The sequence below is a fragment of the Chanodichthys erythropterus genome, chromosome 8, assembly GCF_024489055.1.
Source record: "Chanodichthys erythropterus isolate Z2021 chromosome 8, ASM2448905v1, whole genome shotgun sequence".
Lineage (NCBI taxonomy): Eukaryota > Metazoa > Chordata > Actinopteri > Cypriniformes > Xenocyprididae > Chanodichthys > Chanodichthys erythropterus.
In genome coordinates, this window is record NC_090228.1 from 12,267,726 (window position 1) to 12,339,814 (window position 72,089).

General features: G+C 35.6%; 3 protein-coding genes across 5 annotated transcripts in view; all 3 read right to left on the reverse strand.

Moving 5' to 3' along the window:
- Window positions 1–14,844: 14,844 nt before the first annotated feature.
- pus7l (pseudouridine synthase 7 like) lies at window positions 14,845–20,326 on the reverse strand. The gene is made up of 9 exons (XM_067391844.1): window positions 20,305–20,326; window positions 19,317–20,085; window positions 19,073–19,232; window positions 17,602–17,797; window positions 17,431–17,529; window positions 17,256–17,337; window positions 16,779–17,071; window positions 15,575–15,628; window positions 14,845–15,488 (listed from the first exon to the last, which is right to left on the reverse strand). Exons 2-9 carry the CDS (start codon window positions 20,074–20,076, stop codon window positions 15,201–15,203), a joined length of 1,932 nt encoding a protein of 643 aa, XP_067247945.1. The 5' UTR covers window positions 20,077–20,085; window positions 20,305–20,326; the 3' UTR covers window positions 14,845–15,200.
- Window positions 20,327–21,565: 1,239 nt separating this feature from the next.
- Window positions 21,566–30,026, reverse strand: twf1b (twinfilin actin-binding protein 1b). Its single transcript, XM_067391845.1, has 9 exons — window positions 29,929–30,026; window positions 29,128–29,205; window positions 27,744–27,922; window positions 26,856–26,951; window positions 26,666–26,770; window positions 24,216–24,341; window positions 23,848–23,998; window positions 22,802–22,923; window positions 21,566–22,639 (listed from the first exon to the last, which is right to left on the reverse strand). The coding sequence occupies exons 1-9, from the start codon at window positions 29,951–29,953 to the stop codon at window positions 22,472–22,474; spliced, it is 1,050 nt and encodes a 349-aa protein (XP_067247946.1). The 5' UTR covers window positions 29,954–30,026; the 3' UTR covers window positions 21,566–22,471.
- A 29,680-nt stretch (window positions 30,027–59,706) lies between these two features.
- Window positions 59,707–72,089, reverse strand: part of nell2b (neural EGFL like 2b) — a 60,722-nt gene continuing 48,339 nt past the window's right edge. For 2 of the 3 annotated variants that reach the window (XM_067391006.1, XM_067391007.1), the window contains exons 16-20: window positions 68,596–68,736; window positions 68,211–68,404; window positions 67,945–68,121; window positions 62,689–62,916; window positions 59,707–60,428 (exon numbers count right to left, since the gene is read on the reverse strand). In XM_067391006.1, coding sequence (XP_067247107.1) covers window positions 60,387–60,428; window positions 62,689–62,916; window positions 67,945–68,121; window positions 68,211–68,404; window positions 68,596–68,736 — 782 coding nt within the window. In that variant the 3' untranslated portion in view covers window positions 59,707–60,386. Of the gene's footprint in view, window positions 60,429–62,110; window positions 62,917–67,944; window positions 68,122–68,210; window positions 68,405–68,595; window positions 68,737–72,089 lie in introns of those variants that run through there. The other variant, XM_067391005.1, reaches the window with a different exon arrangement.

A 72,089-nucleotide genomic window follows, 5' to 3' on the forward strand; every position in this document is an offset into this window, starting at 1 on the left:
ATGCTGTAACAATAATAATCTTTTGGTTCAGTTGAGACTTTCCTTCACAATAAACAAGAGTAATCCTAAAAGACAAGTTTCCAGCACATGATTTAGCCTGTCTTGAACTGTGTATCTGATGCTTTTCATCAGAAGCAAAACTCTGCAGCTCTACAAAACCATGAAGCAGCAGAAACATCAGAGCTTCTCCAACTGACTCTATTGACAAGCTTCAATCCAGCAGATCATTACTTACAGAAACACAACAACAACAACAGAGACAAATACACCATTCCTTATTATTCTACTTTATAATATGAATATTCAGATGGCGATTCATTCACAGATTATAATGTAACGCAACAACAACTGATTGATTTGATCTTCTGAAGGTCTGACAGGGAGTTCAGCAATAGAGCAGAATGTAAACAAAGTCGAAATTAATGACAGAGGAGCAGAATTCACAATCAACACACATAAATAATGACTTCAACACAATAATAAAGCACTGCTAGATGTGTACTGATAACTTGACCAGAGAAAAACAATGTAAGTGAAGGAGACTCACAGGCCAGTCGTGTGACATCTTTGATTCCTGCACTTTATCACAACGTCTGTCTGTTTTGTTTGTTAATGGGTTGGAATATGTGCTGTAAAGTGACATTATGAGTCTGTCACTGAACTGTCATCTGCACAATTTGTAGCTTAAATAAAACAAACTGCACATGTTGTGGAGATTGTTATCAGGCGTCATGTTGTCAAACATCTGAAGCTGACAGAGTAAATCTGAAGCCCGCGTACGCCGCCTAGTGGAGCGGATGGAAAACTGCGCTACAGTAATATGTATGTGTGTATAATATGATTTTATTTATATAAATTACTAATATAACAATATTATTAATATGATAATAATACAATTTAAAATTTCATAATATTTTTATAATAACAAATAGTCTACTTTCACTGGCCTTAAGTACTCACATTAGGTAGTTTTTTTGTTTGTTTGTTTCTGCTTAATTTCAGCAGCTTAACTATAATTAATATCCAGCTTAATCCTTGTGCGGTCTTGGTTTGGGGACTGCTCTCGTGGTCTTCGGGGTCTCTGAAGACCCCGGCAACAAATTGCAATTTTGTAACAATATAATCTATTTTTTAAAAACCAATGTAATTTTACTCTCTTTATTCATGTTTTTACTCAACATTTGTACAGTTTTTGGAGGATTTGTTATATCTTTTAAATTTATATAAATACATTTAAAAAATATTTTTTAAATAGGTTTTTATGCAAAAGCAGCTTTTAATGTAAAATTCACTTTATAAAAGGCCCAGATTTCTAACTTTGATTCATGTGGATAACATGGATAATTTGACATGGTTTAGTGTAAGATTTTTGCCCATCTTTTGGAAAATGCAGTTATAAAAGTAAAAAAAAATATCATTTTTACCAGTAGATGTCTGTAAAGCTCTACTACATGCTATATGCTATTTGAATGACTGAATAATGTCTTTTTACAAGTTTTTTTCGGTTGGATTCATATCTAAATGTTATGAAATCACAATTATAACAATAAAAATTATTTTGTCAAAGTTTAGCATTTTTTGTACTGAAAATAAAAATCAGTTTTTTCAATAATATCATCAATAATGTAACCCACAGAGACCCCACTTAGAAACTGGCCAAAATCCATTCTCAAAATCAGAAACAACGCACAACACACATAGACAGAAATGAAGTGGCACACTTCCAAAAATGCAAAAAACATCCTCAATACAAAATTGACATGCTCACACACACGCACGCACACACAAAAATAAAAATTATTTATTTTATTTTAATTATAAAATTATTATTGAAAAACTGATTTTGCCCTGCACAAATAATGCTAAACTTTGACAAAGTAATTTTTATTGTTATAATTGTGATTTCAGAACATTTAGATATGAATCCAACTGAAAAAACACTTGTAAAAAGACATTATTCAGTCATTTAAATAGCACATAGCATATATATAGTGGAGCTTTACAGCCATCTACTGGTAAAAATGTTTTTTTTTTTTTTACTTTTAAAACTGCATTTTTCAAAGGATGGGCAAACATCTTACACTAAACCATGTCAAATTATCCATGTTATCGACATGAGTCAAAGTTAGAAATCTGGGCCTTTTATAAAGTACATTTTACATAAAAAGCTGTTCATGCATAAAAACCTATTTCAAAAAATATTTTTTTAATTTATATATACAAATTTAAAAGATATCAGGAATCCTCCAAAAACTGCACAAATGTTGAGAAAAAAACATTAATAAACAAAGTAAAATTATATTGGTTTTTAAAAAATATATTATATTGTTACAAAATTACATTCTGTTGCCTGGGGTCTCCAGAGACCCCGAAGACCACGAAAGTAACAATATTTTTTACACTAACATAAAAACAAGATATCACTCCAATTTTTTTAATTTTTTTATTTGTAGATCTTAAAAGTGTTATCCACCGTACAAAGTCTCATGCCATTTGGACAAAGAGAACATTTTTTTAAATTTGAGCAAACATCATTTGCGGGTCAAAAAGACCCGGAAGATCTTAAATGTGCTATGTATATAGTATTATGTATTTATATCGCACAGTATAAGTAATATATTTATCAAGGAAAAAGCTGCCTCAAATGTTTCCAGTTTTGAATGTGATTATCAGTTACTCAATTATCAGTTACTCAATTATCAGTTACTCGATTATCAGTTACTCGATTGGCTGCTGCTATAAGCAAACGAACACGCGCAAAACAACCAGTGTTAAAATGAAAAAAAAAATTATTTTGCCTTCAAATCGATGAACAGTGAAAGGTTTAGACCCCTTAAATAATAAAGCAATTTATTTTGGCTGTTTATTATTCTACTTTGTAAGTTTCACAGGAATTCCTTCCATAGATTCACATTTTAAAGGTAATGAAACCCTGGTGACTTTATAAGGAAAGTGGCTTACAGCGGTGAGTCTCGCAGTGAGTCTCGGTTGTTTTTGTAGATGGACTTGAATATGTGCTGTTGAGTGACATCATGAGTCTGTCACTGAGCTGACAGATCTTAATTTCTATAGATTTAAAACGATCCGAATATGCTGTGATCATAACCTCTGTGGATCCAAAGGTGTCATGCTGAACGTGAATTTTAGTCTGTCCATTTTCAATGGTTCTGGCATCAATTTACCCCCATACTTGCGCCTCTAGAGGAGCGGAAGGCAAACTGCAGTTTCTACCAGCCGACACTGACATTAGCATACTCAAGTCCCAGCCATCTTTTAAAAAGCATGTCAAAATGAAATATTGTTCTGTTGTAAACCATATGTGCATTTGGAGGAACGACCTGCTTAAAGGAAGGGAAATTAACATTCTGGATAGATATTATGTTTTTCCAATGCACATATTTACTTGTTATTTTAAAATAAGGTAAGAATTATTTATTTATCACAGTAGGTGTGCTTAATCTTTTTTACCATTAGGTGGCAGTAACTGTGCAGAAAATCTTTGAGAAATGAACCCAAATCCAGGACATCTGAACTGAAAGCATCAGTAGTTGTGAGATGGTAAACTGCACTTTGAGTAGGGTTAAGAATCATATTGTGTATATATATAAACATAAAAAATTATTAAATGTAAATTTGCTAACAGAAAATCTTCTTTTACTAGTGATTTTGGTCAGTCAGACCCTGAAAGACCAGCTTTGCAGATGCAAGACTTACCGGTGCACACAGATCTGTGGTCAGTTGGTTTTGACTTGAAGACGGAAGTTTATAAAAACACAGGATCTCATTCATAAGTAATGTAAACAGCATCATTGCCTCTAACCCCGTTTTAAACAAGTGCTCACTCTGTCTCTCTTTTTGAATCTTTACGTTTAGATCTGATGTCTCTCCTCCTCTATCTTTGTTAGTCATCTCTTCAGTACACTAAGAATCAAAGTAGGCCTCAGTATCAGTGTTAACTATACCTTGAAATAACAGTATCAAACCCCAAAGGACAGAAAAAAGTAAAGATTAAGGGACTGGGTCATAATGTTCTCCTCCTAGTCCTCTTAAATTTAAATTATTGCATTCTGGCTTTTACCACATCATGTTTCATGTAGCTCTGGCTTCAGAGTGTGTTTTGTGTGCCTCAGCTATGGTGGTCACTGTTTAAATCTGTCACGATGGGGTATGTTGTTTATACCTCAGTGTCAGCTGCGGTAATCAACCGACGAGCAATCATATAGTCTCCTTTTTGGTCTGGATGTTAAATAGTTTGGAACTGGAAAACAATGCTCTCTGTCTTGTTTGAATTCAGTTGTTGACATTGAGACCCCGGCGTCCTCTCCTCTTCTTCAGCTTTATGAGATTTGCGAAGCTTGGCTGAAAGTGAGTGCTAAAGTTAACAAATCATCAAAGCGATACTGGAGTAATGTGTTGAACTTCACAGATGAATCTCACAAAGAAATGTCTGGGTCATATTTCACTCCAAAATCAAAAGAAAAAATAAATTATATTTTGCATAAATAAAATCATTCTGTATGTAGTGTACATGATGCCATGTATATACACTGATCAGGCATAACATTATGACCACCTTCCTAATATTGTGTTGTTCCCCCTTTTGCTGCCAAAACAGCCCTGACACATCAAGGCATGGAGTCCAGTAGACCCCTGAAGGTGTGCTGTGGTATCTGCACCAAGATGTTAGCAGCAGATCCTTTGAGTCCTGTAAGTTGCGAGGTGGAGCCTCCATGGATCAGACTTGTTTGTTCAGAACATCCTACAGATGCTCGATTGGATTGAGATCTGGGGAATTTGGAAAACAAATGTTAAACACAATGATGGTAACCTACACATTTACAAGCCAACCACACACACAGACGTGTTCGAAGCTTTACCTGTGCCTGAGCAGATGTCCATCATTACAGTCAATGTCTGTCCACACGTCCCTGAGCTCTGCTTCTGCTGACTGGGTGTTGTTTGTTTTCTTTGATTCCTGCACTTTATCACAACGTCTATCTGTTTTGTTTGTTTATGGGTGGGAATATGTGCTGTAAAGTGACATTATGAGTCTGTCACTGAACTGTCATCTGCAGAAAATGTTGTGGAGACTGTTATCAGGCGTCATGTTGTCAAACATCTGAGCCAGGCACAGGCAGCCACGCGCTCAGCTCCAGGGAGCCCCATGCACACTTGTAGGGATTTAATGTTTATCCATGTGTTTTAAAGACATAAAACATGATTTGCAATAGTCTTTTCTTACCCATTGTGACATCCGAGTGAAATGGCTTCTGGATAGTTGTTGGAATGCTGCACACTGGTGACATCTGCTGGTCAAGATGCTATAAATGCAACAATAACACAGTCCAGACAGACGTGTAAGGTAAATACACCTTTCACAAACCAATCATGGACGTTTTCAGGTAAGTGTAATCTATTAAATGTAATCTACAAATCTATAACCCCAACCCTAATTCTTCAAGATACTTCAGTCGAAAAGAAATTAAGGTTTTTGATAAGAACATTCCAGGATTATTCTCCTTATAGTGGACTTCAATGGCGGTTGAAGGTCAAAATGACAGTTTCAATGCAGCTTCAAAGGGCTTTAAATGATACCAAAGAGGAATAAGGGTCTTATCTAGCGAAACGATCAGCCATTTTCAAAAAAAAAAAAACAACTGTATGCTTTATAAACACAAATGATCGCCTTCCAAGTGATTCCGCCAAAACTGCACTTTCGTATTCTACAAAAAGCTTATGCTGTATGTCCTACGCCTTCCCTATTCTACTTACGGGAAAAAAAGGAACTGGCGCCGCCAGTTCCTTTTGAATATTGAATATTGAATATTCGGCGTTGATTACTACCGAAGCTTAGAAGTTAAAAAAATGGTATTCGGACCAGCCCTAGACGTGGCAAAGCCTGCGATAATTTAATGCGCAGCTTGTCAGAGCTGTACGGCTCTGTGATCAGTAGTAAATGCTTCTCCATCTGAAAGCCAGAGGGCGCTCTTGCGCAGAAACTCAAAAAATGCCCTGCCGCAGAAGAAGATAACACGCATCATATTGCTGTAGCTGAATAAACAGAAGATTGAAATGCTTTGATTAATTAAACATGATTATTTGGGCCATAGTTCATTGACAAAATAATCGCAGCCTTTGCAATTTCATAATTGCACTAAGAATTATGTTTAAGCAATAATCGCGTTTAAGTTCAATGCTAATTTTCGTATCGTGCAGCCCTATGGTTATTTTCAACATTTTTGGTCAACTCACAACTTAATTAGTTTTGATGTCATGAGACACTTTTTATGTCTTTGCAATTATTATAAAATGTTAAAAATGGTAATAATGAAAAAGGAGTGCATGTTTCTAATTTATGTTGGTAAGGAATTCAAAAGCCTTGACAGATTAGTAGAAAGATAGAGAGAAAAAAAATTGCCCTAAAAAAAACAGTAGCCTAAGAATCTTTCTCTTCCTGACTCTGAGTAGAGGTTTATTAGTCTCTAATTGTTTTTGCAAAAGTTAGCTTCACCGGAGTGCCCTGAAATTTTGTGTACTAAAGCTGCTGTCTGCGATTTTTGGCCCTCTAGTGGTTAATAAACAGAACTGCACGCGTTTTAAGGAGGAACATTCTAGCTGGAGCTACTTTTCTCCGTGTATGTCTATGGCGAGTCACACAGTTACTGTGATACTCTGCGGCGAGTCCTACCAGTCCGGTCTGAAATAGTCTGAATATAAACACTTATTATAAGTGTACCACAATGATTCAGGATAAGACAAAAACACGGTTTGGAAAATGGATTCATGTTGTATATTCTCATTATATAATTTTTGTACATTTTTAACACAAAAAAGTTGCGGACTGCAGCTTTAAACTCAACAAGTACTTATGAAACCATCAAACTTCTGATGGTTCGCCACCAGAGGGAGTTTTTCTTGTGACGCTAATTCAAAGATTCACCAGAACAACCACCTCTAGCTATGGTTCTAAATGATCTGTTAAGTTTCATAATGCTCATAAAAAATGTGAAGTATAGTTAACTGTTCTTAATTGGATTAGTTTGGATTAGCCCTGCCTGAAAAAAACAAGCACCAAGTAATAAGAGAAAACAAATTGTACAGATACTTCATATTTAATTGTATAATGATTATAGGATTAGGCAATCTTCAACGAGGGGGGTAATAATTTGGCAGGGAGTCAAAATTTGGCACAACACCGGTACTGCGTTCCGGCACGTACTTCGAGCACTGTCAGCTCGCTAACTGTTTGAAATAACTACTTTGAAGTCATATGCTTTTTGTGGGTCTTCAAGCACCTTATATCAAGTCAAGTCACTTATTTATTTAGCACTTTATGCAGTACAGGGAAAATATAGTTGAAATACAAAACAGGAAAATAGCAGAATCAGTTATGGAAACTGTATATTTTTCATTTTTATTCCTGAACAACACAAAAGCCTGTTCTTGTATGTAAGCATGTCTTAATAAATGGTATATACAGCTTTAAATAAATACATTATAATGTTTTATATTATAAATAAATATGCTTTATTTATATAGCCATAACATGCAAGCTATTTTACCAGCATGTCAGATTTTTTTTACTGGCTAATTTGTTAAATAAATAAATGTAAAATAGTTGTAGTATGTAGACTCTACACTGTGTGGCAATAAAGTAGCCCATGTAAATGCTACAATATAAAGCTTGTTTGTGTACAGTTGTAAATCAGAAAGACAGTTTTACATCACTAAATTACAGATAATAAAAAACAAAAGCAATCTAGTCGCCTGTTGGGTAGGAGCGCACGCATTTACTCTAAAGTCATTTATCTGTCATGTAAATAGGCCCTACTCTTTATTAGGATCCCATTACAGTAACTCTTCCTATTAAAACATTTCTTGGGTGATTTTATGATGCATGAAAATAAATATTTTAGTATAACTTATTGCCTCCACTTCTCTGTTGAAAAATTACTCGTTGTATAGAGGCTCTGCTCTGTTATGATCACAGTGAGAAATTTGATTGGTGCAGAATCAGCTATCAGTTCAATCGATTTAAGAAAATCAGTTTTGAACAAACCTGCATTGCATAATGTCAAATCTGTTTTAGAATAGGCTAATAGATATCATTAGTCATTTTGATACAGACTTTAATAATCATTATTTATTAGACTATTAGACTACCATTCCTTTGTTTCCACAATAGGCTAACCAGATTTTACTCTAAAATATGAATCCGCAAACACAACTCATTGTTTTAACTAGATAACGAACACTTAAAATAATTCAGAAATATTTACACTTAAACAAAACACCAATGTTAGTTATAAACAGTGTTAGAAGATATTTTATCCCATATTGTATTTTGTGTTGTTGTCCATGTGACTCAGCCCATGTTGAAAAAATGAGAAAATGCTGGTTAGGTATGTTTTGAAGCATGGAAGCTAGTTTGAGCTGGTTTATGCTGGTTTAAGCTGGTCAAGTGCTGGTCCTTGCGAGTGCATGTCAAAGCATGGCTTTAATGCTTTTGCTGGAGTCACTGGGTGATGCTGCTCGACTGTTTAAATGTTAATGCCCTAAGCAACTAGCTTAGGACCAGCTTTAACCAGATCATGACCGGCATAAACCAGCTTCCATGCTTCAAAACAGGGAGATCAACACATTGACATTTTATCTGTCTTACCCCAGTTCAGTTGAGGGCTGGTTTGAATCAGTTAGGCCTACCTGTAGATTCTACGTTTATCCACTGGTTTAGATGGGGACAAAATCCCAGATTTGTTTTAAAATATGTAAAATACAAATTTGTGTCCTTTCCCTAACGACTGCCATTGCTACTTTGAGTTTTGGCGTTTTAATGCTGCTGATACACTTGTCAACCACAAGAGGGAGCAACTCATCACTTGTCTTTCATCTTTCTTACATTTAATGTAATAAATAAAGTTTTGTTATGAGTATGAAAATGTTAAAGTAAACTAGACGTTTATGAACTGAGTGGTGAGACACGACTCGTCTGGTAGAAACTGGTGTAGTTTGCGATCAGCTCCTTTAGGGGCGTAAGAGGGCTTCACGTTCAACATGACACCTTTGGATTGTCAACAACATGACACCTGATGAAAGTCGCAACACGTCCTGATAGTTGACAGTCATAAAAGTACAAATCCTGTAGATGACAGCTCAGTGACAGTGTCACTCAACAGCACATATTCCTGCAAAATCAACTGATTCACAGAGAATGCGAGAATGAATGTCACCTGGCTGTAAGTAACTTTAAGCATAAAGTGCGTTTCTTTTGTAAAGTCTCTGTCACGGAGTATATAACAGTCCTCATTTGTATTTAAGTTGATAATTAAGTTTGTATGTCTTTGATGTCTTGGAGTCATTGGGTGATGCTGCTCGACTATGTTTACATGCTGTCCTATTTCTGAACTCCCTTGTCAGAATAACAGATGAATCAGTAGTTGTTGCTTTACCTTTATAATGTGAATCTAAGGAGGCGATTCTTATGAAGCTTATAAAGTCGAATAATAAGCAAGTCTACTCCTAGTTTCTAGAACTAAGATTCTTAGTTCTGTTTTACAATTGAAAGGTTGAATATGCAATATAGAGCAATGTCTTTGTTTATTAAAGGGATAGTTCACCCAAAATTAAAATTAATCCATTATTTACTCGCCCTAAAGCCATCCTAGGTGTATATGACTATCTTCTTTAAAACGAACACAGTTGGAGACATATTTATATATATCCTGGCTCTTCCAAGCTTTATAATGGTAGGGAATGGGGCATGATTTTGAAGCCCAAAAAATGCATCCATCATATAAAATAATCCATATAGCTCCAGGGGGTTAGTAAAGACATTGTGAAGTGAAGCGATGGGTTTTTGTAAGAAAAATATCCATAATACCCGTAAATCGTACATCTGCCGGAAGCTAGTTATTATAGTATATTATAGTTATTAAATAAAGTTTTAAATATGGATATTTTTTCTTACAAAAATTCATCACTTCACTTCAGAAGGCCTTTATAATCCCCCTGGAGCCGTATGGATTATTTTTGTAATGGATGGATGCATTTTTGGGGGCTTTAAAATCGCACCCCCCAATCACCACCATTATAAAGCCAGGATATTTTTAAATATATCTCTGACTGTTCATCTGAAAGCAGATAGTCATATACACCTAGGATGGCTTGAGGGTGAGCAAATCATGGGATAATTTAAATAAGGGATAATAAGAAAACGGCATAAACCGAGCCAAAAGAATCATGTGGACAGACATTCAGTGAAATGATGATGGACATCTGCTCATGCACAGGTAATGCTTATGTCTGTGTTTGTCTATTATATTTCATTTTATTGATGAAATAGTAAGCTTGAGCAGTGGACAGAATGAATGTGCTTTGTTGGGTAGTAAGTTCACCTTTAAAATAATAATTCTGTCATCGTGTTCTCACCCTCATGTTGTTTCAAACTAACATGACTTTCTTTCTTCTGTGGAACATAAAAGAGAAATGTGTCATTGACTATGTTTACATGTGCACCAATAATCAGAGTAAGGTAACTTAATTGCAATAAGATGTTTACATGACACAAGCTCCTGTTTACAAGCAATTTTCATTATTCTGATTATTCACTGAGAATTGTGGCTATTTTTACTCCCATTATTCATATACCCTATTGCACAGCACAAGTGATGATTAAAAATTTACAGTAGGTGTGTTATTGGCTACTGTTTGCGTGAAATGCAAAACACATTTCTGTGACGTATTGGATTTTTTTTCAGTGACACACCTAAAATGTCTTCATTTTAGTGATTTTGACCAACAATACACTGCATTATATTCATGTCAGGCAACGTTGTCAACATTCAAGAACTCAGTTTCTTGAGATTCATGCAATTGAAGTGGTTACATACATCTGCCACACATTTTATTATGATTATTGTTGACATGAGGTAAAGTTAAATGACAATATTTCCTAAATCTCATTATAATCACATTATGTGGGTGCATGTAAATGTAGTTATTGTTATATTTTCTCCATACAATAGAAGTCAATGAACCCATTGTTTAACAGCATTCTTCAAAATATCTTCTTTTGTGTTCCACATCATACAGGGTGAGCAAATGATGACAAAAATTCATTTTTGGGGGGAACTATCCCTTTGGTACCTGTCATTGGTGTACCCAATGTTTATTTACTACCCTACTACCACACATGTTCATCCTTTCATAAACATTCTTGGTGGAGGGATGGAGAGATTGTAAAACACATATATTTTGTGTCCCCAGAATCACAGAGACAGATTGAAGGCCATTACTTCAGTAAGCAGTGAAAGGTGATGCATATATTAAGTGAACATAGTTGAGTGCAGTATTGTGGAGCACAGCATACACGATATTACTGAAGCATCAGGCAATGAGGTGTGTGGAGGGTTTATTTGATGGGTGTCATCGCAATAAAACTGGGAAGAAGGTTAGATTGAGCCAAAATGATTATTATTGAGCTTTACTGAAGTTTAATATACTCCTCTGTATTTGTTTCACAGTATAGCTTTAGGAACATATACACGCATCAGGACATATACATGCATCACATCCAATGTGGTCACTTACTTAAATTACTTTGAAGTGCTACTGGTAAATAAAACTAATAAAAAATAATAAAAATAAAAATGTGATTTTAATGTTTTTCTTTTTCTTTTTTTTTTTTTTCCCCTTCACCCAAAATCTGTGTAATTGCTATTTCCTTAAATAATACAAACGAACATCTATTTTTATGAGGTTCTCATGGTCCAGTGGTCAATGCTCATAGTGTGAGAGGTATATCTGACATGGGAGACTGGGGTTCAGATCCCCTCTCTGTTGCAGCTCTCAATAGGAATGAAGATTTTTGGGTGGAGAAATAAAAAAAAAAAATTAAAATACGATTTTAAAACTCACTTTTTCCCTTCTTTGCTCCTCCTAGACCCACCTCTCAGTCCAGCCTTCATCTCTGTTTTAACGCCCAAGGTATTTCAGCCAGTCCATCCATGTTTCCCAGAGTACTCAGTTTCCTGTGAGTCTCAGGTATCCGCCTCTGCCATCACACCCCTTGTTTGTTGTACCTCCCCAGGTACTTTGCTGTTGCCACAGCTTTCTTTCTGTGGGGTGACCCTCACATGTTGAGGTGGGATTTGAACCCATTCCTCTATCGCAACCTTGTCTGCAACCAACATGTGTTTAGCCATTAGTGCCATCGTGGCTTTCACACTGAGAGTGGCTGTTTGGGATACTTTGTCTGATTTAATGACAGCAATTTAACATAAGCAATAATGGGAATTGAACTCGGGTCTCCAAGATGTAAACTCAATGTTTTATGTAATGAGCCACAGAGTCTCTTGAGTTTATTATCATTTTTGACAGGGTTTTATTGAGAGCTTTGTGTTATATGATGGGAAAAGTTGTTCACTTAAGAGATTCAAAACCATGTCTCTTTTGCACTTTAATTGCTAGTGATATGTGTATTACCACTGCACCACCACAGCTTTCACAATGAGGATTGGTGTTTAGAGACTTATGTTGGATATGCAAATTAATGTAGGTAAAAGTGGGATATGAACTTGTGACTCCAAGATTAAACTTCATTACTTTACCTCTTGTGCTACTGAGTCTCTCAAGGTGGAAGATGTTTTTATTTGGGTTTACTGAGGGCTTTGTATTATATAGTAGGAAAAAAGCCATTCAAATGAGAGATTTGAACCCATGTGTCTGTTACTACCTTATTTGCAAGTGACATACCACTGCACCACCTCGCCTTTCACAATGATGGTTAGTGTTTAGAGACTTTTGTTGGATATACAAATTAATGTAGGTAAAAATGGGATTTGAACTCGTGATTCCAAGATTAGAATTCAACACTTTATCTACTGAGCTACCGAGTCTCTCAAGGTGAATTTTTTTTTTTTGACAGGGTTTTATTGAGAGCTTTGTGTTGTATGATGGGAAAAGTTGTTCACTTAAGAGAGTCAAACCCATGTTTCTTTTGCACTTTACTTGCTAGTGATATGTGTATTACCACTGCACCGCCACAGCTTTCACAATGAGGGTTGGTGTTTAGAGACTTTTGTTGGATATACAAAGTAACGTAGGTAAAAGTGAGATTTGAACTTGTGATTCCAAGATTAAAATTCAGTGCTTTACCTCCTGAGCTACTGAGTCTCTCAAATTAAAAATGTTTTGACAGGGTTTTATTGAGCGCTTTGTGTTATATGATGGAAAAAATTGTTTGCTTGAGAGATTGGAAACCATGTCTCTAGTGCCACTTTATCTGCAAGCAGCATGTTTTACCACTGAACCATTGTGGCTTTTTGAATGCAGTTGGGTGTTTAGAGACTTTGTTGGATATACAAATGAATATAGGTGACAGTAGGATTTGAATTCACGACTCCAAGATTAAAAATCAACGCTTTATCTCCTAAGCTACTGAGTCTCTCAAGGTGAGAAATGTTTTTGACATGGATTTATTGAGAGCTTTGTGTTATATGATGGGGAAAAAAAATGTTTGAACCCATGCTCCTACTGCTACTTTATCTGCAAGTTACATATTTTACCACTGCACCACAGTGGACTTTGCAAGGAAGCCCAGTGTTTAGAGACTTTTGTTGGATATACAAATTAACATAGGTGACAGTAGGATTTGAACTTGTGACTCCACGAATAAAATATTTATATGATGGAACACATTGTTTTCTTGAGAGATTCAAACCAATGTCTCTTTTGCCACTTTATCTGCAAGTGACGTGTATTACCACTGCACCACCATGGCCTTCACAAAGATGGTTGTTGTTTAGAGATTTTTTGTTGGATATACAATTTAACATAGGTAAAAGTGAGATTTGAACTTACGACTCCAAGATTAAAATTCAATGCTTTATCTCCCGAGCCACTGAATCTGAGAAGCTGTTTTGGACAGAGTTTTATTGAGGGCTTTGTTTTCTGTGATAAAAAAAAAAATTCAGTAATCGTGGGATTTGAACAAAGAACACCATGATAAGGCAACTGATTAACCGCTGAGCCACAGATGTTTTAGAAATTGAGCTGGTTAAATTTGGTTGATTTTTACAGATTCTAGAGAATTAATTAAAACAACAAATGCAAGCAATAGCAGGATTTGAACTCAGAATTCCATGATTAAAAGGAAATGGATTATCACTTGAGCCACTGAATCTGACATGTTGAATGACGTTTTGGATGGAACTGATTAAAAAAAGTCTGGGGGAGATTATAGATGTTGTGGATGAGGATTTTAACCAAAACTTTCAGGTATAAAAATCAACTTACTATCCTCTAAGTCACAGAACCTTTACAAACATTGTTTTGTTTTGATTTTTGTGATCTTGGCTTTGTCAGATTTCACTGTCTTAAGTCACCCAATAATTACCTGCATAGTATCTGTGTTCATTTATATCCTTGTTTCATCTGTATAGAAGTAATTTCAAGATGATTTAAAAAAAAAACTGCCATTTTTTGTGTGTTCAGCAGTGTATCTGTCTTACCACATCAGTTGAGAGCTGATCTGGATCATTTAACGAAACTACTAGATTCATGTTGCTCTGTTGTTGTAAAATATATGGAATTTAAATGTGGGCTTTCTCACCTACAACTCGCCCCTAGACAAACAAATATCAGGTCAAGATGCTGAAATCAACTGATCATTGAGTAACGAGTGGAATATAATCCTAAATAAGATGTGAGAAAATATTCTGATTAGTTTATGTCAACATAAGTATGTCAGATGTGTTTAAATGCTGAAATATTCAAGTACTGAAAACACAACCAAAAAAAAAATAATGAGAATTGTCAAGAAGATTTTTATTAAATCTTTGCATGTACAACTTCAAGACCCAGATGACTCCTCATCGATGACACTTGCACAGAAGATACTTTAAAACACTTTAAGATCCCTAAGGCACACAGTACATACCATAGAAGTAATTAGAATTAATATTTATCTGTTGGTTTTAATGGAAGGCAACTGTTTTCTGTTAATAACTGGACTTAATTACACCATAGTTATGGAATGGCTTCCTATCCAGAATTCCTCTTCTTTTCCTGTGAGTGGTTAATGCAAATGCTTGACAGGAAGTCCTAGAAGTCCAACATATTTCTCAACCGCCCCTCACATTTGACGTTACCAAAGACAGACATAGACTGTAAACATCTTTAATTCATTGTCATTGACCGAACTATGAAAGATTACTCTTCATAATCTCTCCGAGACACACAGTAGCGTAGCAGGATGCATCCAGGTCAAAGGTTATCGACAGACTTGGCTCTTCCACAGTCCGCAAGCTGTATGTGATGTTCTGTGGCTTTGCAAGCAGGGGGCGATAACATCCTGGGACGTTGAGTTTAAGAGGAGTCACTCTGAAACGGCATGACCCCAAGCCATCCTGAGCCAATCTGTCCTGATACCATTGGCCCAGCAGGTTTTCTGGGTACGTGACACTATTTCCTGGCATCGGAAGAATCACCTAGAAGAAAACCAGCAGAAACATTAGGAACTGATGGGTAAGGGTTAGCAGACAGTGAGAGGAAAGAAGACATTTTAACATAGTACCTGGTCTAATGAGAAAACATCATTCTCCTCCTCCTCAGAGGTCACAACATGGACCTACAGCACAGAAATCAAACAATGACTACAAATAAAATAATATATACAGTTTTGGGTAAGTTACGCTATACAAGTATCTAATTACCAAAAAAAAAAAAAAAAACTAGATTACTGTACTAATTACACTCTATAAAAAGTATAACAAGCATAGACACAAAGCATATTTTATTCTGATGTTAAATCCACTATTTTATAGCCTATAGAATTGTTCTATAGGCTATTCAGTATTTAATGCAAATACATCTGATGTAACTAATTAAATTACAGAAAAACAAATTTAACTATATAGTAGGGATGGGCAACGATTAATCGCGATTAATCGTTTGCAAAATAAAAGTCTGTTTACGTAATATATGTGTGTGTTCTGTGTATAATAATTACGTATATATAAATACAGACACGTATATATTTAAGAAAAATGTTAGATTTATATATAATATATTTATGTAATATAAAATATATATAAATATATTTAAACATGCATATATTTCTTAAATATATACATGTATGTGTGTGTATTTATATATACATAATTATTATACACAGAACATACACATATATTACATAAACAGAGACTTTTATTTTGCAAACGATTAATCGTTGCCCATCCCTACTATATAGACTAATTAATTTAACTATAGAGAGAAATTATGGAAAGAATATACATTAATGATTAAAAAAACTAGTATATATATTATATATACATATTACAGATATGTATACATAGTCAAACTTATCATAAATTTATAAATATTCTAAAGGAATTACTACTTATGAAATGACTAAAATAAATAGTATATATATATATATATATATATATATATATATATATATATATATATATATATATATATATATATATATATATATATTATATAAAATATCAATATTTCATATAAAATATTTATAAATGAATATCAGAATACATTATATACAGAAATGGTATATATAATTGCTATTAATTACCTTAACTAATTTTAAGAAAATATTTTTTTCATTCAAACAAAAAAAGAGTTAGATCATTGTCACCCACATCTACATATAGTTCCTAATTTTTTTTTTTCTCAGCACAAATGCTTTATGAAAGCAAGTCCTAGAAGTCCAAAATATATATATTTTTTCACAGCACTAACAAAACCAAGTTCCTAACCTGTGGAGCGTTCAGTTCCTCTGTGGAGCTTTTGAGTCCCATTTCAGATCCAGCCCAAACCAGATCTCCCTGGACAGCCTTAAAGCCTAGTTTTTGGAGCCGGTATATGGCTGCTTCGTTCCACACTCTGCTGCAGTAAGAGTGGAGGTAGAAGACCCTCATGCTGTGGGGTAAACTGAGCCAACCACGTATGCAACCCTCCTGCCCGCTGCCGTACCGGTGGAGTGCACGGAGCATAAGCCGCTCTCTGGCTTTGTAAGCTGGCATGAGTGCCAAGCTCTCTTTGGCATTCCCTGAAGAAAGAGATGCAAGGAAATGACTAGTTGTTCTTGGATGCACAAGAACTGAAATCTATAAAGCAACAATGTTTACTATATATCTACAGTAACGCTAGTATGCCAAGAAACAAAGTCAAACGGGTTTAAGAGTTATGCAAACAATGATCAAATTTCCATTATTGGGTGAACTATCACAAACCTGTGAGAAGAAAATTACGTTTTGCCTTGTTCTGAAGGTCATCACCATCCTCCGGGGTGAAGAACAGCTTAACAGAAGCCTCCTGCTCAAAACACAAACTGTTATAGGGCTTTTTAAGTAAAGATGGTGCACCACATATAGACATTAAATGGAAATAAGTGACATGAAGGGGTACCATTTCCTCTTTTAAGAGCGCAAGTCCTATTTGGTCTGCTTGGACACATGATCCACTTCCAAACCGCTGGGGACCGTAATAATTCACAAAGCCTCTGTTCTGTAAAAAAACTCAATCATTTTTTAACTGTTGAGTCAGTCATTAAATGCTGGTGAACATGCACATATTTACCTTCACATTTTCCATCGCCTCTTTCACAAGCTGCTGCAGCTCTGTAAGTCCATGTTTCCCATGAGGCTTCAGGTCTCTTATGACCAGATCAAAGTGATTTCCCTGGAGTCTGCCTAGCTTAAGGGGTTCAGACACAGGACGGACATGAGAGATATGCATTCCTCTCCGCTCAAACTCCGAGACTTTGTCCAGCAACCTGCCAACAGAAGTTTTATATGTATCTACGAATGGAGTGAAGTAAAACAGGCAAGAACCTCAATCCATGTTTATATATAAAAACTCATCTGTGAGAAAAATTGTGTAAAATTATAAAGACAGCAAAACGAAAATAATGTAAAGTTATTTACATTATTTTTTTTTGCAATTATTTCATGATTTATGCAAAATGAAATGGTAAAAATAAAATTGGTAAATGTGAATATTAAAATCACTGTTACATGCTTCATTAATATCTCAAGTTAACACATTTAAAGGATTAGTCCACTTTCAAATAAACTTTTCCTGATAATTTACTCACCCCCATGTCATCCAAGATGTTCATGTATTTCTTTCTTCAGTCGAAAAGAAATAAAGGTTTTTGATGAAAACATTCCAGGATTATTCTCCTTATATTGGAGTTCAATGGAGCCCAAACGTTTGAAGGTCAAAATTAGTTTCAAAGCAGCTACAAAGGGCTTTAAACGATACCAGACGAGGAATAAGGGTCTTATCTAGTGAAACGATCTGTCATTTTGGAAAAAAAAAAAATTAAATGTATATGCTTTATATAAACAAATGATCACCTTCCAAGTGCTTCCACCAAAACTGCACTTTTGTATTCTTCAAAAAGTTTACGCTGTATGTCCTACGCCTTCCCTATTCAACTTACAGAAAAATTTAACTGGTGCCGTGTTCAATTCGTTGAATAGGGAAGGTGTAGGACATACAGCGTAAGCTTTTTGAAGAATACAAAAGTGCAGTTTTAGTGGAAGCACTTGGAAGGCGATCATTTGTTTATATAAAGCATGCACAATTGTATTTTTTTCAAAAATGACCGATTGTTTCGCTATATAAGACCCTTATTCCTCGTCTGGTATCGTTTAAAGCCCTTTGAAGCTGCAATGAAACTGTAATTTTGACCTTCAACCATTTGGGCTCCATTGAAGTCCTCTATAAGGAGAATAATCCTGGGATGTTTTCATCAAAAACCTTAATTTCTTTTCTACTGAAGAATGAAAGACATGAACATCTTGGATGACATGGGGGTGAGTAAATTATCAGGAAAATTTTATTTGAAAGTGAACTAATCCTTTAACATTGACAGCCCTAAAAATGTTCTGCAGAAACCCTATCTCCAGACCTCAGTTTGAAAACCCCTGTAGAGTAGAACATGGTCAACAAGACATTTACAATAACTAATTTTTAAAATTACGTTAAAGAAAACAGAAAAAAAATGCAAAAGACTGGTCTAATTGGCCAATGGTCTGTTTACTGCTCTGAAGAGATCTTTTTCACCACCATGGCCTGGTAGGTGATGGCTCGCTTGTCTTTGATTCCAGCGTAGGTAAAATCAGACGGAAGCACTCCAAGTACTGCAGCCATGTAGCTGATGGCCTCCAAAGTCTCCAGGTTCTCCTTCCGCAGTGTGAAAGCTGATGGGAAATGAAGACTTTTTGACTGATTTCCATTGAGGATCAGCTATAAATGATAATAAGAAATGTGTCTTCTCCGCTCACCTGTGTATAATGTCACCTCCTCCTCTTGACAATCTGCTATTGTTCTCTTCTTGGGTTGTTTACTTCTCTCCCTTAGTCTCACTGTAATGGAAGTCTTCTGCTGGTCGGTGAAGCTCTTGGTTTCCACAAGCTTCCCAAACCGCCTGCTAACAAAATGGTGAACTGAAGTTCGGTGCTCCTTGCTATCATCGGGCAGGAAGGTGAACACTGTGCCGGGGACTTTGGCATCGATGAACCTGAAGAACTCTTCAGCTTCTCCTTCAGAGGCTAAACTGGCGAGCTCCTTGAAGTCTGGGTCCTCTCTGACCCGAATCTCTGATTGGTTGGTCACAGTCTGGAGGAAGGGGAAGTTGTATCGTACTGCTCTGTGGACAACAGCTCTCAGGTGTTTATCGGGATAAGTACCCAAAGACAGTTCCGACTTTTCTTGCTCACACATTTCATTTGGATTTGCTCTCATTTTGTTAGTGAAATGTTCCAACTCTTCATTCATAGCTGGACCCAGGATTAGATTCAGATCAAAGCAGTCCTGATTTAAAAAGTCAGTGTCATCTGGTTTAGATTGCTTTAATTTATCATCCCTTTTAGCTTGACTTGGTTGAGAAGGTATTTTTGCATGTTCTTCCTGAACATTAGGACTGTTAACAAGTTGCCCATGGGTGTCTATCTCAACAACCACAAAGTCTTGGGGTGAGTTTTTTATAGTCCCATGGAAACCTTCATGGTCTGATATACAGCAGGAGAGAGTGTCCCTCTCCATTCCTAAATCCTAAACAAAAACACTCTTAACTTAATCATTTCATTATTACTTTAGTGATGTATTGACTTGTATAAACATGCTGCAAATATATAATGAAATGTAAAGAGAATGTAATCGTGTTAACATTAAAATATTACATAAGAACAGGCGAATCGCTGTTACAAAGGCTCGTGCGTTTAACACTGTTATGTCATAAAAGAAATCAAGCAAAATCGTGCGTTCACTCACCCGCGTGCTATTGTTGTCAGTCGATTTCTTCCGCAGCACGTGGTATCGCTCTTAAAGACACAGTAGCGAACATCTTATGTTAAAGGGATAGTTCATCCCAAAAGGAAAATGTCATTATTTACTTGCCCTCAAGTCGTTCCAAACCTTTGAGTTTCTTTCTTCACAAAATAAGTTATTTTAAAGAATGTTCCATAGTAATTTTAGTATCCATAGTATTTTTTTCCTACTATGGAAGTCAATGGCTAACATCAACTGTTTGATTACCATCATTCTTTAAATATCTTTTGTGTTCAGAAAGAAAGAAAGAAACACATACAGGTTTGGAACAACTTGAGGGTGAGTAAATTATGACAGAACTTTCATTTTAGGGTGAACTATCCCTTTAAGTGACGATTTTTGTTTTGTTTAAAAAATATTTTTATCCTTTTGCTATCTAAAGTACTGATTTTACTGTACAAAATTTGTGAGGCATGTTGTCACATTAGCTCACAGACATAAAATAGCATGTATTGAGCTAAAATAAATACATATATATATATATATATATATATACATAAATGTGCGATAGATAGATAGATAGATAGATAGATAGATAGATAGATAGATAGATAGATAGATAGATAGATAGATAGATAGATAGATAGATAGATAGATAGATAGATAGATAGATAGATAGATAGATAGATAGATAGATAGATAGATAGATAGATAGGAGACTCCAAATGTAAAGGTATCTTCAAATCTTTTTATTTTTCTCTCTCCTCTTTCTTAAACAATGCATAGAAAAAGACATTTAAGACTCTACAATTATTCGATTCCAGACTTCATAACACCCTTACACAAGAGACATGTTAATAGTGGTTTGCCTGTTGTTAATCAGTAGATGGATCGTCCCGAGATTGTTGGACTTGCAGTCCCTTCCCTTATGAGTGGTTTCAACAGCATCTCAAGTGAACTGAACTCCATGCAACGTATACATTAGTGTTGTTGCGAATGGCATGAAATGGATGTTGACCATTGGTTGACATGTAAAACATTCACTCAGATAGACAGGATGGCCATAAACCCCTGAAACCATGAACACTCAGTTCAAGATGTTAGACAACGACATCATCTGGACAAACAGCTGTACAGGCTTAGAAAAATAGTATCTCTGCGGGTTTAGTCTTCACTAGAAGAACATGTAAAATAGCCAAGATGCAGTGAAGCATCACTTTTTCAGATTTGTGTTATGAATGATTCTACAATAATCATATCTCTATAATTAAACAATCCTACATTAAAAAAAAAAAAAAAAGCACAAGACCAATTTTTAAGAATTAATACATAATTAAAAAAAGGTATTGGAACATTTTCAGCACATTATTCTTGGCAAATCCTTCATTGAAATCATTCCTATCTTATCGCTACAAGGTTCAGTGGCTGTCAGAATACTGATGAACTTCTCAAATTATTTATTTGGTCACTCGTTAAGAAATTTTTCAACCCAATCAATCAGAAAGTTAATAAATAATGCTTATGGAGGCCTTACAGATACAACAGATCTGAACTTCTGACCTTCCTGATCAGACAACCGCTCGGAGCAAGATTCACGGGCGTTTTCCAAACATAAATCTTGCCTAATCTCCAAAGCCAATTTCCTGGACAAATATTAACGCTACTCCTCAGCTAAAATGTAATTTTACTGGAAAGCTACCATTGAAAGTGCAATGTATACATGGACTAGGTTAGCTTAAGGGTTTTTTTCTTTAAAATTTTCTTTTCCTTGAAAAATCAATATCTATTTCTGGAAAACAAACACTAAATGGAGTGTCTATTTCAACAGTATTGCACTCTATATCATAATCTTGGCTAATATGCAAGTAAACAGCATAATAGTGTTAAAAATGTTACCAGGAACATCACAGACGGCATCCTTGAATGCAAGAGAAGCTTCGTAAAATACATTCTGGTGGACCTCAATCTGTGTTCTTCGACATAGCGTATCATATTGCAAGCTACAAAATGTAATTTCACAGGCTTAGTGTTTTTTTTTTTCTTTGTGCATAGATCAGTCTATAGGGCTGTGGTCTAGAGATGAGTCAAGGTAAAATGGATATTCGCTTCAGGACGGGATTCATTAGACTAAGTGGAATGTACCACGGTAAATCTCGGAATAGGAAGAGGTTTAATCTTCATCGCTACCATCCCCCGGCGCCCGTGTGATTCGACGGCCACCCCTCTTCCCGGTTGGCCCCTTGGGTTTGGCAAAAGCTTGCTTATGCGCATGCTGCTTGGGATGGACCTCTTCATACAGGAAGTCACTGGTTAGTTCATCACCATTGTCAATTTCCAGCTGAAAGGATGGAGAATTAAATGAGACAGGTTGAAAACAATAACATTAACATTATTGTAAATGGTCTGATAGCATATTCATGCTTCCAGGAATTAAACAATGTGATGTATGCTGTAATGTACTTAATACTACAGTAAGAACGGTTCGGCTAGCATATAATACCTTTTTTGCAATTTCAATGCCCAAGTTTCTCTCCACTGTATCTATGAGAGGGTTCTTGCAGCTTGAATACAGCATTCTCTCTCTGATGCTGCATTTATAACCAGGCATAGAGTAAATGAACACTGGAAACACACACACGAAAAAGCATTAAAAGAGTATGAATATGCATTATACATATTTGTTTCTCACAAGCACTGTTGAAAATACTGACAAAAAAATATTATTTGCCATAAGTTTTTAAAATTTGAACAATTCAACTTGAGAGATGTTTACTCAATGTTTAATAAGTCATTTTAATTAATTCACCTTCAATCATTTAATACCCCTATACTGTCCTCTGACATAATACTTGATATAAATTAAGGTAAATTTAAGAAATATATAAACAGTAATCTTAATTTTAAAAAGAATATAGAATTAGAATATCAGTCTTAATTTATATACTGTAAATATATAACACAATGATTACAATTAATACTTTTTTTCAGCAAGAATCCTGAAAAAAAATGTAGCACAATTTCCACAAAAATATTAGGTTTTTCAAACAGAATATTTTCTGAAGGATCACGTGACACTGAATACTGAAAATTCAGCTTTACCGTCAGAGGAATATAATTTTTTCCTGTATTTATGTTCAAATAAATGCAGCCTCACTGAGCATAACAGACATCTTTCAAATACTTAAAAAAAAATAATAATAATAATAATAATAATAATATATATATATATATATATGAAGAGTTTCGTTGCAAAACGAGATAACTCCGTTTTTAACATTTTTGTCAAAACATGTTTATTATTATGTTATCATGTTATTATTTTGTTTTATGGTGCTACTTAGCTGTATTTTTTAAGTTATGAAGGTTTAAATCAAAACAAACCAACTGCAGTTGAATTGATATTAATTGGAATGCACAACCAAAAAACAAGATTTTTGAAAAATTTATCTCGTTTTGCAACGAAACTCTTCATATATATATATTATATATATATACACACACACACACAATTCATATATAATTTTTCATCTAGAAACATTTGATTACCTGTGGACTCAAGGTAGTCTCCTTCATGAGAGTGTTTGTAAAGGAAAAAGTGATACCTAGCCGCATCATTTGGGATCCTTTTAGGCAGATCTTTCAGATCCGTAGGAGTCGTGCTGGACAACTTGATGGATTCTTTAGGAAAATCTATTTCCTGTTAATGGGATTGGCATAATAAGTATCATTGAATAGTTACATGTTGGTGGTTATGCGGGTAAGGGTCAGCCCAACCAGTCTGTCAACATGTTCAGGCCATTATGCACAGGTGTCATTTCTTTGAATGCAGTATACTGTATAGAGCAAAGGAGGGATAATATGCTATTGTACAGAGATGCTGGGAGTGGTGGAGGGGAAAAAAAGGCCTGAAGTACCAGTTGAACGTAGTTAATCCTTTTCTCCCTGAACTGCTCCAGTGCCTGAATAGCTTCTCTCTGCATAGGGAACGCCACTCCCTGAAGAGTCTGCTGCTTTGTGTCAACATGAATGTCTGTCTGCAACTGAAAAACACACATATAACCTTAACAATGTGTATGCACTGGCCTGTAATACCCAAAGCAGTCACAACGGTTGTTAAATGATTAGTTAGAAATGAGCTCTATAATTCATGGTGTGGTTTATGAAACAGCGTTGTTACAAAATGTATAATTCAGATATCCAACTAATGGTATATTCAAATTTGACTTCTGACCCTTGATTAACTGCCATGTCACCAGTGTTGACGAATCTAATTTTCAATCTGATTTTTTTTTAATTAATACTTTTATTTAGCAATGATGCTTTAAATTGATCAAAAAGTGGCAGTAAATAATTGTACATAATAAAAATAAAAATATCACTGTTTCTGCAAAAATATTAAAGGTGCCCTGGAAGCAAAAATTTAATTTATCTTGGCATAGTTAAATAACAAGAGTTCAGTACATGGAAAAGGCATACATTGAGTTTCAAACCCCATCGTTTCTTCCTTCTTATATAAATCTCATTTGTTTAAAAGACTTCCGGAAAACACACGGATCTCAACATAACACCGACTGTTACGTAACAGTCGGGATCATTAATATTTATGACCCCAATATTTGCATATGCCAGCTCATGTTCAAGGCATTAGAGAAGGAAAGGCAGTATTAATGTCTGGATCTGTGCACAGACAAGGTAAGCAAGCAAGAACAATAGCGAAAAATGGCAGATGGAGCAGTAATAACTGACATGATCCATGATAGCATGATATTTTTAGTGATATTTGTAAATTGTCTTTTTAAATGTTTCATTAGCATGTTGCTAATGTACTGTTAAATGTGGTTAAAGTTACCATAATTTATTACAGTATTCACAGAGACGAGAGTCGTTGCTATTTTCATTTTTAAACACTTGCAGTCTGTATAATTCATAAACACAACTTCATTCTTTATAAATCTCTCCAACAGTGTAGCATTAGCCGTTAGCCACAGAGCATAGCCTCAAACTCATACGGAATCAAACGTAAACATCAAAATAAATACTTTACTCACATAATTTGAAGCATGCATACAGAATGCATGACGAACATCTTGTAAAGATCCATTTGAGGGTTATATTAGCTGTGTGCACTTTGTAAATGCACTGTGATATAGTCGAGAGCTCGTGTGGCAGGGAGCAGGCGATTTAAAGGGGCGGCGCGCTGCCAAAATCAGTGTATAGTTAATGATGCCCCAAAATAGGCAGTTGGGGTATCTATGGGGTATTTTGAGCTGAAACTTCACTGACACATTCAGGACACACCTTAGACTTATATTACATCTTGTGAAAAAGCATTCTTGGGCACCTTTAAACAGCACAACTGTTGTATTTAACATTGATAAGAACATTTCTTGAGCACTAAATCAGCATATTAGAATGATTTCTGAAGGATCATGTGTCACTGAAAACTGCAGTAATGATGTTGAAAATTATGTTTTTCCATCACAGGAATCAATATGCGTAATAAAAATGGACATGTCAACACTGCATGCCACATTTTGTGTGCACCCAATGAATAAACTTCCTGCTTTGCCTCTCTGCCTCCTTTCATCCAGGATTGGGACCAGTGTTTCATACACCCATCTACTCAATAAAATCTCTCCTTCAACAAATTAATAAAAATAAAACACCACAAAGCTGCTTTCCTCTCCTATTATACATGTAGATTAGTGTAGTAGTATTATCTTCCTCCCACAGCTGCTGCTCTGAGGGGAGTTCAGCAAGCCTTTTGATTGGTTCATTTAGGCTGTCTTGTCATTTTGAAACAGCCACTGAGGCCTGAGCATATCCTTTTATGGTTTATGGGAGATTTGTATGCACTGCCAGCAGCATCCTTTGCAATTGGTTCCAGGAGCTGGTTTAAATGAGAGAGTGCATGGGACTGAGCTTCTCTATTTTTAGTCAGCGTATGTTTTATCTTAAATATTACATTTACGTTTTTAGCACTCTTTTCAACAAATCATGTTAATACAGTAGGCTTTGACCTGTAAATAGATCAAAACAACAAACTGCATCACAAGATATATGCAAATATATTAGATCAGCAAGCAAAATAACAAAATTACCAACACAGAGCGGAAAAAAACTCTTTAGTTCTCAATGCAGTGTAGTGTACTGGCCTAATGGCTTCTAAAGAGCAGCCTCCGTTAGGAAGTATCTTTTTTTGACAGCTTAACAGTGTTTTACCTCAGGTCATGAAGTTACTGAATACAAAAGGCCTGATGTAGACAGTTTGACCGATGTGGTTTTCACCCTATTTTAATAAAACCTCAGCAGGGCCTGACTAAGGTGTTCACCCATGCTGTGTTTACGCTGATGTCAGCATTACCTCATTGAGTTTGATTTGCCTCAGTTCCTCCTCTGCTGCAGTCAAAGGCAGAGGCGCCGCCTGGGAGCTGAGGTACTTTTTGTAGCCGTTTAGAGAGACATCATCCTGGCCAGACAGAGACGCATTAGTGGGGAAACCTACAGCTGTGTTTCATTCACGAGAGAATTTGATTTAAAGAAAGATGGCCTACCTTCACTGTGCCAAAAATCTCCTCTTTAATGTGGCCACCACCAAACTCTTTTTTCAGCGTGGCCCTCGTAGCAGCATACAACATCTTTTGTCGGACCTGGAAGAAAATATTTGTTTTCAAAATAGGTTTCTGGATTTTTTTTTTTTTTTTTTTTTTTGAACATGCATCAGATAAATTTGTTTTAACAGGCCAACATACATCTATTAACAGAAATGATCAAAAAAACAAGCAAACATATATAATAAACAATATAACAAAACAATATATATAAAGAAATAAATCATAATAAATGACAACATATAATAAGAATACTAGGAGAACATATAGGAGTAGAGTAATAGAGCAATTTTATCTCGCTCTAGATCAGCATGAAAGACTGATTTGGGTACGATTGAGACTTGCCATTTCAGTCTCTCTCTGGTTGTTTAATATTAAAGGGAAAAAATTAGAAAGGCAAATTTCTAACACAGAACCACAACTGTGTGTTTTCTATATCACGTCACCCCATGCTTTTCATAAAACCAAAAAGAAAAAAATAATAATATGAACTGTGAAAGATCTAGATCTTTTCATGAATGCAAAGAGCTTACCTGATACTTATTCTGTCTGTAAAAGACACATTACAAGTGGATCTCCATAGTTATCCACATTCATTTTAGATATACTGTTTTGTTACAACAATAGTACAATATCCTTGATGATCTTATCCACATAGTACTACAAAGCAGGCTGTTTTAAAGGCTTAACTGGGATACTTTTTAAAGAGCTTTAAACCAGGGATACTATATATGGAGTGGATGGATTAAAATGCACTGAGCGATGCCATCTCATGATTTCCTTTGGCCTCGTACCAGCTGAAAGAAGAGGACGGCATGCAAACAAACTCACTGGAGAGTGATCCGGAGACCAGGCCAGAAAGACCCACTCGTAACCCTGGTTGTTGGTGGTATCCAACCGGTAGAGAAGGTACGAGGGCATGTCGTCCTCCACGAGTGGGAGAACATAGCTGTCCCATTCATGGTCCCATTTCTTGGCAGCCCGTTTACTTCCGCCAAGAACTAACTTCTCTACAAGAACACAATGGGAGAAAGGAAAGCGTGATATGAGTCTTTTGTCATACATGGACAATCTTTTTGTCTATTTAAATCTTCTATTTAGTTCAGTCAAATGTAAAACAAAAAAGTATAGAGCATTATTTAACAGTTCAGAGAATGTGAGATATAGAACAAAAACTATATATATATTAGATAGATAGATAGATAGATAGATAGATAGATAGATAGATAGATAGATAGATAGATAGATAGATAGATAGATAGATAGATAGATAGATAGATAGATAGATAGATAGATAGATAGATAGATAGATAGATAGATAGATAGATAGATAGATAGATAGATAGATAGATAGATAGGGCAGATAAAGGAATTTGAAAACCTTCAAAATTTTAGTTATTTTCATAATACGTTTCTTGTTTTGTGTTCTCATAAATGAGGGCCGTTCACACCAAGGCAGATAACTAATGATAAAGATATGGTTTTAAAAATCATTCTAAGTTTAAAAGAATAGCACACCAGAACTATAATGATAACGGCACAGAAAAATCACTCTCACAACAATTATTTTCCAGCTGATGAATGATAAAAACATTGACAGCCAATCAGAACCCACAGCAGATGACAAAACTGCAGTGGGCGTTTACAATAAACAAAATGATATAGTGTGTTGGTGTGAAAGCTAATATAGTTATCATTCTTGGTGTGAATGGGCCTTTAATCTCAAAGTAGCTGTCCGTAACTTTTTTTGTGCTCAAAATGTACAGAAAAATTATATTCATTATTTATCCATTTTCCAAACCATGTTTTTGTCTTATCCCGAATCACTATGGTACACCTATAATAAGTGTTCATATTCAGACTATTTTAGACTGGTTCGGGTCGTACCACTGCGGAGTAACACAAGTACCTGCGTAGCTCCTTATAGACATAAACAGAAGGAAGTAGCTCCGGCTACAATGTTCGTCCGCAAGACCTATGCAGTTTTGTTTATTAACCACTAGAGCGTCAAAAGTTACGGACTGCAGCTTTAACTTGTGAATATAAAATTTAAAGCTTTTAAACATGTTCAATCGAAGTCCAATTGAAAATGTGAGTGAAAAGGGGCAATAAAATACATGGACAATTGTTGTTATGAATAATACCTATTTACAATAAGCTTATTTGAAATTACGTTTGTACTCTGAGGTGTAAAATTAGGTAAAACTCATCTTACCATTTTCAATCACTACTTTGATGAGCCGATATTCTCCATTCCGGGCCTTTGCAAAGATTTCTTTCACTTCCCCGGTAGCTGAGAAGAGAAAGGCAAGAACAGAACACAATGAATCCTTTTATTGTGATCCGAAACAAAGCTGAGCATCTCTGGAAAACGGAATTGAAATTTGGCTGATGAACCAAAGCGAGAAATCTAAAGAGGCATTGTTATAGCGGCAGTTTTTGGACTGCAGTCCATTCCTTGCAGTATGTTCTTTAAAATTCTTTGCAGAAATCCCAATATTACCATTCAAAGTGATCTTTAATTAAACCTTCAGCATAGCTGTATTTGATTTATAGTAATGTGTTGTTGTCATGGTAACACAACGCCATTGCAGTAAAAGCTCAATCAATGTAAACAGATGTCCATTGCATAATGCCTGGCAACAGCTTTGAATAAAGGTGACACGGTTATTACAGCTGGACCTTTGAAACCTGCTGCCTTCCTTATGAGTGCACAATCCTCAACTCCAGTCTGACTACACACACTGATAGTGAAAGACCAATAGGAGTTTATTTGCATGACCATATTAGTGCAGAAAAAGACAGAGTACACTTGACACAGATTCATTGTCTGTCTCTGGTTTGTTTACTGCTAGCTCCCAATAAAACTCTATAAGGCAATTCAGTCTCAGCAACGACCACAACAGGTTATTCTGTTTACAAACAATCGCCAAATAAAGAAACATGCATTATAGCGATGCAATAAACTCCGGCAGACTTATTTGAATCGACGATAAAAGATCGTAAAGGATTTTACCTTGGATGCCGGTTTGATGAGACATTCTGCTTCTCTTGCGTCGGCCGGTTGGTTGATGGTAGTAGTGAAAGAACACGGAAGTAGGAGAATGAACTACAGTAATTTGATATGCATGTCATGTGATGTCATTACGTGGCTCCGCCCATTGCGGCGTAATGTGCGTGTGCTTGTGCTGCTTTTTAGAAACAAACTATAAATGTAATTTTTATAAATATAAAAATGATTACAGAAGTTTAATATGAGAATGTTAAAAAAAAATAAAAGACTAATGTAATAAAATATTTTTTATTCATTTCTAGAAATTCCATTGTTTATTACATTATATTATATTATATTATATTATATTATATTATATTATATTATATTATATTATATTATATTATATTATATTATATATTTGGGTCGCAATCCCAGTAAGGGTTTGGGTTGGGGGTAATTATATAACTAAAAAAGAGTTAGTTTTTTTTATGTTATATAATGGTAAAATTTCTATCAAATACTGAAATTAACACTGATCGAATTGAATTACAACTTCAAATGTGGGACCCCCAGGGGGTGTTTTTTTAAAAAAAAAAAAAAAAAAAAAAAAAAAAAAAAAGTCAGCGTATTTCCACAGTGTAAATAGGGTCTTTATACAAGAAATAGATGCCTTTAAATTTTAGCATGGGGGTCTCTCACACGAGGATGATCTATTTGGGTGTTGAAAAAATATGGTCACCCACTATGCAGTTCATGTTTGAGAGGCACTTGGCATTAGGCTTTGTGCACTTGGGACAGATCTTGTAAGTGGTGGAATTTCTCAAATGCAGGGTGGGGTTGCGAACATCCCACAGACATACTATATAAATATACTGCCAGACTATAGTGTTGATTCAGTTGCTGTGTGTGTGTGTGTGTGTGTGTGTGTGTGTGTGTGTGTGTGTGTGTGTGTGTGTGTGTGTGTGTGTGTGTGTGTGTGTGTGTGTGTGTGTGTGTGTGTGTGTGTGTGTGTTGAATGAACCACAGACTCAGCAGGGAGGGGTGGCACTAGAGCAATGGCAGGGTAATTCACGGTAAAAGCAGACTAAACCTTCCTTGTGAATTAGAGGTTACTGGGCCACAGTGCCAAAGGCCTTAATCAAGATACTCTGTGTGTGTAATAACATATTCTATTTAAAGAAAAAATTTCTATTATTGCTCAAAATTGGCTGCTATATAGGTAATTACTAAAAAGTAATTTAGTTCCTTTCTAACTTCTCTTGAAAGCATTTTAAAGCAAAACTTTTATCATTGAATTCAGCATTCCCAGAAGAGAATGAATTGTAACTTTCCATTCCTCCATCAATTAGTTTATTCTGACCTGATAAAACAATGTATTTTGTAATATTATGTGAATACTTGATTCACGCAGCAGGGGACAATCATTGTGATTTGTGCAGCTCCTGTTTATCTGGTTATGTAAAGCACGCAAAGGATAAGCGAAAGTCACATCTCACAGCTGTGAAAAATGCAGAAAGCCTGGATTTTCACATTCAACATGCTCTGGAGGATCATTTATAATCAATGCAAACTAGGACAGTATACAATATGACTAATAAAATTAGAATCTCATTCAAATGCACATGAATCATAAGCTATTTCTGGAATATGCAGTATACAGTATACAATGGAATAACCAGAAGACCTACTATGTTAGCCAAAAAAAGCACAAAAGACTACAGTACAAGAAAAAACATTTTACAGTCCTGTGCATGTCTATGCAGGCCTAGTAATTACAATAACTGGGTAATACCTTGGTATTAAACCTGAAGAAGTTTTATTTATATAGCATTTAAATTGTGCAATACAATACATTTGCACACCCACATAGACAATACAAACACATAAGGCCACATATATCACATTATCCAAAATACATATTAGAAATGTTTTTAGTCTTGAAGGTAGACAAAGATGATATATTACGAAGTGTAATTTCGGAGCATTAACACTAAATGACCTACCACCTCGGTAGATGAACGTATTATTCTGATCTCTGGAACAATGTTACATAGCAGATGTGTTGATTCAACCGTGTGAATCCTGTGGAGACACAGCGGACAACTGAAAATGAGGAATGGACAAAAGACCAAGCTCAGATGATCTGAGGGACCAGGCAGGAGAGTAGGAGTAGAGTAGATCGGAGGCGATATGGAGGCGCAAGACCATTTAATACCTTAAATGTTAGAAGCAATATCCTAAAGTGAATACGTGGTGCCACGGGTAGCCAGTGAAGATCATGTAGTAATGGAATAATGTGAGCAGAATGCCTAGAGGTGAGAAGTTTTCAACATACTGTAATCTCGCAATAAGTTTTTCGGGCAGACCAAGAAATTGAGCATTGCAATAATCCAGAGGTGATGTGATTAACGCATGAATTAAGATTTCAGCATCAGCTAGAGTGAGAGAAGATCAAAGACGTGCAATATTACGAAGATGGAAAAAAGAGTTTTTAACAACAGAAGAAATATGAGAGGCAAAACATAGAGTTGAGTCAAATAAGACACCAAGATCACGGACAGATGAAGAAGGCATAACATGAACCCCGTCAATTTCAAAGGACAGGTCCATCCTTTTGACTGAGGTAGCAGAGCCAATCATCATTATTTCAGTTTTGTTATTATTTAGTTTAAGGTAATTCAATGCTTGATATTATGCAATAAGCGAGTCAGGCAGGGATGGCCTATCAGAGCTGGTGGTAAGGTAAATTTGAATGTCATCAGCATAGCAATGAAACTGAAGTCCAAGTGGATATATATAAATGAAAAACAGAAGTGGACCAAGAACTGAACCTTGAGGAACGGTCTGTGAAAGCGTAGCAGTGGCAGATTTATACCCTTGTATGGTGATATATTTTCTGTCGCTGATGTAGGAAATGAGTCAGGAAAGAGCTGAACCAGTTATACCGATATCAGAAAGGCGAGAGATAAGTATTTTTAAGTATTGAGTGTGTCAAATGCAGAGCTTAGATCAAGAATAATCAAAATGTTTATTAACCCTGCCTGAACATACCCCTAAATCTAACCTTAACCCAAGAAGGTACTTTATGACACAATTTAAGTATAAGTACACAATATAGCGCACATACTGTAGGTGAACGCGTTATTTTGAAATGAATCTTCCAATTCCGTTGTGATTCATGAACAGGAAGTGACATCAGTCACAATTTTTAACATTTTTGACTTATTATTTGCCAAAAGTTAAGACTTTTTAAACAAAATTAGATTGAAAATGCAAGTTTAGTTTGATTTTCAAAATGATAATGAGTACAAAATAAAGTCAGTTTTGCTTACTTAAACTTTGAATTTCTTAACTTAAAAATATTGAGGCAACTGATTGCCTCAAATGTTTTTGGGTTATTTGGGTTTACAGTGTGGATGCCATTTATATGCAATGTGAGGATGTCATGTGTCGTACCTTATTTACCCCTAAAGTATATATTAGTACCTTACAGTGTACCTTAATGTATAAAGTGCACATAATAGTACCTTAATCAATATTAGAATCTTTTGAAAAGGTACCATGCAAGTGACCACTTTTGTGCTATTTTTATTTTCTGAGAGTGTACACAGTATTCAGTGCATTCTGCTCAGTATTCAAGTAAACTATTCTAATAACTTCCAATAGCATTAATGCTGGTTTAACCACTAGGTGGCGCCATTATCCTTTACGTTTTTGGAGCTCCTCTAGACTCCTTGCTTTTTTATAAGTTTAGACTCCATATGAACTGTAAATCCAGGGAAGCAGTTGCAGATTGCAGTATTCACTTTCTACAGATCTTTCATTATATAGACTTAATAGAGAGTGTGAGTCTTCGTTTAAAGCCACCTCTAAAACGCAGTGACCCAAAGCAAACAAAAACTTGATTTAAATGCACATGACAAAGTTAACACACTGTCATGAGATATATATACCCTAACAGTCAAGAAGCTTCTCATGCAAGTACACATAAAATCCCTAGTACACACAAAAGGCCCAATATTGTCTGGCCTCCCTATAATGGGAAAATAAATAGACCCATCCAAAGCTGCCATCAGGTGTTTGTCCAGAATTGAAAGGCTATATCAAGACACATATAGAGACCATAACTCAAGCTGTCTCATTTGTTTGAGTGTGTGTACGTGTGTGTGTGTGTGTGGCTACGGCACAGACTGAGAAAGAGAATGAAAATGTGTAGGCTCATGTTTTTTGTTTGTGTGTGAGCGTGGGAGGAAGATACAGAAAGGTAGAGAATAGAATAGTTAGAGCCTGAAAAGATATTTCTGTCCTTGACTATGATATTAGTGTACATATATGCATAGGCTTATAAAAGCACCTACTGTAATGAGGCACACTGTATGCCGACACTGAGCTACTGTATATGGATCCAGCTGTTCAAATGTCATTACTGTAAACCATCACTACAGGAAAATCCCACCATTCATCCTCTAACCCAAACCAAATTATATCCCATAGAAGATGTTATACCGGTGTTTGAAAGATCTGCTGGAAAATTCACAGGCATTAGTCAGAAAATGGATGAATGCTTTCTCATTTTATCGCCACTGAAAGCGTTCTTGCCTTCATCCGTCACTGGGCTCCTGGTATAGTGGCTTTGGCAACGCACGGCTGCTTTATTGCTTATATCCAGATGGACATCACCAACTTTTGGTGCTTAAAATTTCATGACCTTCAGCAGCAGAGTAGGAGATTTATGGTCACCGCATGACATCAGTGCTACATTTATGAAGGAGGTTCATGGACTTGAATTAATAATCAAGTGTGTTTCATTTCGCCATGTGATTTGAAGCATTTTGTACCTACCAAGGCAATTATTGTCTCTCTGAGACATGTTGATCTGCCAAAGTGTGTGTTTACATGGGGTGTAATGACTATCTTGATTTTGAAATCATTTTCAAGTTGTGACTTCAGCATACTTTCATCAATGAATCATGCATGGAACACAATTTTTGATAATTTATGAGCTTTCCTCAAAGCTGTGAGATTTCAAACATTTCTGTACCAAATTAGTTCTTTCTGAATGAGTTAAATTACCAAGCAGCAAGCCAAGCCTGCATACATCTCGATGCGTTATGTGAAGTCAAACACAACTACTGATATTTTGTTCTAAGAATGTTTTTCATTTCCATTATGTGAAATGAACATTCTAAACATCCATTTTTTAACGTTTTAAGCATATTTTTTTCTCCCTTGGATATTTGAACATTCTTAGAATGTAAGAGTATGTTTTACACACACACACACACACACACACATATATATATATTTGTAGAATGATACATAGAATGATCATTTATATTCATATTTATATTTGCTTAATTTAGTCCTAACCATACCATACCCCATACCCCTACCCATAAACCTAACCCATAAATTAAAGGGAAATGATAGGTGAATAACACTGATGTTGAAGCACCTAACCCTGGTTATAAGCCTAAACTTGACATAAATGTGTAAACTTGTCCCTCAAATCTGATTGTTTGATTGGATCGGAAGATGTTAATCCAGGAACATGTTGCATTTGGTGAAATCAGGTTCACCCTTTCATGCTAACGTTTTGTATGTTCAAAGAACTCTTTAAAAAAGTTACTGTTTTTTTTGCAAGAACCTGTATGGGACATTCTGAGAGCTTAACACTCTCTTTCTTATGAAACTCAAAATCAATCCTAAATTTGTACGTTAGATTGCGTCCATTTTGCGATTAATCAAACTAATGATTTCCCTTCCTTTCCCTCGCTGTGTTTCTGGAGTTTTTGAAAACGCCAGGAAACAAGCTAAACAATTTTAAAACCAAGCACAATTTTGCTCCAAAATTATATTTTGTGGCATTCTGTTCAAGACCATTTCAAGCTAACCTAACAACACTCTACATGAAACACAAGGCTGCCCCTGGGACGAGCAACTGGCTCCCACAATTTCACATCACTGACTTATCAATGAATCAAGATATGATGGGTGACAGAACGGTGCCCCAGTGCTCCACTGTCTATTTTATTAAACTCATATTTTACCGATGTACCAATGCAGGCCAACAACTCATGATGTGCGTACATTAACATCAACTCTAGCAGGATATTTCTCTTCGCTTTTCTTGTGTTTTTTAGGGGGGCAGGGTACATGCGTTTGTAATCACCCCATCCATTACTCGGGTCATGAAAGGTGGCGGAGCCATCATTCACGGGATGGGGGAGGGACATCTTCTAGAGCAGGAAGAGAGATCTCTTTGACACATCGCAGTAATCTTGTAATTTAATTCCACTTATAGTAGCAATAGCAAATTAATCTTTTGGACCATATGAAAAGATCTGACAGGAAAAACAAAGAGAGAAACATCTTTGTTTGTGTTTTTGAAGACCATCCCATGCTTATATTCATTGTTCTGTAGCTTGAAGAGTTGGGTGTGGTGTGAGGACAGGAAATTAGATGGTCAGCTTTGACAGCACCTTCCATTAAGACACGTCTGTTATTTCCCTCTTTCTTTCAGTTGAATACACAACACAAGCTTTCTAAAACTCTCTGTAATTGTGTGTATGTTTGATGTCTTATTGAAAGCAATCTTAGAAGACCATCCCACTTCTTTATAGTACATTTTACAGATACACACCCAAAGCAGAAGATATCTGGTGTAGTATTGAGCAGATTTCTTTCTGTGCCATTCGTCAAAACCAGAGAACCACTTCACATTGTATGCTTGCCTCTTTGGCCTGGTGTGGTACCTGTGGAAAGGTAAAGAGGGAAAACAACATGTGTCTGTGCCTTCAAAATTAGTCCTAAAGCAATAAGTGAGATTTAAATGAAATCATTTAACATTTTGCATTAAAATATTAGCAAATTACATTGTCCAACATGACAATAAAAGGTCAAAAATTGGCAAGAAATTATCCCTGTGATTAGACTGAACATATATTTAGATCTCATTATCATGACATATTTTCCCCTTATAGCTGATTTCCTAAAGTCCTATAGAGGGGTTTCCTCTGTTGTGAGAGGCAGATGGCTGTGCTGTTAATACTAATGAACTGGCTTAATTGTACAGAAATGTATTTGACCGTGAAAATTCCAGTCAAACCGCTGAAAATGCTTCTCTCAGCATGAATAACTCTCGCAGATTCAATTAACATCACCTCAGTTTACACACTGCCATTTATCAAGCACTGGTACAGCACAGTGTGTGTGTGTTTGTGTATGTGTGTTGGAGAGTGGTGCAGAGGGATTTATTTAGAATGATCTATTGTGAGGGGGATTTTGAGGCGGTAAATGTCTTACACTGAGAGGGCCATTAGAAACGCCTGCTTAGTCGGATTACAGCATGCAGCTATTCAGTTTTCCATTCATCTCTTACCTTTCATTGTCTTCCATTCTCTATCCTCACTGCTGTTGACCCCATTCACCGTTTCTCCAAACATATATGTAGTGATTTTGTGTGTGTGTGTATATATATATTTTATATAATATATTAGTGTTGCCAAAAGTACCGACTGTGATACCAATCGGTACTGAAATTTTAAAAATGGGACGTTTTGAGTGCTGTTGAGTGGATTCCTAAACACCTCTGATTGGCAACTGTGTTCACATGCTCATCAGATATGTCTGTGATTGGCTCAAAGTGTTGACTTGGTATCGTGGTGTGTACTTTTGACAACACTAAAAAAAAAAAAAAAAAAAAAAATTATATATATATATATATATATATATATATATATATATATATATATATATATATATATATATATATTTTTTTTTTTTAAACGGGTATTTCCTGTCCTTAATTCTGATTGGTCAATAGCTGTGTTTTATTCACGATATAACACGGCTATGATCGCTTCACCCAATGGTTCTGTGTATCACTACACAACACCCTTAGCAACCACTCTTAGCAACGTAAACTGTATGTTCTCAATTGATATTGTTCATTGAAACTTACTGTATTATGTAGAAGAGTATTGTGAGAAAGAGATCGAGTGAGCGAGTTTATTACCTGCATTCAGATTCCCATTCTAAACAGTGACACGGGGCAGTGCAGTCGCCTGTCAATGACGTCAGTTACCTTTGTTACCGCCTTTACTGACGTAGAAACCACATGACAACAGTGCCGTGGACAAATGCGGAAGTAGTGTCTAGCGTCCAGCAAACCACTAGCTTGCTTCAAGCAGTTCCTTATTTACTTCTTGCACGTTTTATGCTGGATTGTGTTACTTATTTATGGAACATAATTACTGTTTACCATCTGTCGCTGGTTCTGTCGACAAGGACAACTCCCGTAAACTCATGACCGGAAAAGCGGAAGCGGCGCTGGCGACTGTGTCATAATAAAAGTCCCGCTGCTCGTGCGGCGTGTGTTGATCAATCGCTCCAGCTCCTCGTTCAGCTCCCGCAACACTCGGTCCTGCTCTGCTTCATACTACAGTAACGTTAATAATAAGTTCTTCCAGACTCCAATCCCTATTCTTTTCCACCGCCCGTTGAGATGGAGACCACATGTCCCAAGTTTCCGCTCTAAAACTTGGCGTCATCAAACTACGCCTTTGTTTTGAATAGGATTCTAGCGACCTCTAGCGGACAAAAATATCACAAATTGTACCTTTAAGGGGTTTTCCCGTGACTGACAGCGCTAGTCAAAGCATTTGTCAGTAGCGTCTTGTTCCGTGTTCACAACAATTCAGTCTTTTCAATATAAAAGTCTTCGCTACTGACTGACACACTCATAAAGACAGTCTTTGCCGCCATCTAAAGGTGAAATAATGTAACTTCTGTTGCAGTTCACGGTCAGGGACTATTTTTTCCGGCGGAAGGAAGGCTTTTAGTGATTTTACTTCATGAAAGTTACATTGATACATATTTTTTGGCTTTGAAATTTTTGTATTGTGTGGTAACTGATTTATAAAAGCAATAAGGTACTTGAGGCTGGTGCTGTATCGTGAATAAGTCACGGCTGAAGGGGTTGCAGGCAACGCCCTTCAGCCGTGACTTATTCACGATACAGCACAGCCTCTCGTACCTCATTGCTTACATATATATATTATATGTTAAACATACAACCACAATACTTGTACTTTTTGCCAATGCAAAGGATCCTACACTTCCGTTCATGCCATCCATTCAGTTCATGATCTGCGCAGAAGGCCTATTGCATATTCAAACCCAGGCCCTCAGATACAATCTGTCCAGAAACGGAGGCCTAATGAAGAGCCCAGGGGGTCTGGCTATCAGAGTGATGCATGGCATCATATGAACGGACACCTTTTCATGCTGCTGTAGTGGGTAGGAGAGCAGCCCGCTGAAAAACGATTAGAGGGCTGGGAACGTGACCCCCACAGCTTGCTAATGACATTTCTACAAGCTAGTCCAGAGCCATGCACTGCTTTGCTGAGGGGAATATTAAGATTCTGCCTCTCTCAGGAATGATGCAAAGAGGAGCTGTTTAATGGATGTAGATGATTGCTGTTCATGACCGCTTGGTGCTCTTCAGTCAGAGCTGGTGGGACATACTGAGCACGGGTTTGGTAAATGAATGAAATCTGCTGCCTATGCATAGCAAAATCTGCAGAAGCAGCATACAGACTTCTGTGGTCAGTTTTTCGATCTGGAAAAGCACCCAAATTATAAACTTTCACCAAATATTTTGAGGAGATCCCTCTTGAAAATTTAGGATAATGTTTTGCAAAAAAAAAACAAAATTAAAAACTAAAATAAAATTACGTTACATTACATTACATACAATTAAATAATAAAATAAAATATATAAATAATATACTTTGGACTACAAATTTCGTACTATTATTTTTTCCACCAAAAATATTTTGCAAAAAAAAAAAAAAAAAAAAAAAAAAAAATATATATATATATATATATATATATATATATATATATATATATATATATATATATATATATATATATATATATATATATATATATATTTATTGCCTTGTACTACAAACTTTAAATAGTATAGTATTTTAAAGAGAAATAAATATAAATAAATAGTATTTTTTTTCCTAACAAAAATATCTGAACATCTTTAAAATAAATAATTTACTTGAGAAGCAAAAAATAATATTTTAGGACATGTTTTTGGAGAATGTATAAAAATAAACAAGATTTATTTTTCTTATACCATTAGCAAATATTTTTTTCTTGTTTTAAGCATAAATCATCATCATGTAATATAATTTGTGTTTGCACATTAATACGTTATATTATATAAACAAAATAACATATAATAAGAAACTAAGAAAACAAACTTAATTCAGGTTATATTATCTGAAAACATAAATTTACTGTTTAGACACAAAAATACTGGTTTGCAGTTTGAGAAATTAGGTTAATGATTAACAACTGCAAGAAGGTATTTGCATATTTTACAAATAACCTTTGGTTTTGTCACAAAATCAATATCAGTAACAGAACATGTGAGGCTCTCAAGAGGAAATATGACCTTATTTGTGATTTGTCCTTATGGACAAAGTACTTTTTTTAGCCTGAGGGGGTGTGGTGATTGGAGAACACTGGAGCAGACAGTAATTTAATGACGAATGGTTGTAGGGGCCGCCACGCTGTTCATGGCCTCTCAGTGGAGACCGAATGGCTGAATCTGCTAGTCTCTCATTGCTTTAGTATGATAATGATGCCTTATGGGGGTCCAGAGGTGCAGCTGGTGGATCCAGAACACCTGAGTCCGTTCAGTCACTTAAAAGTGAGCCATGGAAACAATTATTGGAACACAAAGAAATTGTGGATCCTAATTAATATTCAGTGCTGAAGGCAAACTTGAGCATTTGTAAGATCAAATATAAATCTTAAGCCACACAGAAAAACTTCTGCCTTTTAACATTTTCTTTGCTTATTTTGTACAAGTCTAAGTAAAAGCTTTCTAAAGTCTGTTTGAAAAAGTAAGAATCTATAATCTTACATCTTTTCCTCTGTACCAGACGACTGTAGGGGTCTCTCTCCAGGTGTTTTCTGCTGAACAGATGCACACCACAGGTGGGCTGAATGTGTTTCTGAGTTTTTTTTTTCTGTATATATTCATGAGTGTGCCGAAGTGACTGTATGAATGTGGGTCGCTCTGATGGTAAGGCAAGAGCCCAGCAGGGGCGTCCAGTTTGTATTGCACAAATGCTGCTCCCCACACAAACTCATAATTAGCACTATAGTGAACTAAAATGGCTAATGAGTCTCAGAGGGAGTTCAAAGATTAACCCACACAAGCAGGAGAAGACCTGGGCTTTATGGCCATGCTGGCTCTGACAGGTGTCTTATATTCTGCCTGTTTCAAATTGTAGCATACATGAATAAAGCATGCAAGAGGAACAAATGAAACATGATTGACCAAATGATTTTACATTTTTAAAATCAGCGTGAAAGCAAATGTGAGCCCTGTCTCAGCCTCAATTTTTTCAGACTTTTTTTTTTTAAACTCTTTTTGGTACAGTCATGATATATATTATTTTATTTTATTTTATCTATTTATTTATTTTATTCAATTAAATATTTACTTTATTTTGTGTAAAATATTTATTATTACTTTATTTATATATTTTATTATATATTTATTTTATACACATAATAAAGCAAAATATTTAAAATAAACAATTAAAATAATAATAATAATATAAAAATATTTATTGCCTTCTACTACAAACATTTTCTTAACTAGTATTTTTTTTTTAAATCTTTTTCCAATAAAAATATCTGTATATTTTTGAAAATAAATAATTTATTTCAGAAGCAAAAACTGCATAGTATTTTAAGACATGGTTTTAGAGAATATATTAAATTGGAATTATTATTTTTTTTCTTACACCACTGGCACATAGTTATTCTTGTTTTAAGCATAAAACAACAAAATAAAATGTAATAAAACAAAATGTAATAATAATAAAAAAATAAATAAAATACTAAACTAAAATAAAAAAATAAAATAAAATAAAATAAAAAATTTTAAAAGTGTTTTGGCAGCTTCACATGAGATTTGTTTTTAAAAAGTCTCACTAACATTGTTAAATTTCCCATACAATCCCAATACAGCCTTTATAGTTTGTATGTCACAGAAATCCATTTGGACCAGTTCTAAAAAGTGCATTAATGTGATTTAAATGGATTTTCATATATGAACCCATAAATTGAACTCGAATTCTGTTATAACAAACCCCTGCACTCGAGAGAGAACACAAAGGTGGCCTCTTATGAGGCACAGGTTCAGAACACGAGAGGTTTCCAGGCTACTGTAGGTTTGACGGACGATGGGGATCTTCAGGTCTAATGAGCTGTATAGGAAGCAAGTGGAAAGGAGAATATTTCCTGCAGCGAGACAGCCAAAAACGATTTAACAAAAGGAAATATGCAGGAGGTCCAACAGTGAGGGGCTTTTCATTTTCTCCCCTCTCTATTTCTGCCTTCCTCTCTCAATTTCCTGCTTCAATTTGTGATTGCGAGTGAGAAGAGGAGATATAGAGAATGGGAGAAAAAAAATTTCAATCTGTGAGGAACAGGCAGTGCAGGCCCGGCGAGAGCCATGTGATGTCTGTGTGGGCTGAAGTTAGCTCACACTGTTTTGACTTTTTTTTATATATATATTTGGAATAAAATAAGGCTTTGAGGATCAGGCAGGAGTGTATTTGTATCTGGAGTCGATCATTTAGTTCTCGTTACAGCTGATATTGAGTGAGTATTACTGCTGTGTTTGAGGGAAATGATGTGGCAATAATTTACACAGTATTCAGTGTCAGTTTGAACATTACCTACACCTACACAAGGTCCACCGAACAAGATGTAAATTATCTCACTGAACCTGAGTGGTAAATACATGCAGTATAAATGTACAGTGGCAGTATGTGGGCATGAGAGCAACAGGGAGAGATAAGTCAATATAACAGTTAGATTATATTACTATAAAACTTTAAAGCTGAGGTGTATTATATGTGCTTTGTTTTTTGAATTCAGACTCACACTAAAAGGAGTCCAAAACGAGGTTAATAGGTGCACATAGGCCACAAATTGCAAATCATTTGGATTTTTATTTTTGATACCAAGACCTATGAACAATTTATATTATATTATATTATATTATATTATATTATATTATATTATATTATATTATATTATATTATATTATATTATATTATATTATATTATATTATATTATATTATATTATACAAAACATTTAAAAATAGTCTCAGTCCATTTGCATTTAAATTATTATATTGTTATTTTTTCCTGTTGGAGTCATTTATTATCATTCATTTACCCCTAAATAGCATGTAAAACTAAAATGTTGCTGTTTTAATACAGAGTTCTGTCATGAAACTCTAGATGGCGCAGGCTGACAGGTCCTTAACTCAGCTTGCAATCATATCATTCTCTATAGGGCACAGCTGATTGGCTACTGATTCAGCAGGAACCAATGAGCTTGCAGCTCAACCTTCAAATACTGGTCAGCATTTGCTGTAGCAGTTGCAGCGCACTTTCAGAAACCCTCCACCTTCCCCAGCTCCACCTGTATAGATCTGCTACTGGTAAATCATGTATGCTATATTGTACAGCAGCAGCATGTCTTACTTCCTCACAGCAGCATGTCAAGTATGTATTGGTAGTAGCAAGTCATTTACTTGCTCTGCAGTAGCTATAATCAATAGCAGCATCAGTTGCGTCGCTTCACTGCCATTCATAAAACCTCTCCTGTGGCCACATGGGATAGTAAAGTGTTCAATGAATGCACACTTCAGATCTCACTAGAAGTAGTAGGTCATCTGAGGACTTTTCACCTACTATTTTTCGAATTCTATGCAGTCGGACATACTACTCTATACTGTTTTTCGCATATAGTATGAAAGTATTAGATTTTGGACGCAGCGACTGTCTTCTGTTTAAACGGGCCAAATAAGCTAAGAAAAGTTGAATAGACAATAGTCAAGATCTGGCAAGCCTTTTAAATCCTACTAACTTTCTTCTAGGCTGTTCAACTTTTAAATCATATGAATTTTTGTAGTCCATTTGATATACGCATCTATCATAAATAAAGTTGGTGTGTGCGAACCGACACTGGAATATCTGAGTTTTTTGACGCGCGCCAGGCAAGGGTGCATTTTGTCACTCATGTTGGTCCTGCTTGCCATAGACTATGTCATGCGGAAGACAGCAAGTTGAAATGAATGTGGTATTTCATGGACAGAGCAGACAAGGCTCGCCAATCTGGACTTTGCAGATGATATTGCACTACAAGCAGAGGCGTGGGAGAAGCTACTTACCAACAGGTTAGAAAGATTTGCACTTAAGATTGGTCTGCAGATCAACATCAAAAAGACACAAGTGATGCAAATGAGCGGGGAAGATGATCTACTGATGCCAATCACCATTGGCAACCAGCCGCTCATAGATATAGACCGGTTCACATACTGTAATTGGGCAATGTTGTCACACAGGATGGCTATGCAGAGTCAGATGTAAACCAACGCATTGGCAAAGCAGCCAACAATGCCTAGCAAAAATTGCACTGACATGGATGGTGAGGAAGGTCAAAGAAGACCCATTCAAAGAGGACTTCTGGGGTTAAGTGGGAAGAAGCCGAATGCCTGCAGCAAATTGCAACCAGTGGAATATGCTTGCTGCCAGATGGACCTAAAGAATATACGCGTTAAATCATTTCAGAGCGGCATCAGGTGCAAACTTCCCTCGTTCCTCTGACCTTTAACCTTCTCTATTGAAGCTAGACCCAAATTGTACTACACACATACACAAATACACATGTGCGTAGTTGAATTATAGTCCCTGGAGCTTTGGCACTACATTCATCTCCTTGCAAGATGGTCTAGATCCACTCAAGGGAAAGCAAGTGACCCAGATTCACTGGGTACTATCACTGAGACTAGAGAGCAAACTCTCTCAATGTGGCTCACAAGCCCACCTACTAATCAATGATACATGATTATGACTGTACACAGTCTTGAATTAAGGGCTGGATGGTGCAGATGTTACTAATTAGCCTTTTCTTAAAGGGGACCTATAATGCCCCTTTTACAAGATGTAATATAAGTCGTTGGTGTCCCCAGAACAGTGTCCCCTGTGAAGTTTCAGCTCAAAATACCCCATAGATCACTTATTATAGCTTGTCAAATTTGCCTCTATTTGGGTGTGAGCAAAAACATGCCGTTTTTGTGTGTTTGTTCTTTTAAATGCAAATGAGCTGCTGCTCTCGGCTGCTTTCTAGAAGAGGGCGGAGCTTTAACAGCTCACGCTTCTGTTGCTCAACAACAACAAAGCTGGAGAATCTCACGCAGCCAAAATGAGGATTGTCAGTAACGGTGTTCAGCCTTACATTATTCAAACCGGAGTCGGACACTGATGGAGAGACTAAGGAACAAGTTACAACTTTTAGAATGCAACTGGATGTTTCTAAACGGTTAGTAGATAAATTTATGTACTTGCTGTAGAGTTGATTCAACTCATCGACTAGCATGTGCCGTCATGTTAATCATTTGTGCAAATCCAGAGTTGAATTGACCCTCATTTGTGAAGCACTCCGGTGTAAAATGACGGCATGGTAACGACACTCTACTATAACAACTCTTCCTCATCTCTATTGCAGCCCAAAATGGCCTCGCCCCCTTTGTTGCGTATTCCCGGGGGCGGAGTTTATGCAAATTTTGCAGGTTTTTTTTGTTGTAGTCCTTAAAAAAATAAAATGAAAATTGTCATCATTTATTTACCTTCACGTAGTTACAAACTACACCTTACTTTCATTTAGAAATTATTTACAAAAAAACAACATTCTAAATAAAATATTATTAAATTACTCTAAATAAATAAATAATACTGTGGCGACCAGGGCGGACGAGAGCTGCGAGGGAACGGCGCAAGGCCGGTGGCGCGAGTGTTAATGAGCTTCACCTGGGAGGCACACCGGCCTTGAGTCCCTCACGGAGGAGCTCCGGGAGCATAAAAGGAGGAGCGACTACAGTGAAGGACGAGAGAGGACCAGGCCTGGACTTTATTTTATGTTTTATTATGTTTGTGTGGCCGGCAGACGTCCGCGAGGGTCTGCCGGCATTACTTCCGTTTTGTTGTTTGTTTATTTTGAGATTAAAGTTTTGTTGAATGTTCGCCGGTTCCCGCCTCCTTCTTCCCACATCTACTGACCTCGTTACAAATACTTACTAGAATGTTTTAACATAAATCTTAATTTCATAAAAATGACTACAAGGATGATGGAACACTTTTTGTTTGGACAAACAGTCATTACATAACAGACATGGATGATATTCAGACCAACTGTGTGAGTGGGACTGAATCCCTAATTGTGTTTCAAACATACACACACACACACAGAGATAGAGAGAGAGAGAGAGAGTGAAAGACTCTGACGGCAGTCACACTCAGCCATACTGATTGGCACTCATTCACTCATTCACACGTCCACTCTGTAACACTTTCTCCCACTCATTTTCTTTTTTTTCCTCCTGGTACTCATCTCTCTTTTCTCTCAAGATGCTGCTTAAGTTGTCAGTAATACGTAGACTCTAGAAAAAGATCGGCCCTTGTGTTCCCACAGAAATGTACGTTAAATGAGGTTATTTTGAATCACACAGAGTAGTGCGGTTGAAATGATTATGTTCTGTATAGTTCTGGATTTGCTTCTATACAGACATAAGGCAATTAATATTACACAGCCTCTACAACTGGCAACACCCTAATAGTGACTGTGCTACAGTACATTTGCTCTTATTCCTTTACTCAAATTTAAAGATAAGATAAACAAATATATATATATATATATATATATATATATATATATATATATATATATATATATATATATATATATATACATTTTAATGAAAGTTAATAAAGAAGAAATTACTTTTTTTTTTATTTACACTTTTATTTTTGACTTGTTTTCCAATAAAAATATCTAAATATCTTTGAAAAAAAAATTACTTGAGATAACGTTAATATCTAAGTGTATTTTTTTCTTTCTGCACTGGCAGATTTTAAACTTGTTTTAATACATTTTTAAAATATAATTGTTTATACTTATTTATATGTTCTCTGGAAACTTAATATCTTACAGCAGGTTATGCTGCTTCACAAGAAAATGTATTTTTAGGCATTTGAAGGATTTTTAAATATTATAACAGGAAAATAAATAAACAAATGAAAGAATGAATGATACATAAATACATATTTGTGAACTAATTTAGGTAGTAAAAAGTATTTTAACATTGAAAATAAATATTTATTGCTCTGTATGAGCAGACCAACATGAAGCAGAACCCCTCTCCCCAAAGCAATCTTAAAAATTGCTTAACATGGCAGTATCCAATGTATCCAATCTCTATGGAGAAGAAATTACTTTTTAATGAGTTTTTAATGATTTTTTTTACTTGTTTTCCAATAAAATATCTACAAATCCTTGAATAACCACCCCCCCCCCCCCCAAAAAAAACAAAAAAAACTTGAGAAGCACTGCATAAGATATTAAGACTTGCTTTCAGAGAACGTATCTTTAATACAAATGTATTTTTTCGTACTGCATTTTTTCTTCTTCTTGTTCTTCTTCTTATTATTTTGCTTATACTTCTGGATGTTAAAGATGTATTCCATGGAAAGTTAATATCTTATGCTTGCTTATCAAAAAAAAAAAATAAATAAATAAAAATTATATGTTTGAAGGGTTTTTAATAACTGGAAAATGAACTTCTTTTGTCAATAAACTTCATTTTGTGTGGGACTAGTATAAATTAAAGGTGCCCTGGAATTAAAAATTTAATTTACCTTGGCATAGTTGAATAACAAGAGTTCAGTACATGGAAATGACATACAATGAGTCTCAAACTCCATTGTTTCCTCCTTCTTATATAAATCTCATTTGTTTAAAAGACCTCCGAAGAACAGGTGAATCTCAACATAACACCGACTGTTACGTAACAGTCGGGATCATTAATATGTATGTCCCCAATATTTGCATATGCTAGCTCATGTTCAAGGCATTAGACAAGGGCAGCCAGTATTAACATCTGGATCTGTGCACAGCTGAATCAACAGACTAGGTAAGCAAGCAAGGACAATAGCGAAAAATGGCAGATGAAGCAATAATAACTGACATGATCCATGATAACTTGATATTTTTAGTGATATTTGTAAATTGTCTTTCTAAATGTTTCGTTAGCATGTTGCTAATGTACTGTTAAATGTGGTTAAAGTTACCATCGTTTCTTGCTGTATTCACGGAGACAAGTTGCTATTTTCATTAATACACACTTGCAGTCTGTATAATTCATAAACACAGCTTCATTCTTTATAAATCTCTCCAACAGTGCGTAATGTTAGCTTTAGCCACGGAGCACTATGAAACTCATTCAGAATCAAATGTAAACATCCAAATAAATACCATACTTACGTGATACGTGATTAGACATGCTGCATGATGAACACTTTGTAAAGATCCATTTTGAGGGTTATATTAGCTGTGTGAACTTTGTTTATGCACTGTTCAAGGCAAGCGCGAGCTCAGAGGCGGGGAGCACGAGAATTTAAAGGGGCCGCAGCCTGAATCGGCGCATATTTAATGATGTCCCAAAATAGGCAGTTAAAAAAATTAATTAAAAAAAATCTATGGGGTATTTTGAGCTGAAACTTCACAGACACATTCAGGGGACACCTTAGACTTATATTACATCTTTTGAAAACACGTTCTACGGCACCTTTAAAGTGCCTTGATACTAATCTTCAACATGTTCGCCATGACATTTATTTTGGAGTGAGCTACATTTTGAGTTCTTTTTCTTTTAAAACCACATATTATATAACATGGAATTAAACGTTTTAATGCAACGCATGATTGACAACAGATTTACACTACAAGTACAATGCACACAAAACATTTTGATCCCTGTCTACACCTGCAATCTTAATACCAGCTGTACAATTGGTCTAAGAAAAAGCTCCATCAGAAGTGATGTGAGTAAGTGTTCAGCCACACAATAGAAAGCAGCAAGCTAGATAGAGAACTATACAAGATGGAGAAAAGAATGGCATGAGTGCATGAGATTCTTTAAGGTCAGAAAGAAGAAGTTGGATGGAACTTGAAGGGGAGGAGGGAAAAAATGGGTTTGAGATAAAGGAAAGAGAACGGAGAGATGGACTGGGAGGATAATGATGAGACTGAGTTTGAAAGTGCTCTGACAATGTCCTTTAAAACACCCTTTCTGCTTCCTTCAATAGAAAGAGAGAGAGTGAGCGAGCAGCCATCTGTCAAGACTTTACACTGCAGTCTTGCAGCTATCTGATAGCCGGCAGGAGAGAGCGGCCTGACAGCTCAGTGTAACACCTGCATTAGCATTCGCCGGGCGGAGAGAGAATGCATGTAAGGGCAGGACAGAGTGCTGAATCCTGCTGATATTACAAGAAGGCTTTTTAAGCACAAATTATTCAAAAGTAGCCCTTTTGTGAGGAAATTCACTTTCCTCACGCATATGCACTCGGACTCCATTTTGTCCTTGGGAGGGGGGGGGGGGGGATAAACATTTGGTGCAGGACAGTCTTTGTTCACAGGGTTTACTGACATTTCAAACAGATGCAAAATGCAGGGCTATGTTAATGGTTTACTGTTTCCTTGCTGTTAAAAGCAGGATTTTGCAGAACGGTTTATTTTTTATTAGTAGATAAAGCAGGTTATTTATGAATATAGGTTACGGAGAACACAAGAACTCACACTGGCTGAAAAATGCCTGACTCCAGTATATTCACTATGCTAATTTATTGCTTTCTTGAATAGGTCACTTTTACATTTAATTTCTAAGCTTGAGTTTAAAGACTGCTAATTACTCTTTTAATCCCATGTGAATGTGAAAAGGTCTTCAAATATTATTACTCTGAAACCTTTTCTTGATTGGACTCTCATCCCAGGAGTCCTGAACTACCAATGCTGACTGACAGATTATTCATAAGACACTGTCTTGGCAGTCGTTAATATCTGTCTCTTTCTAGAAACTGTCAGTAATGGTTAATGTCCTACTTTTTTAAGCATGACAGATACTGGATAAAATATATCAATCTTAGTGGTGCGGCACCATCAACAAGAAACTGGAATAAAACGACATTTCAAAAGAGGTTTGTGTTCAATTAATAAGACCCACATGCTAACAAGGAATCTGTAGCATAATACAAATTTAAATCTCTTTCATCTTCAAACATATGAGTTAAAATACAGATACAATAAGTTTGAGGTTGGTAAGACATTTAAAAGTTTTTGAAAGTCTCTTACACTCAACAAGGCTACATTTATTTGATCAAAATACAGTTATTTTGTGAACTATTATAACAATAAAATAAAAAGTTTTCTATTTTAATATATTTTAAAATTTAATTTATTCCTGTGATGGCAAAACTGAATTTTCAGTCTTCAGTGTCACATGATGCTTCAGAAATCATTCTGATATGGCGATTTTGTTCTTAAGATATTTCTTATTATTGTCAATGTTAAAAACAAGTTGTGTTGCTTAGTATTTTTATGGAAACCATGACATTTTTTATTTAGGATTCTTCGATGAATTTGAACGCATAAAAGAACAGCATTTATTAGAAGTAGAAATCTTTTGCAAACAGTATACAAATGTCATTACTGTCACTGGTTTACATTACTAAATGCATCCTTGCTGAATAAAAGTATTTCTTTCAAAAAAAAAAAAAAAAAAGAAGAAAAATAAATCTTACAGACCCCAAAATATAATTTTTATGTTACTCAAAATTCCAAAATATTTATATTTATATGAATACATTTCAGCTTCATTAAAAGCACAAAAGTGTCCATTTTAAAAATCTACTTAAGTATCAATAGTCTAATCTATTAGGACTATAGTTTGTTATTTTTGTAGATATGAAATTCAATGCTGAAAAAAAAGGTAATTTTTTTTTTTTAAATTACCTTGTTATTATTCAAGTCAAAAATAGTATTTAACATCACTGAAATCCACCTAAATAAATGAATTTATACCAACAAAGTCAGGCAATGCAGACTAGTTTGAGATCCTATACTTTAAAAAAAATCCTACAACTGACCCAGTTCAATCTGTACGCTGAAACGATCATGAGGCGAAATCATGAATTTGGACAAATCACGAATTGGTGTGAAAATTGGTGGGAGAAACATCAACAACCTTTGATATGCCGACGATGCGACCTTACTTGTGGAAAGTGAAATGAACTTGGAATACCTGGGTCAAAGAGTCAAAGAAGAAAGCGAGTATATGGGACTATACATTAACATCAAGAAAACAAAGTTAATGAAAACAGCAGGCAATGGCACAGTTCACAAAACAATCGACAATGAAGAAATTGACAATCGACAAATTAGCCAAGATCGGGTTGGTCAAATCAAATAAATTGGTCACAAGATATGCAACAACCAATGCATTAGGATATTCACTGTGAAAATTTGGAAACATGTAATTACTTCACATCACAGTTTAAACATGCAAAGTGTTTACACCAACCTCTGTGATTTTATATTCCCATGAAAAGGCCTAAGTGTCATTTCATCATTTTTGTTCTTGTTCACTCATCTGAGCTCTTTATCTCTCTTTCACAGAATAATATACAGGTGCTGGTCATATAATTAGAATATCATCAAAAAGTTGATTTATTTCACTAATTCTATTCAAAAAGTGAAACTTGCATATTATATTCATTCATTACACACAGACTGATATATCAGTTTCTCAGAAAATTAGAATACTGTGAAAAGGTTCAATATTGAAGACACCTGGTGCCACACTCTAATCAGCTAATTAACTCAAAACATCTGCAAAGGCCTTTAAATGGTCTCTCAGTCTAGTTCTGTAGGCTACACAATCATGGGGAAGACTGCTGACTTGACAGTTGTCCAAAAGACAATCATTGACACCTTGCACAAGGAGGGCAAGACACAAAAGGTCATTGCAAAAGAGGCTGGCTGTTCACAGAGCTCTGTGTCCAAGCACATTAATAGAGAGGTGAAGGGAAGGAAAAGATGTGGTAGAAAAAATTGTACAAGCAATAGGGATAACCGCACCCTGGAGAGGATTGTGAAACAAAACCCATTCAAAAATGTGGGGGAGATTCACAACGAGTGGACTGCAGCTGGAGTCAGTGCTTCAAGAACCACTACGCACAGACGTATGCAAGACATGGGTTTCAGCTGTCGCATTCCTTGTGTCAAGCCACTCTTGAACAATAGACCGCGTCAGAAGCGTCTCGTCTGGGCTAAAGACAAAAAGGACTGGACTGCTGCTGAGTGGTCCATAGTTATGTTCTCTGATGAAAGTAAATTTTGCATTTCCTTTGGAAATCAGGGTCCCAGAGTCTAGAGGAAGAGAGGAGAGGCACACAAACCACGTTGCTTGAGGTCCAGTGTAAAGTTTCCACAGTCAGTGATGGTTTGGGGTGCCATTTCATCTGCTGGTGTTGGTCCACTGGGTTTTCTGAGGTCCAAGGTGAACACAGCCGTATACCAGGAAGTTTTAGAGCACTTCATGCTTCCTGCTGCTGACCAACTTTATGGAGATGCAGATTTCATTTTCCATCAGGACTTGGCAGTAAGCTACCAGTACCTGGTTTAAGGACCATGGTATCCCTGTTCTTAATTGGCCAGCAAACTCGCCTGACCTTAACCCCATTGAAAATCTATGGGGTATTGTGAAGAGGAAGATGCGATATGCCAGACCCAACAATGCAGAAGAGCTGAAGGCCACTATCAGAGCAACCTGGGCTCTCATAACACCTGAGCAGTGCCACCGACTGATCGACTCCATGCCAAGCTGCATTGCTGCAGTAATTCAGGCAAAAGGAGCCCCAACTAAGTATTGAGTGTTGTACATGCTCATACTTTTCATGTTCATACTTTTCAGTTGGCCAAGATTTCTAAAAATCCTTTCTTTGTATTGGTCTTAAGTAATATTCTAATTTTCTGAGATTCTGAATTTGGGATTTTCCTTAGTTGTCAGTTATAATCATCAAAATGAAAAGAAATAAACATTTGAAATATATCAGTCTGTGTGTAATGAATGAATATAATATACAAGCTCTTTGTTCGAGAAGGATGTACAGTATATCTGCAAGCATTCATTCTCTATATTTATATGGGCTGCTGCATTGTGTACCAATTGCAAACATTCCATGGACGAGCGATTAAACCAATAATAGAGTGAACTGTAATAGTCTAAACGAGATATGACAAATGCATGAATTACTTTTTCGAAATTCTTCATTGATATCAGAGAGAATCATGGGAGCCTCAAGCAGCTTGCTCCTCCCCTCCCCATCACATTCTCCACATGATAACACCCAGGGTGAGAGGTGATAATGGTTATTAAGCCTTATTAATAATCATAATTGGGAGTGAAAATTTTCAGGTGTACATGTGTTAGGGGTGTGTTAGAATATAACCCCCAGATCATCTCCCAATATAGTCCTGTAATTGTAAACTATCCTTTTTCTACTGAATACAAAACTATGAATGATGAAGTCTATTAGGCCTAAATTATTCAAGCTATAAATTGAAAATAAATCTTTTCTGCCAGACATATGAAAAGAGACTCATAGCAGGAATAAAAAAGGATTTATTTTAGCGACAAGGACTGCTTTTAAACTCTGCATTAAGTCCCTTGAGTGTACCGCCGAGCATTATTAGGGAGAAATAATAAAATAAAAAAGTGCTAGCTCAAAATATTCATGCTATTCAAGAGTGTTCATTACTGCACGAACACGCTCGATGGCACAGACATCAAAGGAAAAGCCCTGGCCGTAGATCTGCTGAACCTTCAACACAGCATAACGAATCCCCCTTCTGCCATCCTTCAGTATTCATACTTTTCACACATTGAGTGCTTAGGTGGCTTTATATCAGAGTAAAAATATCAAAGAGGTTTTGACTTTAGATTTGTTCAAAATGACTTTAAACTGCAGGCATAGTGCTGCTGGTAACAGTTTAACTATTAAAGCATCAGCAAATATGATGTAAAAAAGGAAACTTCACTTTCCAATGCAGTGAAATTAGATCATTCAAGCTGCTTCTATAGATCTATAATAGTAATATGGCAGGGGAAAATGGATCTCATGACCATGCTTCTTTAATTTCAATTGACTGAAGAGAGCTGAAAAGGTAGGATTGAAGGAAACAGGGAGTGGGAAAGAGAGCAAGACAGAGATTTCACACCGTGACTTTTTTCATTCAGTGAAGATCAAAGGTAACATGATTCCTTTTCTTCTTGCGGATCAGAGGTTTTTAATGTGTCTGCTCCTCTCTAAAGTGCTGCCTTGCTGAACTGGATTGACTGGTCAGAATATCACACCTCTTCGGTAACCTCAGTGAACATTTCCTCCTGTCAGAATTATTATGAAACGAACATCTTGAACGGTAAAGCATCTTTTTTTTCTTTCATATTATTGAAAATTAGTATAACCCTCATGTTGTGTTCAGGGTTTGAGGAAACCCCGGCATCATTTTAATAGCTCAAAAAATGTCTGTTGAAGTAATAGTTTGATACCTTATGAAAGTCATAAACAAAATGTAAACTTTATAAAGCCATTATAAGTTTATAAACATTATATGTTTATAAGTAAACATTTTAGCAAGCTAGTGAACTTCAGAAGTATATGCCTGACAGTCATTTGCTTTGATTTATTTTCTTGTATTTCTACAGTGTTCTTGTCGGAATAAAAAATAAATTAAATTAAATACAATTAAAATAAAAAAACTAAATTATAAAATTAAATAATAAGACAAAAATAAAATAAATAATTAAAACATTTATTAAAATTAAATATTTATATATAAAGATATTTTATTAAAAAAATAAATAAGATAAAATAAGATAGATAATTAAAATATATTTGTATATAAATATTTGTATATAAAGATATTTTATAAATAAAATAAGATAAAATAATAACATAAATAATTAAACCATTTATTAAAATGAAATATTTATATATAAAGATATTTTATATATGTTTTAAAATATATATATACACAAATATTTGATTTGTTTACCTGCATGTCATGCGACAATGAACCAACATCAGAGAACCGTGAAAATGTTAATGCTTTGTTAAATTATTTAAATGTTAAATTAAAATCTCAGGGGTTACTATAAATATTAAATTATTAAATAGAATAATAGTCAAAAAGTAAAATATTTTTGGTCAAAAGGGTTCAGCTGATAAAAAAAATCGAAAGGGAAAATAAAAGGTACATTTTAAATTTATTTTACTATTACTTTTATGCACCCCAAACATAATAAAGTCAATCTTAACAGAAGAATGAGGGATAAAAATGAACTGAATATGTCTCTCTGACTTTTTTAAATTTAAAAAATGTTGTGTTATCAGTGAATTATGACTTATGAATTATGATACCAGTCTGTCCATACAAACTCTCACATGGCTTCATAAGGGTCGCTTTTAAGGTTCATTTTACCTGCATGGACAGGACCGACAAGTATAGTCTTCAGAATTTCTTCTTTTAGTTTCCACATCAGAAATATAGTACATGAAGGTGAGTAGATGATGCCTGAATGTTCATTTTGGAGTTAACGCTCCCTTCAAGTCGTTAAAACTTACTCAAACACTCATTAAAGAGAGGCTCTATCCTCTTTCAGAGTCAGATTTCCTGGCAGTCTGTCCCACAGGCGCTGACGTAAGAGAAGATCTCAAAGGAGCTCTCCATGGTGCTGATATTTCCGCTGAAGCGCGGGGCTCTTCTCTGCTATGGGCTTTTCAGAGCCAGCTGGATAACCAGACAACATGCCGGGTCACTTCGTCTCCCCTCCCCTCTCTTCCTCTCCACACTTCACAGGCATGAGGAAGCACTAGTCAGACTCTTGGCTCTCCATTTGCCAGGACAGCCAGACAAATATAGAGCCAAAGTGCCCAACAGCACGGGGAAAGAGACATTGCCAGTTAGTTTTGGCAGGGACTGGATTCACCACTTCAGCAAGATTACACACTGTGCTGAAAAGGGCAAGAGATTAAAAAACAAGCACTTGGTGAGAGAAAGTGTAGAATAATAAGCATGGCTACAAAAAAAATGTAATTAACATGATGATTATATAGGTCAAAGGTGCAATTTTTTACTACTTAAAAAAAAGAAGAAATGAATAGCACTTTAGCTCACATGAAAGGAAGGCTCATGTTTTATTTAACATGGAGGGTCACGTCATGGAGGTCACATTGATCACATGACCAATATAATGAACACTACTCATTTTATCTTTGTTATTGGACAATTTTGCTCTTGGCATAAATTAATCATGGCTGATTGTGAATAGCACATTAAGGGCACTGGTAACCGAAAACTTTGGTCTTATACTACACCCCTGCCATGAATATGAACATGTTGATGTATTTAATATGACTAATAATAATAATAATTATTATTATTACAAATATAAATATCATTAATATGTGATCATAAAAGGTTGCCAGCAAAATAATTAAAATGTAAATGAAAAATGTAAAATAAAGAATAAAAATTAAATAAATACAAAATTTAAACAATTAATAAATGCCATTACCATACTACTACTACTACTACTACTACTACTACTAATAATAATAATAATAATAATAATAATAATGATAATTATTATTATTATGTTGTGGTGATAAAAATCAATATTGCAAAATAATCAAATAAATAATTACAATTTAATAAAAATGAATAAAAATCATGACATTGGAATTATAAGGTGCTATCTGACATTTTTGTCAAAATTGATTTATTCACATATTCTTATTCTGTGACAACTTGTTTACATTGTTATGTTTGTGTGTGTGTGTGTGTGTGTGTGTGTGTGTGTGTGTGTGTGTGTGTGTGTGTGTGTGTGTGTGTGTGTGTGTGTGTGTGTGTGTGCGCGCATTCTGGGACTTTTTATTTATTTAGAAAACAAAAAGGTTCTATTTACAAAGTAGAATGGAATACAAAAACTTTAAAGCACAATATCTCAAAACCACTCAGAACGCACATAGAACCTTATAATTCCAAGGTGGCAAATGTAAATTATCATTGAAAACACACACTGAGAAAAAAATAAAAATTAATAAAACTGGCAGCTGTTGTTGCCAGAATAATTCTGCAAAAATACATTAAAAATATAAACATATTTTACTGTATTTTACTGTAAAATTACATCAAATGTAAGGTTCCCTTTAAATTGGGAACTCGCACTGCATCCGAAGACACTTTGCACATGATTCAGGTGTTCCCCAAAGTGTCTTCGGACATAGTGTCTCATTCCCCTTCTCAGGGAACCATGGTTACATGTGTAACCTGATATGTTAAATCTATTACAGGTTTTTACAATAATTACAATAATTTTACAGTGCTTCAAAAAAATAATTAAAATTGTAAAGGCTATTAAAATTGTTTTAGATGGAGTTTAGCACTAACCCTAACAGCAACTTTCAAAAAGTATTTCATACACAAATGCTGATTCTATAAATAGCTACTCACATTACACATACATTTCATCAAGATAAAAACACAGAGACATACCCGCACCCATATGTCCACACAAGCAAGCACGCACTATAGGTCAGATAAGGGTTGGCACATGGCGAGGCCCTCACAGAGCTGAGGGCTGGCACAGACACATCAGATCTGCAGTATGGTCACTAATCTGTGGGATCAGTAAAATCACGGAAATGAGAGCCATCACACTGCAGTAATCTCCTGCGTCAGGAAAACTGTGTGTGAGTGTGAAAGAGAGAGAGGATAATGTGAGATGAGAGAGGATGAGAGAGGCCGGTAAACAGTACCAGCTATGATCAACCAACTATTTAAACCAAGTGTAATTGCACAGGATTACTGGCACTGAAATAAACCCAAGTTCAGCCTGCATGTGAGGAGGAATCCAGACACCAGTTTGATGAAAAGAGACTGGAAGGCTGGAAAAGGAACAGATACATGGAAGATGACAATGAATCAGCAAGGATGGAAACAAAATAATAATGCAAAAAAGAAAATATCATTATTCTGATTTTTCATTGTCTCTTTTGAACTCTCATGTTCTTTTTATTTTTGCGGCCTAAGAGATACCAAAGCTCCAAAAATATACTTACAGTCAATCTCAAATCAAAATCTTATAGTCTTATCTTGAAAGATTCATCTGTGCATGTTATTCCAAAGAGAAAATGGTTGTCTTTGTAATCTGTAATCTTGAATCAAAATTTAATCAAAATCAAAATATAATAACCATCTGAAAGTAAAATGGGTAGCAAACTGCAGTTCATATCGACTGTAACATTAAAAAATTCAGGTTGATATGCATCAAACATCCTCCATAAAAATATTTTATGACTTCTGTTGAGGGTCCAAGGAAGAGGATTAGGGCCAAGCAATAATAAAAAAATAAAACCATCTCGAGATTAAAATTGTTAAATTTCAAGAAAAATCTCGTTAAATTTCGAGAAGTTGAGATAAAATGTTGAGAATAAACTCGTCAAATTACGAGAAAAAACTTGTTAAATTACGAGAACAATTCGTTAAATTATGAGAAAAATGTTGTTACATTTCGAGAAAAAAGTTGAAATAAAATGTTGAGAATAAACTCGTTAAATTACGAGAAAAAACTCGTTAAATTTCGAGAAAAAGGTCAAGATAAAATGTTGAGAATAAACTTGTTAAATTTAGAGAAAAAAAGTCGTTGAATTTCGAGGAAAAAGTCGAGATAAAAGGTTGAGAATAAAGTCATTAAATTATGAGAAAAAAGTCTTTAAATTAGGAGAACAAATTTGTTAAATTATGAGAAAAATTTCGTTAAATTTCGAGAAAAAATTCGAGATAAAATGTTGAGAATAAAGTCATTAAATTATGAAAAAAAAGTTGTTAAATTACGAGAACAAATTTGTTAAATTATGAGAAAAATTTCGTTAAATTTCGAGAAAAAAGTCGAGATAAAAGGTTGAGAATAAAGTCATTAAATTATGAGAAAAAAGTCTTTAAATTAGGAGAACAAATTTGTTAAATTATGAGAAAAATTTCGTTAAATTTCGAGAAAAAAGTCGAGATAAAATGTTGAGAATAAAGTCATTAAATTATGAAAAAAAAGTTGTTAAATTACGAGAACAAATTGGTAAATTATGAGAAAAATTTCGTTAAATTTCGAGAAAAAAGTCGAGATAAAATGTTGAGAATAAAGTCATTAAATTAAGAAAAAAAAGTCATTAAATTAAGAGAACAAATTCGTTAAATTATGAAAAAAATGTAAAATTTCGAGAAAAAAGTCGAGATAAAATGTTGAGAATAAAGTCATTAAATTATGAGAACAAATTCATTAAATTATGAGAAAAATGTTAAATTTAGAGAAAAAAGTCGAGATAAAATGTTGAGAATAAACATAAAATTATGAGAAAAAAGTCATTAAATTACGAGAACAAAATCATTAAATTATGAGAAAAATGTCATGTTCTCATCATTTAACAACTTTTTTTTCGTAATTTAATGAGTTTATTCTCAACATTTTATCTCGACTTTTTTCTTGAAATTTAACAAGTTTTTTCTCATAATTTAACAAGTTTTTTCTCGAAATTTAACAACTTTAGCCTCAAGATGGTTTTATTTTTTTATTATTGCTTGGCCCTAATCCTCTTCCGTAAGGGTCTTAGAGACCTCAGGTGTAAAACAATTTCTACATGATTTTCTGATAGACACTGATTTGGATTTATATTGTGTTTCTGTGTAAATAAATAAAAAATGACAACAATGCATCTGGAAATTTTTCCATGGAAACCTTTTATTTTACCATGACACAAGTGCACCGAGCCATTGAAGGAAACAAAACATCAATTTGACAAAAAAAGGTGCAACATAATACATCAAAGTAAAGACAGAATTCAAAGGACGTGAAAAAACAAACACATTAAATAAACTATTCACAACATCAAGATCATATTTCCCCCTGAAAGGGAGTGAAACAACCATTAATACTGAAAGAAGTAAACACTGGTAATACCTGTAGGTCATTTACAAAGGGGTTTTACCAGGTCTGCAGTCTGCTGAACCCATCAAGCACAAAACACTGTGATCAACGATAAGTTAACCTTTATTTTCAACGTAGTTTTGACATTGAAACCTGAAAATTGAATGAAATTTGCAAAGGTTGATCTCTTTATCTGAATATTGCACCATGGTTTTCAATAGTAAATGATGAACTACAAATAAACACGTCATCAAATGCATCAAGCAAATCTGAAACACAGCTCAAAGCTAAAACGATTCAGTTGTTTGATAGTAGCTTTATTTTTTGTTATGTGTGACTAGAGCTGTCTTGATGTTATAATACATATGAAGATTTGGTATAAAATGATCTTCTGAAAGAGCCGAGACAAAGAGGGGGCAAAGAAAAACAGGCAAAAGGAGAGAGAGAAAAGCAAAAGTAATCAGACATGTTGCCTTTGAATGGGACTATAGGCACAAAGGGTCCACAGAGCAACAGATGTGACCGTTCTGTAAAAAGAGAGGGAGGTAGGGAAGGAAAAGGAAGAGAGGCATTAGTCAAAAAAGAAAAGGAGCCAACGTGACACTCACTCAACCACTTCCATACTGTATGCGTGTAAAGAATCGATTAAGCGTCAGTACAGCCTCTCACTCTCTCACAATTCATCTTCCAGCTCAAACGATGCTGATGACCTTGGCCAGTCACATAAGGTGCTTTAATAAGTAGATGAATTTTCTCCTGTCCATGAGTGCAGTTCTTTATTCCAGCATTCATTCCTTGCCGAGGCAAATCTCACAGCACCCAGGACTGATTTCTGTGTGCTCAGCTGGATTGTCCATGTTTCTTAGCTATCTATATGACATCCCATTATTTAGAAAGGAGTACAAACGGCTGAAACCACTAGATGAAAGTACATCTATTTTAATTTATGTTTAATGTTTTAATTTATATGTTTACATTTTTAACAATTTATTATTATATCTTTTTATTATAATATACTTTATTGTATTACAATGCAATACTTTATTGTATTTTTTTCCATCACAATTTATATTTTCAGCATCATTTCAGTGAAAAGTTGAACTGAAAACAAGCATGAATTTCAAAACGTCATTGTGCTTGGTTTGTCTCTGTTTTTGTTGCATAAATCCCACAAGTTTGTACACTCTAAAAAATGCTGGGTTAAAAACAACCCAAGTTGGGTTGAAAACGGACAAACCCAGCGATTGGGTTGTTTTAACCAACCTGCTGGGTAGTTTTTATTTAAACCAATTATTATTTACCAATTATTTAAAAATTGCTATATGGCTAGCTTAAAATGAACCCAAAATAGTTGGGAAATTAAAAACCAGATGCAATTAGAGACAACAATAATAGACAAAAGGTGAATGTTTATTAATAAGCTTTCATATTTTATTAATATAAATGTATTAGTTTAATAGTTTATTAATATAAATTTATTAATGGGCAATTTAATAAATGTTTATTGTTTAATAATTAATCATTGAACATTAATAAATGTTCATTTCCAACATACTTTAGGTTAATTTTAATTAAGCAATACAGTAATTTTTAAACAATGGTTGAGTTAAATAAAACTACCCAGCAGGTTGGGCAAACATTTAACCCTACCGCTGGGTTAAAACAACCCAATTGCTGAGTTTGTCTATTTTCAACCCAACTTGGGTTGTTTTTAACCCAGCATTTTTTAGAGTGTATAAAGCATCTGATTGTCTGTAAAAAGTCACATGATCAATGTCACAAATTTGCTTATTTGATTAGTGAAAAAAAAAGATTGGTTGTTTTAAGACAAATTTGGGTCAAATGTGGACAAATCCAGCCGTTGGGTAAAATTGTTTAATTACATTTTTAACCCAATGGTTGGGCTTGTCCATTTTTGACCCAAATTTGGGTTGAGACAACACAACATTTTTTAAAGTGTAGACAAAGTGAACAACAACTAAAACATACCCAATGTTAAATCTCAGATTTTCAATGTGGTCTCAGACATTTGGATCTCACTGTAAGTGTTTTATGAATATTTATTTGTACTAAAACAATAAAATCAAAGCTTAGACTGGGCACACAACCAAGAGCATTTGCCTTTGACTGAATTGGTATTAAAATGTTTAAAAATAAATTAGCCAGATGTCCATGAAACCCTTAGAGGGCCTGTGGAAGCTGTGTTCATTTTATATGAAAGCATCCAGCTTAAAGGCAGCATGAAACAGACATTGCAATAGCCATTTCTTGAAATAGATATGCTGTTCTTATTCTTGTTCTTCTCAAACATGAAAAAATGTAGGGCGGGACTTGATTTTGTCCATCAGGAATTGATTGAATAGTTGGAATTATAAGGTTCTATGTGCGTTCTGAGTGGTTTTGTGATTTAAAGTTTTTGTATTCTATTCTACTTTGTAAATAGAACCTTTTTGTTTTCTGATAGGTTGTCCCGCCCTCACGCCACTAACATGTTATCAGAGAAGAGATGTTGTTGCAAGCAGGAGGGAAAGTTGTTTTGATTAAAGATTACGAAGGTACATGAATTAAAAAAAAAAAATGTAACAATGTGTTCGGATAAATAATTTATAATAAATACTGCAATATTCCATAAAACTGTCAATTTTTTATTTAATGGTGAGTTTAAACAAGGACAACCTTTTTATTTGTTTATGCTTCAATACTCAAACACTCAATAATAAATAAAGTGCTTGACCTTGGTGAATTGTAATGTGTGTGTCTGTGGGTGGTTATATAAGCGTCAAGTACCTTGCACTGGCAGAGGGAACACTCCGTGCCGTGTTTGGTCCAAGCGGAACCGCTGAATCGAGTGATTCCGAATTCATCCACGCAGGTCTTGGTGATGTCATTCCGAACGGTATCGGCCAGGCAGGGGTCTGTGACGCAGCGCGGACAGCACTCGCCCTCAGGAACCACTGTAAACTCACAGTCAGAGACCGGCGCACATGATACCGGCCAGCAGTCCACTTCACCCCTCTGTGAAACACATAGACGGAGACATATTTCATTCCCACATTGAAAAGAATCAATATTTTTGCAATTCCGTTCGTTGACGCTAGTGGCACATAAATTACACACTTCCACTTTAACACACTGCAAATCACATATACTATGTTGTGCTCACTGATCCAGAGAGGAGCGTGTAATGAAGGATCGATACGACATTCCTAGGTCAGTGTTGGTTTAATACAGTCACATACACATGGCTATCTCTGTTCTGTATTCTTTAAAACTTTGTGTAACATCTGTTAGACTGCAGGTGATGTGTCAAAATATATCAAGGCTTTGGTCCTTTTTGGATGTTTTCCACAGGTGCAAGGATAAAGTGATGGAGTACTTGGAATGCCAAATATCAAAGTGTGTGAAAGTCACTCCGGTCAAACACTGAATGTTGAGTTTAAGATAGACTTAACTTAACTTTAGATTAACTTTAACTTAACTAAGATTAACTTTAGTTCATGTTTAATGTTGCTTTTTGAGCATTAACAACATCTGCAAAGTTCAAAGTTCAATGCAAAGGGAGATATTTTCTTTTAAAGAATTCTCTGTTTAAGGACCACAACAAACGGCTGGTAGAGACTACAACAAGCTTCTTCCCAGGTTAGTGACATCACTAACCTTAAAATTTACATAAACCCTGCCCACGGGAACACGTAACAAAGGGGGCGTGGCCATGTTGGGCTGCTTTAGAGAAGAGGAATAGTTGTTGTAGTAGAGTGTTGTTGCCATGCTGCCATTTTACGCTGGACTGCTTCACAAACGAGGGTCAATTAAATTGATTTGCACGATTAACATGACGGCACATGCTAGTTGATGAGTTGATCAACTCCACAGCAACTATATAAATTTAACGTCCAGTTGCATTCTAAAAGTTGTAACTTGTTCCTTAGTCTCTCCATCAGTGTCCGACTCCGGTTTGAACAATGTAAGGCTGAACACCGTTACTGAAAATCCTCATTTTGGCTGCGTGAGATTCTCCAGCTTTGTTGTTGTTGAGCAACCAAAGCACGAGCTGTTAAAGCTCCGCCCTCTTCTGGAAAGCGGGCCGGGAGCAGCAGCTCATTTGCATTTAAAGGGACAAACAGAAAAAATGGTGTGTTTTTGCTCACACCCAAATAGGGGCAAATTTAACGAGCTATAATAAATGTGACCCGCTCTGGCGAAATGAGTCGGAAGTCGCAATGTTCTATTTTAAGATATGGGCCAATAATGTGGAAAAACAATGAAAAAAACTTTTTTTTTTTTTTCTAGCTAATTTCCAAGAACAGACTTTCAAAAATAATCTCCCAAAGTTTCATAGTCCAGATAATTGAGTAAAGGTATTTAAATGGCTATTAAATTTGACATGGTTTTACTAAATTCGCTGGAAATGAACTTCTCAACTCTTCTTGTCACTTACGCTGCATTCACACGGGGCGTCGGCGTTAACGCTTCTCATTTACTTTGAATGGGTGACGTCATGCGTTGCCGAACTGAATTGTGGGTTCCGTCGTGTCGTTTCACTCGCGTTGCAAGTGGCAGAAGTTGAAGATTTCTCAACTTTTCAAGCGCCAACGCCCTATGCAAATTCCCTAGAGCAGTCGCTAGCCAACTGCGTTCATGCAACACCAGAAAGTAATGTGATTGGCTGTAATCACTATAACGGTCGCGTCAACACAAGCTTCAGACACGCCCTCTGTCAAGCATTGGCGCTGATGATCCGTGTGAATGCAGCGTTATGAGCATTTCCCGGTATCCCCTGAAACATCACTATCTCTGCTCTCCAAATATGGTGTTACATGTTGTATAGAACCAATCAAAAAGCTTAGAAATGTAAGCACACTGACATAAACATTGATTTTTATCAATGGGAAGCCCTGTTTCGACTGACAGGCACGTGATTGGTCCAGCCATCCTCCTGTCAGACTAGCACACGCTGGTATCTCTGTTATGAATTTGTTACACTGTTATTGTCGACTAGCCTACACAAAGATATGATTGCATAGGCTAGCATTATTTGTTCTCTCTTTGCTTGTCTCTTTGCTTTCTCTCTCTCACTCAAACACACACACACATGCGCACCCTCTCTCTCAAGCAAAAATGTAGCACCTCTGTTCAATCTTTTGATTTTAGCAAATCTTTGTAAAACTTTAAAATAATTTGAGCTTCAGCCTGGTTTAATAGCATATATATATATATATATATATATATATGCTATTAAACTATTTATTTTACAGCCTAATTTGACCAAAAATTATATATATATATATATATATATATATATATATATATATATATGTCTGTGGTCAAATTAGGCTGTAAAATCTCTAGTTTATCACTTTAAATGCAATGGATTTTGAAAGATATCAGCAAAAAAAAAAAAAAAAAAAAAAAAAAACGGGCAAAAAACTTATTGTCTCATCTTTCTCATTGATACCAAAATCTCAATTTTGAAATTTGGGTCACTGTGACTCATTTTGCTGGATCAGGTCACAAATGATCTGTGTGGTATTTTGAGCAGAAACTTCAGAGATGAATTCTGGGGACACCAGAGACTTATATTACATCTTGTGGAAGGGGCATAATAGGTTCCCTTTAAAAAATAGTCACATATTCTATAACATGCATGAGCATTAGATGAACCATTTTGGGAAAAAAAAAAAAAAAAAATGGAATAATCCATGTTCAACTCAGTGACTCAATATCAGGTGAGTAAATAATAACGGTCAATAAATAATGACTTGAATTTTGACTTGAAGTCATATAGATAATTCGAATGATACTTTTATGGTTTATATTATTTTTTAATATTTATTTTAAGGTTTATCTGTACATTACTCATTCTCCTTTTGTATTTCAGAGATGATAAAAAGTCATAAAGGTTCATTTTTGGGTGAACGGATTGCTGTATCCTGCTGCAAGACAATGAATTCTTCAGTTTACATCCTGAATCAGACTGAGCAGGTTACATAGACCTTGATTACAAGGGGAATACAGATATTTCTCTGAATGTCTCTCTCTCTCCCCTCCTGGAGTTTTACATTCCGGAAACATTCTTTGTTCTTTCACCCCTTACGCTTTTGTATCCTTAAAATACAAAGCACTCTTCCTGCCTCATTCTCTTTTTCTGTGTCTCTTCCTCTCTTTCAAGTTCTGTGTTCCTTCTACTTCACAGGGAACAAGAAAAAAAAACTGATGAGAAGCAAGATTCGAAGTGTAAAGGGGGTTGAAAATGACTAAAAGAAAGCGCTGACTGAAAGAGAATGTGATAACATTCCAAAAGTGTAAGAACAACATAAAAGAGACAAACAACAAAACAGCTGTACTGAAACCTAATGAAATTTCAATATGGCAGTGCAAAACTGGCTCTGTTTGATCATCTTCCTTTCTCGAAGCTGGTTTAATGGACACAGATTACACTTGTGTAGGATTAAAAAGGGTTTTCAATTGAAAGTCAGTTATTGAGCAATTAATCCAGAGCCTGGCTTTGGCATTAGCCTTCCGTCTGTTATGCAGTCCACAACTGTCTAGAAGTCTTTAACAGAATTCATTACAGACCTACAAGTTTAGCAGTCCTAAACCCTGAGGGAAAAGCTTCATTCTCTGTGTACTAAAAACCTTCTCAGACAGAGAAAATGTGAACTAGGAGCCTGGCATGTCGCAAAACCTCTGACAAGTTTAGAAGCCCTGTTTGAGCCCATTGTCAGTTCAGCAAATACTGCAGTAAGGGTTTTCACTAGAGAAAAAGATGGAGCTGGACTTTATGAGTCAATTCTTCTCAGAGTGCAAAAAGTTCTGCATAAAGAAAGAAAAATTACAGGAGGGACAAACACCAGAGGGGCTGAAAACTGCATTGTTCAACATTTGGTGCACGACTTCCTGACTGAGATATTGCAGAAAGTTCCACTGTGACCAGCAGTTTCTCTGTAATAGATCTGAATCTAATAGAACAGAATGACAGAGGTGTTTATTCTGAGCACTGTGCATTTGTAAATGCATACTGTTTACCTAAAAGGACATATTTCCCACTTTTGCATCTTATTCTTTCCCTTGAGTCCAGCTATCCCTTAAATGCATACCTTGGGTCTTTAGTGACCCGGGATGTCATTCACTACCCTCCTCCTCGTTCATTTTTTTAAAGTTAGACATCAACCTTCTTGGTATTCCTCAATCAATTCATTATAAAGAATATAACAAGAACAAAATCATAAAATTATAAAAGAATGCCTATTTTTGTATTAATTTTTTGTAAAAAATTGTATAGGGTCGCTAACGACCCGAGGTATGTATGAGTGTACATATATTTTTTCTGCACAACAATAATTTAATCTTAGATGACGGAATTATTGCAATTCACAAGGTAGCAATGTCTGAAACACAATGCTGAAGTGACGACTAATAAGAAAAACGATTTACTGCAGAGCAAGTACTGAACGCAATGAAATATGACTGTAACTGTCACTGGATTGATCTGGTGAAGCTGTTAGCGATCGAAATATTGATTTTGAAGAGGTTGAAAATTATATAGTTTTGAGAATACGTTTGAGATCGCGAATGGGCTCATTCGTGACTTCAAACATAAAAATAGCCTATTATTTGCTGAATTTACTGGGAAATTAGCTCTGATGAGGAGGATGATGGCATAAAACATCTGCTCAAATGGAGCCCTTTCAAGCTCCAAAAGGTAACAAAATATGCTTTATTTTATTCTTCTATAATTGTTACTCTAATATCAGAGGAGTTTTCTATTAATCGCGACAGGTAGAGATCCTTTTGTGTTAGATATTGATCCGGGCCAATAAAGACCCGAATATGTAAGAATGATTGGTGAAACAGTCATGCATTTAAGGGTTATAATGTTAATCAAGGATTCTTTAAAAAAAAAAAAAAAAAAAAAAACAGTTTTAACTGACCATTTTCCAACCCTCACTCAAAATTCTACTACTGCTACCACTACTGCAAATAATAATAATAATAATCATAATGCATTACCAAAACAAACTGGTTTAACATGCTGCCACTCACCATACACTGGCACTGCTGGCAGTTCTCCACCCAGGTTTCTCCATTACTGTATGCTAGTAGGCCGTTCTGATGCAAACACTGAGAACTCAGGCGAGGATCGCATTCAGGGCAGCACAACACATCCACAGTGGGATTCTCACAGTCACACACCATCCGTCTGCACATCACCAACCCCGACTAAAACAAGAAAAAAAGACAGAGACTGAGTAAAAACTCATTTCTCAGTTTTCCTTTGACTACAATTCCCATCAGCCCCCTTGGCTCACCTGACAAGAGCAGACCGAGCACCTGTCATCATCCAGCACCCAGATCTGCCCGTTGTGTTTCACCTTCCCGTCGTGGGCGCAGTCTCCCGTGCAGTTCCTACCGTGCGGACAGCGGCAGTCGTAACCACCGTCCACGTTAAAGCACACGGTGTCGTTAGCACAGCTGTGCCTCCCCGACTCACATTCATCAATGTCTACCAATAAGAACCAAACACAATATAAGTCAATGGTTAAATTCATGGGGTCAAGGTTTGGCTGGTTAGTTAGCATGGCCCAGTTAGCCCCTGTTGGTAGATATCATAACTACAATCATCTGAAGGGGAACTGCATGTTTTTCCATTGACTTCCATTCAAAAGAAGCACTGTTTCATTAAAAATAAGTTACCTTCACATGACTCTCCATTGGCTGAGAACATTCCGTTGTCATGGTATCCGTCACGACACTCGCAGTGGTACCAGCCAGGTAGGTTGACGCAAGTGGCTCGACTGTCACACTCCACAAATCCATCGGAGCACTCGTCGATGTCTAAGGTGACAAGGTGGAGACATGCATGAGGAAACCCAAGAAATGTATGAAAAAAAAGCAGTGTCACTCTAGGTGAGCACTATTGTACCTGAAGGACGTCAACACTAGTCATGAAAAAAGATGGAAAAAATTGTACAAAATATTTAATATGATCTGTCATGGCATTTAAAGCCAGAAAGACACTTGATTTGATTTGAGAAAATAAATCTGATTGCATTTTAGAATTAAGACTTTTATTCAGCAGAGATGCATTAAATTCACGGTTTCCAGTAAAATAATAATCAGCAGTGATAATAATAAGAAATGTTTCATGAGCACCAAATCAGAATAACAGAACGATTTCTGAAGGATCATGTGACAATGAAGACTGCAGTAATGATGCTGAAAATTCAGCTTTGACATAACAGGAATAAATTACATTTTAAAACATATCAACAAAGAAAATGTTAATAATATTTCACAACATTACAGTTTTTACTGTATTTTTAAATAAATGCAGTCTTGGTGAACATAAGAGATTTTTTTGTGTGTAAAATATGCTGGTATTCCAATCAGATCACACATGAGAACAATACAAGCATAAAAATTTCAATTAAATACAGTACAATGTGTTAATCTATTACCACAATTTAATTTTATTTGTGCAAGCAAACAAAGAATTCAAATGTTGTGTTATGCTAGACTCTCTCCATAACCTTTTCAAATTCCTAAATGAATGCAAATCTTCATAAGCATTTTTGATGTCTGTCCTCACACCAAACACAAAAGAAGTGAGACAAATAGAGCTTTTGCCATGGCCGTCTTAAAAGGAGCGCATCCAACAGCTGTTGATAATGATGCTCTTCAGAATCTATTCAACTTTCGGTCCTTGTCCTTGGATTACACTCTCACAGAAAGCTACACAGAGTGTCATTCAGACCAAGTCAGTTCAGTGACAATTTCAAGCACAATGGCATACTGGGTTGAAAAATGATTTTGTGACTTTAACCTCAGGCAACAGAATGAGTTTCACCTCACCTATCTCATTAGATTCCTAAGGGAAAATTACATTGTGTTGTATTTCAATGCCAGTTTTAATGTCTGAATCAAAGGCAAGGCTGAGAAGACAGGATTAAATGAAAGTCGATGAATACTATGTGTTTGTGGGTATGTGTGAGAAAGAAAAAAAAAATGTATGTAGCCTTGAGAGTCTTTGTGAAAGAGCACAGAATATGAGAAACCGTCTAAAGGACCTTGTGAAATAGGTTTGCATGTTGCTTGTTAGCATCTTTAAAGGGATCGTTCACCCAAAAGAAAAGAAAATTCTGACTTTATTTACTCACTCTCAAGTTATTGAACACAAAATAGATGTTTAGCAGAATGTTTATGCTGCTCTCTTCCATACATGATGGCCAGCTATTTTTGAAAGTCTCTTATGCTAACCAATTCTGCATTTCTTTGATCAAACTTACAGGAAAAGTAATATTATGAATACTAACTTTCTTCTATTCAAATATTTTTTAAAATGTAATTTATTCCTGTGATGGCAAAGCTGAATTTTCATCATCATTACTCCAGTCTTCAGCATCACATGATCCTTCAGAAATTATTCTAATATGCTGATTTGCTCCTCAAGAAACATTTCTTATTATTCTCAATGCTGTAGTCAATAATTTTTATCTCTGAAAACTCAACTTTAATCACCAAAGTTACATATTTACCTTTTTTTTTCTTGAAAAAAAATCTTCATGCCTTAAAATAGCTTGTATGTAACTCTATACCCTTGCCTCATTTAGTACAAAGACTATAGAATAACACAAGACGTGTCACTCGTATTGTTTTGAATGGGAGAAAGTGTAACGCGCAATATGGCGGAATAAGTCCCGCCTTCTAAAGCCAAGAGCCAATCGCCGACTGGTAAAGTCATCGCGTCACTTCAGCGGCCGTTAGAATCACTGGTTTCTATAGACGCGCGCCTCCGAAGAGAAGCGCATTTAGGTCTGCGCATGCGCATTAGCTTGATCCAGCCTGAAAAAAATAGAAGTTTTTTTGTCATGATTCGAGCGTTTAGAAACTAAATTTATGAGTCGGTTGTTGTTAGATTTCATTGGTGATTTCAAATATCAAATTTAATCGTAAAGTTGACGAACAGTTTTGGAGAATCTGATGTTTCCCCATTCAAAGAGATAGGAGCTGCATGATGCCCAGGATGCCCGAGAGGCGTTTCAAAGATGGCCGCCGAGTGAAATGTCTTAAAGGGACTTTGTTTAGTATACGCAGTTCTATGAATATGCAAAATAGCCCCGCCTCCACTCACTCACATCATCTCAGAGATCCACTCATTGAAGATCACACGTTGACATGATTGGTTACATGTAGTTTGTGATGTAAGAAACACCAGCGATTTCAAACCGCATTTTTGAGATTGGCTCACTGCAGTTTTAAGGAGAAAATACTCAGCAATGGTGTTGACTTATGCATGTCTTAAAACAAATTAAAACACCACTAGACATATAAACAACATTAAAAACTTGATTTTTACCACAGGGGGACTTTAATATTTTTGTGGAAACCGTGATACATTTTTTTTCAGGATTCTTTGATGAATAGAAAGTTTAATAGAACGGCATTTATTTGAAATAGAAATCCTTTGTAACTTTACAAATGTCTTTACTTTAATTTAAATGTCATTCATTTTTGTGTATATTCAAATATTGCACATTAAAGTGCATCAGCGCAGGCTTAACACTGTGAACATTTGAATAGGCACATAATCAAATCACACTAATTAAATTTGAGTGCACTGACGGAGGGTTATTGTACCTTTTTGGGTTTGTAAACGACGACAGAACATTCTTTTCTGAACTGTCCTTTTAAAAGAAACATTCTGAGGAACATTTCATCAGAAAAAGAATGTCTGATATGAACATTTTTCATGCAAGAGTTCTGAACATCTCGCTCCTCTCGCTCCACACTCACACAAAATCCCTCATCCATTAAAAACAGAGAAAGGCGAAAATAACACAAACAATACTGAATAATACATAGATGTAGGCAGTGCTGATGACATTTATTCATTTTCTTCCTTGAGCACAAACACACACCGCACTCATCTCTCTCAGAGGAACGGCTGGCATTTGTGCTGTCAGTAAGCAGTAGCGGGTATTGATTGACTGTGCATTCACGGGCAAACCCCCAGGGTTCCCGCTGTCCTGCAGCCCTGCCACTAATTTGTCACGGAATGTCACAAGTCGACGGCACAATACATAGTCTCCATCTCATTTGCTCCATCTTCAGCATTTGGGATCCTCATACCCATCCGTTTGTTTTCACTGGTGAGTTTTGCTCTAGCAAAAACCAAGGGCGCTGTTTCT

Excerpts from the sequence above, each read along its gene's own strand:
- pus7l (XM_067391844.1), bottom strand. The coding sequence starts at position 20,076 with ATGGAGAGGGACACTCTCTCCTGCTGTATATCAGACCATGAAGGTTTC. Across the intron at positions 17,072-17,255 it reads ACGTAATTTTCTTCTCACAG|GGAATGCCAAAGAGAGCTTG; the intron begins GTTTGTGATAGT and ends CTCTTTCTTCAG. Across the intron at positions 15,629-16,778 it reads AGGAACTGAACGCTCCACAG|GTCCATGTTGTGACCTCTGA; the intron begins GTTAGGAACTTG and ends TCTGTGCTGTAG.
- twf1b (XM_067391845.1), bottom strand. The coding sequence starts at position 29,953 with ATGTCTCATCAAACCGGCATCCAAG. Across the intron at positions 27,923-29,127 it reads CAAAGTAGTGATTGAAAATG|AGAAGTTAGTTCTTGGCGGA; the intron begins GTAAGATGAGTT and ends GTGTTCTTGTAG. Across the intron at positions 23,999-24,215 it reads GGATTAACTACGTTCAACTG|GAAATAGATTTTCCTAAAGA; the intron begins GTACTTCAGGCC and ends TCCCATTAACAG.